This window comes from Carassius gibelio, chromosome B20, assembly GCF_023724105.1.
Source record: "Carassius gibelio isolate Cgi1373 ecotype wild population from Czech Republic chromosome B20, carGib1.2-hapl.c, whole genome shotgun sequence".
Classification (NCBI taxonomy): Eukaryota; Metazoa; Chordata; class Actinopteri; order Cypriniformes; family Cyprinidae; genus Carassius; species Carassius gibelio.
This window is the reverse complement of record NC_068415.1, coordinates 21,097,177-21,167,078: the sequence shown is the minus strand read 5'-3', so window position 1 is coordinate 21,167,078 and position 69,902 is coordinate 21,097,177. Positions and strand designations below refer to the sequence as shown.

The 69,902-nt window shown below is 38.9% G+C and overlaps 4 protein-coding genes across 6 annotated transcripts; 3 read left to right on the top strand and 1 right to left on the bottom strand.

The window, feature by feature from the left end:
* Positions 1-9,520: 9,520 nt before the first annotated feature.
* On the top strand, positions 9,521-16,780 carry psmc6 (proteasome 26S subunit, ATPase 6). The gene is made up of 14 exons (XM_052586426.1): positions 9,521-9,685; positions 10,079-10,158; positions 10,250-10,289; positions 10,366-10,418; positions 10,507-10,574; positions 10,734-10,848; positions 12,521-12,608; positions 12,696-12,757; positions 12,849-12,972; positions 13,066-13,127; positions 13,295-13,415; positions 13,490-13,570; positions 13,660-13,731; positions 16,287-16,780. The coding sequence occupies exons 1-14, from the start codon at positions 9,601-9,603 to the stop codon at positions 16,403-16,405; spliced, it is 1,170 nt and encodes a 389-aa protein (XP_052442386.1). The 5' UTR covers positions 9,521-9,600; the 3' UTR covers positions 16,406-16,780.
* cgrrf1 (cell growth regulator with ring finger domain 1) lies at positions 16,509-19,562 on the bottom strand. Of its 2 annotated transcripts, XM_052586431.1 has the most exons (7): positions 19,289-19,562; positions 18,943-19,079; positions 18,675-18,858; positions 17,769-17,916; positions 17,586-17,693; positions 17,313-17,406; positions 16,509-17,203 (listed from the first exon to the last, which is right to left on the bottom strand). In XM_052586431.1, the coding sequence occupies exons 1-7, from the start codon at positions 19,390-19,392 to the stop codon at positions 17,085-17,087; spliced, it is 894 nt and encodes a 297-aa protein (XP_052442391.1). In that variant the 5' UTR covers positions 19,393-19,562; the 3' UTR covers positions 16,509-17,084. The 2 variants fall into 2 exon arrangements, with proteins under 2 accessions (XP_052442391.1, XP_052442390.1); XM_052586430.1 differs by having other exon boundaries at positions 16,509-17,406; positions 19,289-19,561.
* Positions 19,563-22,155: 2,593 nt separating this feature from the next.
* Positions 22,156-39,653, top strand: ddhd1b (DDHD domain containing 1b). 2 transcript variants are annotated; one of them, XM_052586420.1, is made up of 13 exons: positions 22,156-23,238; positions 24,456-24,632; positions 24,957-25,085; positions 28,114-28,261; positions 28,347-28,456; positions 28,555-28,661; positions 29,526-29,773; positions 33,510-33,585; positions 33,677-33,826; positions 34,724-34,788; positions 34,958-35,136; positions 36,323-36,571; positions 37,161-39,653. In XM_052586420.1, exons 1-13 carry the CDS (start codon positions 22,500-22,502, stop codon positions 37,340-37,342), a joined length of 2,559 nt encoding a protein of 852 aa, XP_052442380.1. In that variant the 5' UTR covers positions 22,156-22,499; the 3' UTR covers positions 37,343-39,653. The 2 variants fall into 2 exon arrangements, with proteins under 2 accessions (XP_052442380.1, XP_052442381.1); XM_052586421.1 differs by lacking the exon at positions 37,161-39,653 and having other exon boundaries at positions 22,179-23,238; positions 34,958-35,194; positions 36,323-36,480.
* Positions 39,654-41,114: 1,461 nt separating this feature from the next.
* On the top strand, positions 41,115-49,795 carry stxbp6l (syntaxin binding protein 6 (amisyn), like). Its single transcript, XM_052586433.1, has 7 exons — positions 41,115-41,376; positions 42,660-42,828; positions 42,931-43,061; positions 43,134-43,383; positions 43,502-43,600; positions 46,991-47,166; positions 48,822-49,795. The coding sequence occupies exons 2-7, from the start codon at positions 42,672-42,674 to the stop codon at positions 48,840-48,842; spliced, it is 834 nt and encodes a 277-aa protein (XP_052442393.1). The 5' UTR covers positions 41,115-41,376; positions 42,660-42,671; the 3' UTR covers positions 48,843-49,795.
* The last annotated feature ends 20,107 nt before the right edge of the window (positions 49,796-69,902 follow it).

Here is a 69,902-nt window from a genome sequence, read left to right as displayed (position 1 = left end):
GTCTTTGAATGGTAGTGGCTTGCTCAGAGAGTGCAGCTAAGATCAGTTCCACATTGGAGGGTGGTGAAGACTCTTCCGCTGGGTTTGCTTCCATGGTTCGGTCTTGCTGTAACGAGGCTGTCTTAAGCAGGGATGGAACCCGGGTCTCTGGTGCTCTAAGAGTGTGAATTTGCTCACTGAGCTACTCACAGACTGTTAAACCCAAGAACGGAAGAGCAAAAGAGCAAAAAAGGCCAAGGGGCTTGAATCTTCAAAAAGTAACAATAACCTTTACTAGAGAAAACAAAGTACAAAATAAACATAGCAAACCTAGCTACCATCAAACAAAAAAGACAGGAGGGTCCAAAAATACAAGCACAATCAAACTTAACTTAGCAACTGGATACACAGGAAGCATAGGCTCAAGACTGAACACAATAGCAAGGCACAAAAAGACTTATAAAGGGTCAAACACAGGTGTGAGGAATCAAAGCTGATGAACAGAGCACTGAACATGGTACAGGGCGATGACGCCCTCTGGAGGAGCGGAGAGACCATAGGGCTAGAGTTCATAGGGCAAAAGCCATCTGCAGTTCTGGAGGGAAAATTACACCGTACTCATTGAGAGTGACCCCTGCAGGCCAGGATGAAAACAGCAATGCAGATACGAGCCCATTACAATACCATAGAAACGTGGAAGAATAATCTACTAATACTGAAGCAGCAAACTCTGCAAAACACAAAATGGGTCACTGCCAGAACTTTTGGCCATGTACTGTGATTTCTTCTCTGGAGTCCCTGAATATTTTCACAATAGTATGTATGGCACTTGATGAAAGACCTAAATTCTTTGCAATTTTGCATCACTAAATGTGATTTTTGATTTGTTTGACACTTTGTTTAAGGGAAACTTTGGCACAAAATAATAAGCCATAATCCAGCTTTGCTTGCAAAGACTGAGATGCTCTTTAGAACCAAACAAGATACCTTGACCTATTACCAATTCACCTGCTTACTGTGAACTGTTTCAAAACAGTTTAACCTGGATATCCTACAACCTTTTCACTTTTATTTTGCCTTGGTCCCTTTTTTAGAATTTGTTGCAGCCATCAAAATGTGTTCATATTTACAAAATACATTTACGTTGGTCAGTAAAAATCTTTTCTTTGTACTTTTGTCCATTGAATAAAAATGATAGAGAATGAACAAATCACAGATTCTTGATTTTATTGCATTGCCAAATTTCATGAGACAAGTGTCAAACAACAACAAAAAAAAACATTTTGCAGTGCAAAGAAATGAAGTCTTTCACCAAGTACTGTACCACCTTCAGTATCAATACCAGTGCTTTAAGTTCTGTCATTCTCACTGTTGGGAACATTACTTAAAAAAATTAATTAGTTATAGTTACTTACTACTTGTTCCAAAAAGTAACTGAGTTAGTAACTGAATTACTCTATAATAAAAGTAACTCGTTAATAGGGAAAGTAACTCTTTGAGTTACTGTTAAAAAAAAAGGTTGCTGTTTGTCAAAGATTTTATTTTGAGCAGTATTTACAAGTCAGTTAAAATGAGTAGAACAGACAGGTGTTACTTTCACTATTTATTGCACGTCAACAGACAGCAAGAGTTTTATCCTGCACTTACAAGTACTATCTTTGTAAGAAAAGTGTTTTGGGCCACTAGATTTGTAGATGCGTGTGTCAAACATTACATGCAAACATTACATGCACATTCTTGCCTTTGACCACAATAAATTTGAATGAGTGCTTATATCTCCACCTTGAAAATGCCAACTTTTCATCGGATTGCTCCTGACTCACCATCTCTGCTGCTGCCGGAATCTCTTGTGCGTGCATGCATATGTGTGTGTTTGACACCACTGGCGTAAAAACACTGGCTTTGGTTGGCTACCATGAAACACATGACTCTGCCTTAGCCAATCATAATCGCTTATCTCGTAATCAACCCACCCCCTTACTCGCTGTGTGAGCCAGGGGTGCATTTGGATTACATAGTTTATTAAGTAAATGCATAGTAACGCACCGCATTAAACGTCCAGTAATGTTAACGGCGTTATAACGACGGGAAAACTAATTAGTTAGATTACCCCGTTACTGAAAAAATGATGTCGTTACCTAACGCCGTTCTTTTAAACGGCATTATTCCAAACACTGGTCATTCTTTAATAAGCTGTTTTAATGCTGAAAGAACTTCAGACACAACACACAAATCATGTTCTGGTCACAGATATATACATTCAACTCAAATTTTGATACTTGTGTATTCAATAAATTAAATGCACACAGACTGAAGTAGTTTAAGCCTTTGGTTCTTTTAATTGTGATGATTTGGCTCACATTTAACAAAAACCCAACAACAATCCCAACAAATTAGAATATTTTTGAGATGGGCCTGAGAACAACTAGGGCCAACCTGTGCCGTGGCATCAGAGAGGCTAAGAGACAGCACTCCAGGAGGATAGCTCATCAATTCAGCGACAGCAGAGACACTAGGAACCTGTGGCAGGGGATACAGACCATTACGGACTACAAGCCCCCACCACGGACCTGTGACAACAACATCTCTCTGCTGAACGAGCTGAACACCTTCTTCGCTCGCTTTGAGCAACACAACAGCACTACTGCACAGAAGACTCCACCTCCTCCCGGTGACCGTGTAATGACGCTGACCCCAGACAGCGTGAGGAGATCCTTCAGTAGGATCAGTGCCCGCAAAGCTCCTGGTCCTGACAACATCCCTGGGCGTGTAATGAAAGACTGTGCAGCAGAACTCACTGATGTCTTCACAGACATTTTTAACATCTCACTGAGTCAGGCTGTTGTTCCCACATGTTTCAAAACTACCACCATCATTCCAGTTCCGAAGAAACCATCTCCATCCTGCTTCAATGACTACTGTCCTGTTGCACTTACCCCCATCCTCATGAAGTGCTTTGAAAGGCTAGTCATGCACCACATCAAGTCTGCCCTCCCCCCCTCCATGGACCCCTTCCAGTTTACATATTGGTCCAACCGGTTGACTGATGATGCCATCGCCACTGCCGTCCACTCAGCACTCACCCATCTGTACAAAAAGGACTCATATGTCAGAATGCTGTTCATAGACTTCAGTTCAGCATTCAACACAATCATCCCTCAACAGCTCATCTACAAACTGATTCAGCTGGGGCTCAACACTTCGCTGTGCAACTGGCTGTTGGGACTTTCTGACTGGAAGACCTCAGGCAGTACAGGTCGGCAGCAACACATCCATCACCATCACACTGAACACTAGGGCCCCCCAAGGATGTGTACTGAGCCCCCTCCTCTTCACTCTGCTGACCCATGACTGCACACCATCACACAACTCCAACCTCGTTTTTAAGTTTGCAGATGACACGACTGTGGTGGGTCTCATTAGCAACAAAGATGAGGCTAACTACAGGAGTGAGGTGAGCCGCCTGGCCAAGTGGCAACAATCTGTCTCTGAACGTTGAGAAGACAAAGGAGATCGTTGTAGACTTCAGGAGAGCACATACTCAGCACGTTCCACTGACCATCAACAGTGTGACTGTGGAGAGAGTGAGCAGCACCAAGTTCCTGGGTGTACATATCACAAAGGACCTCTCCTGGACTGAAAACACTGCAGCACTGGCCAAGAAATCACAACAGCATCTCTACTTCCTCTGCAAACTGAGGAGATCCAGAGCCCCACCCCCCATCATGTACACCTTCTACAGAGGCACCATCGAGAGCATTCTGTTGAGCTGCATCACTGTGTGGTATGGAGCCTGCAACGTGTCCTGCTGAAAGACTCTGCAATGCATAGTGAGAGCAGCTGAGAAGATCATTGGTGTCTCTCTCCCCTCCCTCCAGGACATTTATGGAACACGTCTCACCCGCAAAGCCCTCTGCATCACAGGTGATCCCACACACCCATCACACAGCTTTTTCAGCCTGCTACCATCAGGGAGGAGACTGCGGAGTCTCCAGGCCATGACCAGCAGACTGAAGGACAGCTTCATCCACCAGGCTGTCAGGAAGCTGAACTCCCTCCCGAACCTGCCCCCCCTCCCCTCTTCTTCCCCAGGCACATGACATGCACTAGTCACTTGTGCAGCATTGGTCTGCTCACTACCTCATTCGGCATGGAACTGACGTCATTCCATTACCTCATCAGTCAGTTAAATAAAATAACTGCTCTTGGTCACTTGTCACTTGTCACTTTAATCAGACTTAATAAGATATTTTTAATAAATTATTTTTTTGCACTAAAAAAATCTTTTAACTGCACTGTTGGTCACTTGTCACGCTGTCAATCTCTGTTTTCCTGGGTGTTCACTAGTGAGCTCACTTCTCCTTAGGCACTTCACCATAGGCACTTTAATTCCTCTAGTCTGGTTCTGGCTTCACAGTAATTGCACTCCAATTAAACCGCACAGGTGCTGACAATCCTTTGTCATTAGTCTCCCTATGTATAGCTGTCTTTCTCTGTCATCTGTATGGAGTCCTTACCGTCTGTGTCTATGTTCTCGTCTCCCGAGGCTTCCCCTTACCTTCTCGTTCCTCCGAGTTTCCTATCCGTTTCATCCGGTTCCCTCTTTTGTTTTGTTTGGTTTGTCACCCTGGACTGTTTATTTTGTATTTAACCTTTTTGTTACAATAAAGACTACCTGCAATTGGATCTACCCTCTCCTTGTGTTTTCCTAAACACCAACTGTCACGGGACTCCATCAAACTAGATCCAGCGGTATGTCTTTTCGTGTCTCCTCCCCAACCAGCATGGTGGAGCAGAGGAATAAATATTTAAAATTGGCCTCGTTCCAGCAAGAGGGCAATGACGTGGGAGTAATGGCACTGGTTTTTTGGTCCCTGGCAGAGGGCTTGGATTACAATGATGTGGCCCACATGGAATATTTTAACGCTGGACTGGATGACCCGGTTCCTCAGGAGGAACTCGAACAATTGGATGCATTCGGGTTCTGGGAGTTTGTGTGCTACCTGCAGCATCGGCTTCCATGGGATACCCCAGCCACTCCTGTCTCCTCCGATAGGAAGGCCACCAATCCAGAGCCACTGCCCAGGATGGCCGTCATCCCAGCGTCACAATAGGTCATGGCTGCTGGGCCAGCGCCTCAGCACAAGATGGCCGCCAGTCCAGCGCCACAGCACAAGATGGCCGCCAGCCCAGCGCCACAGCACAAAATGGCCGCCAGCCCAGCGCCACAGCACAAGATGGCCACCAGCTCAGAGCCACAGCACGAGATGGCGCCAGCTCAGCACCACAGCACAAGATGGCCCGTCATCCCAGCGTCACAACAGGTCATGGCTGCTGGGCCAGCGCCTCAGCACAAGATGGCCACCAGTCCAGTGCCACAGCACGAGATGGCCGCCAGCCCAGCGCCACAGCACGAGATTGCCGCCAGCTCAGAGCCACAGCAAGAGATGGCCACCAGCTCAGTGCCACAACACAAGATGGCCGTTCCAGAGGCGGTGCCCGAAGCAGAGGCGTCTCACGTCTCCACAGGCAGTCCAAAGTCAAGTCAGGTGCCCATTGACTGTTCAGAGTTGAGTCAGTTCCCGGTGGACCCTCTAGAGTCGAGTCAGGTGTTCATGGACCCTTCAGAGTCAGGGTTAGTCACCGTTGACCTTCCAGATTCAGGGTTAGTTACCGTTGACCCTCCAGAGTCAGGGCTAGTTCCTGCTGACTATCCAGAGTCGAGTCATGTTTCAGTTATTCCTCTTGAATCAAGTCAGATTCCTATTGACCTTCCCGAGTCAAGTCAGGTGCCCATTGACCTTCCTGAGTTGAGTCAGTTTCCAGTTGACCTGTCGGAGTCGAGTCAGGTGTTCATGGACCCTCCAGAGTCAGGGTTAGTCACCGCCGACCTTCCAGAGTCAGCGTTAGTCACCGCCGACCTTCCAGAGTCAGGGTTAGTTACCGTTGACCTTCCAGAGTCAGGGCTAGTTCCTGGTGACCATCCAGAGTCGAGTCATGTTTCAGTTGTTCCTCTTGAATCAAGTCAGATTCCTATTGACCTTCCCGAGTCGAGTCAGGTGCCCGTTGACTTTCCTGAGTTGAGTCAGTTTCCGGTTGACCCTTCAGAGTCGAGTCAGGTGTTCATAGACCCTCCAGAGTCAGGGTTAGTCACCATCGACCCTCCTAAATCAGGGCTAGTTCCTGTTGACCTTCCAGGGTCGAGTCAGGTTCCCGTGAACTCTCCAGAGTCGAGTCAGGTTCCCGTGAAACCTCCAGAGTCGAGTCAGGTTCCCGTGAAACCTCCAGAGTCGAGTCAGGTTCCCGTGAACTCTCCAGAGTCGAGTCAGGTTCCCGTGAACTCTCCCGAGTCGAGTCAGGTGCCCGTTGACTTTCCTGAGTTGAGTCAGTTTCCGGTTGACCCTTCAGAGTCGAGTCAGGTGTTCATAGACCCTCCAGAGTCAGGGTTAGTCACCATCGACCCTCCTTAATCAGGGCTAGTTCCTGTTGACCTTCCAGGGTCGAGTCAGGTTCCCGTGAACGCTCCAGAGTCTAGTCAGGTTCCCGTGAACTCTCCAGAGTCGAGTCAGGTTCCCGTGAACCCTCCGGAGTCAGGGCTAGTCACTGATGACCTTCCAGAGTTAGGTCTAAGTACCATGGACTTTCCAGACACAAGGCTAGTCACCGGTGATCTTCGAGGACTGAGTCAAGTCACCGGTGATCTTCGTCCTCCCATTGGGCCGACCACAAAAACGTGGTGGTCTTCCGCTCCACCCTGGGGGACTCTGGCCTCGACTGCGAGGACGTGGTGGTCTTCTGCTCCGCCCTGGGGGGGCTTCTGCCTTGACCACATGGGTGTGATGGCCCTCTGTTTTGCCCGGGTGGGCATCACTTAATGTCCTCCATGTACCCATGTTTTTGTTTACATTTGTTTTTCCATTTATCTCCTTCTTTGGACCTGGCCCTCCGTCCCTCCCCTTCATCCTCTGCCGGTCCACCACCCTCCTGGACTCCTTGTTTTGTGTTAACACTTTCCTGCCTCTGCCTTTCCATTCCATCTGGTTGTTCCGTCTCTGTTTTTTCCATTTTACCTGGTTGTCCTGCCTTTGTCTCTCCATTCCACCTGGTTGTTTGTCTCTGTCTGTCCATTCTATATGGTTCTCCTGTCTCTGTTTTCTGACCCTCCGTCCCTCCCCCTAGTCCGCCGCCGCTTCACCTCCCTCCTACCTCTTTTTCTGTTGGGTTTTCCGTGGTTTCAGGTGGAGCATCTGGGAGCTGCTCCGTAGGGGAGGGGGTAATGTCACGCTGTCAGTCTCTGTTTTCCTGGGTGTTCACTAGTGAGCTCACTTCTCCTCAGGCACTTCACCATAGGCACTTTAATTCCTCTAGTCTGGTTCTGTCTTCACAGTAATTGCACTCCAATTAAATCGCACAGGTGCTGACAATCCTTTGTCATTAGTCTCCCTATGTATAGCTGTCTTTCTCTGTCATCTGTATGGAGTCCTTACCGTCTGTGTCTATGTTCTCATCTCCCGAGGCTTACCCTTACCTTCTCGTTCCTCCGAGTTTCCTATCCGTTTCATCCGGCTCCCTCTTTTGTTTTGTTTGGTTTGTCACCCTGGACTGTTTATTTTGTATTTAACCTTTTTGTTACAATAAAGACTACCTGCAATTGGATCTACCCTCTCCTTGTGTTTTCCTAAACACCAACCGTCACATCACTTCATTGATTTGCACTATATCTGTAATTTGCCTTGCGCTGCTTTATTTAACTTTATTTTTAATTTTATTATATGTCTTTTTTTATCATTCCCTTATTGTATAGTTGTATCTACATTTGATATTTGATCTAGTTATTTTTTAGGCTTTAATGTTAATGTTATCTGTATGCACCGGGGTCTGAGAATAACGCAATTTCGATTTTCTGTATGTATGTACTGTACATGTGGAAATTGACAATAAAGCAGACTTGAACTTGAACTTGAATATGGTGACATGTCAATCAGCCAATCAACTCAAAACACCTGCAAAGGTTTCCTGAGCCTTCAAAATGGTCTCTCAGTTTGGTTCACTAGGCTACACAATCATGGGGAAGACTGCTGATCTGACAGTTGTCCACAAGACAATCATTGACACCCTTCACAAGGAGGGTAAGCCACAAACATTCATTGCCAAAGAAGCTGGCTGTTCACAGAGTGCTGTATCCAAGCATCTTAACAGAAAGTTGAGAGGAAGGAAAAAGTGTGGAAGAAAAAGATGCACAACCAACCGATAGAACCACAGCCTTATGAGGATTGTCAAGCAAACTGGATTTAAGAATTTGAGTGAACTTTACAAGGAATGGACTGAGGCTGGGGTCAAGGCATCAAGAGCCAACACACACAGAAGTTTCAAGGAATTTGTTAAACCACAGACAACATCAGAGGTATCTTACCTGGGCTAAGGAGAATAAGAACTGGACTGGTGCCCAGTTGTCCAAAGTCCTCTTTTCAAAATGTTGGTCCATAGTGTTTTTTGAAAACCAAAGTCACTACGCCGTTTACCATGATATTTTGGAGCACTTCATGCTTCCTTCTGATGACCAGCTTTCTGTAGATACTGATTTCATTTTTCAACAGAATTTGGCACCTGTCCACCCTGCCAAAAGCACCAAAAGTTGGTTAAATGACCATGGTGTTGGTGTGCTTGACTGGACAGCAAATTCACCAGACCTGAACCCCAGAGAGAATCTATGGGCTATTGTCAAGAGGAAGGCTGTGGACAGTGGTCATCACACAAAGTAAGTTTAACATGTATATGTTTTTGTTTCACTTACAGATCTCTGTATTTTTCAGTGTTTCCACCTATGATGTTTACATTTTTTAAATACTATACTCACTGTTAACAACTGAAATTATAAATACTCATCTATTTGATTGACAACTTTTTTTTTTTTTTATCAATTTTCCATGGACACTCCATTATTAGAGCTCAGAATTAAGCTAATGTGCTAACTTTGTATCCCTTGAGACTGTTTTTAAAACTTTTATTTAAATTAATAGATGTTTTTGTCATCGCTTTTGATCAATTAAAAGAATCCTTGCTATATAAAAGTATTCATTTCTATAATTTTTTTCCAAAAAAAAAAGAGAAAGAAATCATAGACTGCAAGCTTTTGAATGGAATAATGTATACTAATGTTCCATAAGCGTTTTATTATGTGCAGCGTTTTGATTTTGAAACGTGCAGTGCTCATTTTTATTCAACGAAGACAAATGCCACAAATGAATCAATGTATGGAAAACAGTGTATATCTAAATATCGGACATGTGCTTAAAAATAATCTTTTATTGAACAAATTATACCACGATACATATTGATATTGAATTATTGTCCAGACCCTAATGTGGAGCATGTTTTTATAAACATTATTAGTACAAATTCCTGTGAAGCTGTTTTTAAACGATGTGCATTGTGAAAAACAGAATTTCTTTGCAATTTCTAACCAACCGAAACACAAGTATAGGTCTCTGAAGGACCAAAAGCGCTTGGTCGTATATACCTCGCTCGTCCAGTGGGAGGCGCTAATGCGCCGCCAGATGGTTTTGTCAGCCTCTGTCATTAACAACACGAAGAAGAAGAGAGAGCGAAGCGGCCGTGAACATGGCGGACACCAGGGAGAAAGGTTTACAAGACTACAGAAAGAAATTACTGGAGCATAAAGAGATTGACGGACGCCTCAAAGAATGTAAGAGTGAAATTTCTGTTCACGTCAGACTGATATCGATCAGTTTAGTGTCTTCTCCGGCTGTTGTTTGCTTTATTTCGGCCGTCTGTGCAGTAAGTCGCTTTGTCATGCAGAGCTGAAATCAATTAGCCGCTAATGGTAACAGCAAATATTAACAGCGAACCCCTATTAAATTACTAAATCAAGACACACAACATGCTGCTTAGTGTTGTTGTTGTATATAATAACAACATATACCATTAAAAACAGCCATTCTCATTTATTCTCAACGGGGAAACGCTCACAATGAACCTTTAGCATCTCTGATACATGAAGCAGATGAAACCTTTACCACGTTTGTACTTGTGAATAAACACTTTATCGCTTCATAATGTGCTGAAACCTCTGTTGCAGTGAGAGAGCAGCTGAAGGAGCTCACGAAACAGTACGAGAAGTCTGAGAATGATCTGAAGGCTCTACAGAGTGTGGGACAGGTAAGATCTCAGCCAAATACACTCGAGTGTTCGATTAATACCGCGATAGATGAGCTAGATATCGGTATTTCTTATGATCGGATCATTTTAGATTGTCGGTGAGGTGCTGAAACAACTGACCGAGGAGAAATGTAAGTCCCAATCAGCTGTATTTCTAAGTCTAGTCTAATGCTGCTCTGTTACTGTGAAGTTCTTTTTCTGTTATAGTTATTGTCAAAGCAACTAATGGCCCACGTTATGTGGTTGGATGTCGCAGACAGGTGAGCGTGTTGATTGTACATAATAAATCATATGATTGTGTGACTGCCAAGTCAGTTTGTCTTACCTGGCCATGTGTTGTTGTTTCAGCTGGATAAAACCAAGCTTAAACCAGGCACTCGCGTGGCTCTGGATATGACGACTCTCACGATCATGAGGTAAGTGCGAAGATTTCAGTCTCAAACAAGCATGTTTAGCTCTGCTTGTGCTCTTGCCTGACAGTCTAGGTATGATTGCATCTCTGAAAGGGCCTTTAATGTTCATTTGGTATGTTTTATGAGAACCCCCTTTTTTCTTCCTTTTTTTTTTTTTTTAAGGTATTTGCCTCGTGAAGTGGATCCTCTAGTGTACAACATGTCTCATGAAGATCCTGGCAGCGTTTCTTACTCTGAGATCGGTGGACTGTCTGAGCAGATCCGTGAGCTGAGAGAGGTCAGAAAGACAATAGCATAATATAATTATCAGCTGATGAAAAAAATCTTACTCATCCCAAACCTTTATATTGCCAATCAATTGTTGATTTTTTTTTTTTTTTTGTGCTGATATTGTGTGCAAATGATCTCATGTTACTTCTGTTTCAACTGGAAGAACACGTCAAATCCCTTTTTTTTCCCCAATTATTTTCATATGATAAATATCAGATTAGTGTACTTCGGTACCGAGTCGGTACTAAATTTTTTTTAAATGTGACTGTACCAGGTTTCTTTAAGTACCGGTGGTACCGAGTACCCAGTCAACCCGGTTCTTGACGCATACAGCGCTATGATTTCCGCTAAGCAGAAAAACTCTCAAAATCCAGTCATGAAAATGAAACTTACATTTTAATATGGACAGTCACAGAATTTGTCAAAGTTAGCATAAATTAATCAAATCTCCATATGGACCAGTATCTGTAAATGTTAACTGCAAAAGTTGGTTGAAATATAAATCCTGCATGTTCTGCGAGTCTCTGTGAATGAATGAATGGCAGAGACATGTGGGGTTGTTTACCTCACAGAGTGAAGCGCGTGACGCTTGCAGTAACTTCAGCATCTGCCGTCTCATATGAGGACATAAATACATAAACAACATCACCAGAACTGTTCTGAGTCACTTCACAAGCATTTTACCGCATTAAAACACAAGCATTTTCATCGAAGTAAAACCAGTGTCAAAATAAAAGTTCATTTTTAAATAAAGGCATTGTGCTAGAAATATTACTATTATTTAGTAGAATGTATGTGATACTGCTACTACTGTTTAAAAAATTTATAAAACTTTTATTTTTTTAAAGAAATAAATCACAATATTTCTTCCATGTTTTAATTTTAATAACAAATCCCCTTTATTTACCCCAAAATTAAATGATTAAATTTGGGTGAAACTTGTTTATGGTTTTTCATAATTATATTACTTTATTTTTAGTGATAAAACGTTTTTATTTTAATTAGCTTTTTTTTTGTGTTTTGCTTTGGTACCGAAATTGGTACCAAGGATTTTCACTGGTATCGGTACCGAATACTGAAACTTTGGTACCGTGACAACACTATATCAGCTACTCAGTCACCGGATATATGCCCAACTTCTTTTGCAGTATCATGTCTTTTAATATTCACTCTAACTACATATGTATATGTGGTCTGTGATAATATCGTAATTGTTGTTTTAACAATGTGCGATTTGACATTGAGTATTTTGCAAAAAACATTCAAAACACCCCTACAGAGTGCTTTCACTGCAAGATTCAGTCTAATAGTGTAAATAATTCCAAACACAACCACAATGCTGTTTCGTTCCTGAATTAATCATCAGATTAAATGGTTTGGTTCAAATGACTCACTTATTAAAGCCTTATTTATACTTATACTTCTGCGTACTTGTCCACGTTGACATGTAGTACACATGCAAACCGAAAGTATGCAGTGTCCATGGACATGTTGCATGTTGCTTGATAGAGCTGATCATGTCAATATTTTAAACGTTTAAAGCGTGTCTGAATGTAAACCGACAGAATATGTGTTTAAAGTCTGGATCTATGCATTACACCTTGCAGTGTGAATGCAGCTTGAACTTTACTGAACTCATTGAAATATCTCGATTAGGAATGAACGATTGTCTTTTGTAGGTAATTGAGCTGCCTCTGACCAATCCTGAGCTATTCCAGAGGGTTGGCATTATTCCTCCCAAGGGCTGCCTGCTGTACGGACCGCCAGGTCAGTCACTCTGTTATACTCTGTTGGGCAATTACTGATATTTATGTGAAATGGTACATTTTCACACAAAGTGCTTCATTTTTAAAGGCACTGGAAAGACCCTTCTTGCCAGAGCTGTGGCCAGTCAGCTGGACTGCAATTTCCTGAAGGTATGTTGATATTGATGCTATAAACGGTTTGACATAGGACAGCGGTTATGCTGTAAGGTCACAGTGTTAAATTAAACATGATGTTTGTCAGGTGGTGTCCAGCTCTATTGTTGACAAGTACATTGGTGAGAGTGCCAGACTCATCCGAGAGATGTTCAACTACGCCAGAGACCATCAGCCCTGCATCATCTTCATGGATGAGATCGATGCTATTGGTATTGCTCTTCAGCTCACTGCAGTCCAAGCCATTCTTATATGTAATGAAACAGTCGTTCTTGACTGATTTAACACACACTTTCTCTTTGAAGGTGGACGTCGGTTTTCCGAAGGAACTTCAGCAGATCGAGAGATCCAGAGGACACTGATGGAGGTATGGAGGTGGTTTGTATCTTAACTTGTGAATGAAGCTTATTAAATTAAGCCTATCAAAATGAATAAAGTTTTTCTTATCAATTAATGCTTAATTATTTGAATGTAAATCTTCCTTTATATTAATGTACAAGCAAAATAATTGGAGCAAATATTTCTGTCTGTCAGCTGTTGAATCAGATGGATGGATTTGACACTCTGCATCGAGTCAAGATGATCATGGCCACCAACCGGCCGGACACTTTAGACCCCGCCCTGCTGCGTCCGGGCCGACTTGACAGAAAGATCCGTGAGTCTGACTCTTCATCATTCAGAGACTGTGGTAAGGAAACTTGAGCTAATTTGTCTTTTTCTAATGTCCAGACATTGAGCTGCCCAATGAACAGGCTCGTCTGGACATCCTGAAGATCCACTCTGGACCCATCACCAAACATGGAGAGATAGGTGTGCTCCAGGTTTTCTGGTTTGGTTTTTACAGCTGCTGCTTGAAGTACTTCTTTTTCCTCTCTCCTCACATTTCCTTTCATCTCCAGATTATGAAGCCATCGTCAAGCTCTCAGACGGTTTCAATGGAGCTGATTTGAGGAATGTGTGCACTGAAGCTGGTAAGAAAGATCCATATGCATTGCAATGTGCAAATCAAGGAGTCCTAAAAGGCATTAAAGGGATAGTTCATAGGTTGATTTAAAGGGATGCATGTTGCTCCAAACCCGTCAAAGCTTTGTTCATCTTCAGAACACAATTTAAGATAATTTGGATGAAAAACAGGAGGCTTGAGGCTGTCCAAGTAAATGTACATTTAACAGACACTTTTATCCAAAGATAAACAGACTTGCAGTGCATACATGCTATAAATGTAATATTTTTTTTTTTTTTACAAGTACAGTATTGTTCAAAATAATAGCAGTACAATGTGACTAACCAGAATAATCAAGGTTTTTCGTATATTTTTTTATTGCTACGTGGCAAACAAGTTACCAGTAGGTTCAGTAGATTCTCAGAAAACAAATGAGACCCAGCATTCATGATATGCACGCTCTTAAGGCTGTGCAATTGGGCAATTAGTTGAATTAGTTGAAAGGGGTGTGTTCAAAAAAATAGCAGTGTGGCATTCAATCACTGAGGTCATCAATTTTGTGAAGAAACAGGTGTGAATCAGGTGGCCCCTATTTAAGGATGAAGCCAACACTTGTTGAACATGCATTTGAAAGCTGAGGAAAATGGGTCGTTCAAGACATTGTTCAGAAGAACAGCGTACTTTGATTAAAAAGTTGATTAGAGAGGGGAAAACCTATTAAGAGGTGCAAAAAATGATAGGCTGTTCAGCTAAAATGATCTCCAATGCCTTAAAATGGAGAGCAAAACCAGAGAGACGTGGAAGAAAACGGAAGACAACCATCAAAATGGATAGAAGAATAACCAGAATGGCAAAGGCTCAGCCAATGATCACCTCCAGGATGATCAAAGACAGTCTGGAGTTACCTGTAAGTACTGTGACAGTTAGAAGACGTCTGTGTGAAGCTAATCTATTTTCAAGAAGTCCCTCTGTTAAAAAAAAGGCATGTGCAGAAGAGGTTACAATTTACCAAAGAACACATCAACTGGCCTAAAGAGAAATGGAGGAACATTTTGTGGACTGATGAGAGTAAAATTGTTCTTTTTGGGTCCAAGGGCCACAGGCAGTTTGTGAGACGACCCCCAAACTCTGAATTCAAGCCACAGTACACAGTGAAGACAGTGAAGCATGGAGGTGCAAGCATCATGATATGGGCATGTTTCTCCTACTATGGTGTTGGGCCTATTTATCGCATACCAGGGATCATGGATCAGTTTGCATATGTTAAAATACTTGAAGAGGTCATGTTGCCCTATGCTGAAGAGGACATGCCCTTGAAATGGTTGTTTCAACAAGACAATGACCCAAAACACACTAGTAAACGGGCAAAGTCTTGGTTCCAAACCAACAAAATTAATGTTATGGAGTGGCCAGCCCAATCTCCAGACCTTAATCCAATTGAGAACTTGTGGGGTGATATCAAAAATGCTGTTTCTGAAGCAAAACCAAGAAATGTGAATGAATTGTGGAATGTTGTTAAAGAATCATGGAGTGGAATAACAGCTGAGAGGTGCCACAAGTTGGTTGACTCCATGCCACACAGATGTCAAGCAGTTTTAAAAAACTGTGGTCATACAACTAAATATTAGTTTAGTGATTCACAGGATTGCTAAATCCCAGAAAAAAAAAAACGTTTGTACAAAATAGTTTTGAGTTTGTACAGTCAAAGGTAGACACTGCTATTTTTTTGAACACACCCCTTTCAACTAATTGCCCAATTGCACAGCCTTAAGAGCGTGCATATCATGAATGCTGGGTCTTGTTTGTTTTCTGACAATCTACTGAACCTACTGGTAACTTGTTCGCCACGTAGCAATAAAAAATATACTAAAAACCTTGATTATTCTGGTTAGTCACATTGTACTGCTATTATTTTGAACAATACTGTATGTGTGTTCCCTGGGAATCGAACCCAAAACCTTCTATTAACGCAATGCTCTACTACTGAGCCACAGGAAAACTGAACAAAGTTACTGTCAAGGTCCATGAAAGTAGGGAGTTAAAATAGAATTACTTGCTTCATGTAGCATTTTAAATGTATATTTAACATCCAGCAATTGTTACATTTGAGTTACATTTTCTATTGGGATCTGTATGTTTGGTGCTCCTTCTTAGTTTAATGGAGATTCACTCATGCGACTTTCTAACATTTACACACAAACTGTCAAATGTTAGACATGCACCCAGAGAGTGCAAGCCTTCTTAGATTCTCATTAGTCTGAAGCACTGAATATGAAGCCTATGACCAACTTGGGTCGTGCACAACTTCTGCCATGTGACTGTCATGGTTTTTCACAAACACATGTGATTCATCAAAATTCAGTAATCATGTTCATTGATTTATCTACTTTATCAGTTAGTTGTTGCAGTCCTAAATATGATGAAACATTTTTAAAACACATTTTGTCAGCATTTACAACTTTAAAAAAAATAGCTGTTAGTGGAAATGGTTTGGGTCTAATAGCATGATGCTAACAAGCCAAACCTTGAACCTTTGAGCCTCTAGAAGTCCCACTGTATGACCTTGTACTTGTTCTCCAACAGGTATGTTTGCCATTCGTGCTGACCATGAGTACGTGACTCAGGAGGATTTCATGAAAGCTGTGAGGAAGGTGGCAGACTCGAAGAAGCTGGAGTCCAAACTGGACTACAAGCCTGTATAAAACCACATTTGTTTGTGCAAAGTATAAATGTGAGGGGTTTTTCAGTCAGTAAACCGTATACTCTCAATGGACCCTTTTTTTTTGTTTTTTTGTTACTGCAATATTTTCTTTCTTTTTTTTTCAACATTTGAAAGCATTCTGATGTTCCATTTGAGTTATTACCATCAAGTGACTTCAGCTGTTCAGTTAATGCATTGTTTACCCCAATTTGATCAAAGTAATATTTACCTATTGGCCAAGTATAGACTTGTATGATGATACAGCTCTTTATAAATCTGTGTGATCACTTATATAAACTGTGTGCCTGGCCTGCTTTTCCACATTATTGAAGCCAGTGATTAATGAAATAAAATAAACTCCCTTGTTGTTTTCACAGTATCTCTCAATATTCTTTGGTGGAGAGAAAAAAAAAAACTTGACGATTCCTTCAAAAGTGTGTATTTGTTAGTTTAACCACTATATTGAAAATAAAAATAAATATTCTATTTAACTTAATCTCTATATTAAACATCTACAAGCACATTGAACTTCAAAAGCCTAAAACTGACATCATTCTGTAAGAGTTCATTCTTGGGGTTAAAGGTCAGCTGCTTGCATCTCTTCACATTTCCTTTACGAACTTTGCCTTTCCAGCAAAGCATTGCTTTTAATCCTGGGTTTATACAGGTTTAGTCTTCTGTTAAGTCCTCCTCATCACGAGCTGGTTGGTTAGCCAGAGCAAAAGACTGAAGGACGAACGCCCGGCAGATCGGACAGTGCTGGAAGTGGCACACGCAGCCGTCACACACGCATGCATGTCTGCACGGCAACAGCACTCTGTTAATCGGTGCATTCTGACACACCACACAGTCCCTGCCTCGGGTGTCAGGCCACTCCCCTTCTGAATCTGACTCCTCCCCCTGCTCACCTGGCCTTTCTGGCTGTGGCTCCGCCCCTTGCGTGTTAATCGAAGGCTCTGTGGTTCCAGACAAGTTTCTGTTGTCTGCTGACATGAAGAGAGGCTGTGGAAAGGAAAAAGATCCCGCTCTAGATAAGGCACTTAATTAACAGAACATAATTAAAACCTGTCCCATTTTGCTTTAGGGACACTGGGTGATGAAGATTAAGTGTGATCAAAATGAACATAGAAAAACTGATCCCAGAACAGTAAAAAAAAAAATTTGTGGACGTGTTTTAATACCTTCAGATCGTACAGATTCCCTTGCGCTGTGAGGAGATACTGAAACAGGATCCTCGCAGAGAGTCTGTATTTGTCATCGGGAATGTGGAGAACTGTCACACTGGCCACCTAGAGAGACAACAGAACAATGGACTTCATCTTGTCCCATCATTGTCCCAAGATGAAGAAAAGACTGCTGCTCACAATATTGTAGTTGTCTCTGGTTTCCGGAGTGGCCAGAGTCAGCACAGCAACCAACGGGTATCGATCCCGGGGGAGCAACCCAAAATCGGTTACTCCGAGATCTGGAGGCATCTGAGTGAAGTATTCTCCTTTTTCTTCTTTATGTATACTAACGCTATGTTAAGGACAAAGCATGAAATCGTGTTCTATTATATTAATTTTAAAATGTTTTATTCATCACATAGGGGAGACATGTAAAGGCGATTTATCACTGTATATTTAGGAAGTCAGATGCAGTACAGATTTAAACGTACTAGGTTATATAAAAACTAATACAAAAATTGAAATTGCTTGTATATGTTTACAAAACAGTTATATATATATATATATATATATATATATATATATATATGTGTGGCTCAAGTGGTAGAGCATTGCATTAGCAGCACAAGGTTGTTGGTTCGATTCCCAGGTTCAACACATGTTAGGTAAAAAAATGTTAGCCTGAATGCTTTGGATAAAAGCGTCTGCTAAATGCATAAATTATTATTAAAAAAAAAAAAAAAAAAAATATATATATATATATATATATATATATATATATATATATATATATATATATATATATAAAATAAACCGTAATGCAATATTTCTATTTCTAACTGAACGTTCTATTGATCAATCTAGCTTTGCCATTACAAGAATAAATTACATATTACATATAGTAGTTATTGTTTTTCCATTTATGTACAGTATATGGTATACATTTATGTAACATTTTATTTGAGATGCAATCATCATGTCGACATGGTGAATGGTTTATTTATAGCTTTTTTTTATTTATTTTTTACTCATCATGATGACATGCTATAGTTAACTTCAAATGGAGAGCGAGTTGTCTATTTGTCAGACACATGAAGAGGATACTTGAAGCTTTGGTGGTGAAGGTAGCTGAACTCCAGAGCCTCTTGACACAGCTCAGGTGTGAGGACCCGTGGCCGGGACCCATGCTGGTGACTCTGAAGGGCCGCCTGGAGAGCCCGGACCCCACAGCCCCAGAAACAGCTGAGGACGCAGTCTTCAAGACAATACAGCTGCAAACTCACACCCTCTGACACAATGAGAAAACATACACCTACTGAGCACGTTTGACTCGTTTCATATCGATTCAACATGGTTATTGCCAGTTTCTCACCAGTGACTGTCCCAGCAGTTGAGTCCATCTCCAGAGCGAAGGGGTTGGTCACCTGCACCATCTTCCTCTCGGGGACAACTGTCAGAGATTCAGCCTCATCTGAGCGGCGCAAAATGTCTGGGACATCAAATTTAAACCTTGACAGACGAAGCCAAAGTCAGTTATACACAAATTAAGGATGTGACCACCAACTTCTGCTTTTAAAAAGAAACCAGATTACCAGAGATGCCATATTAAACCCCCAAAAAAAACAATAAACTTCACACACATTAAATAAGCCCTTACATAACCCAAACCACCAAACACTGGACTGAAATGTAGTTTATCCAGATAAATATGAACTTACCAGCCCAACACAACAGCTACAGTGATCATGAAACACAATGATATGACTATAATGTCAAAGAGAGGAGAGTACTCATACAACATCACTAAAAACTCTGCGGCCATTATTAAAATGTTACATTAATACGATGCGCATAGATGTCGGTATGTCCGATTAAAAAAAAAAATAGTTTAAAGTGCGGTAGTCTTGTATCCTGTGCAGGGCTGTGGGCTGTCACCCTGCGAGACTCGCCAACGTAAACTTCCGGTTGTGACAGCCGCTACGGTGGACCAGAGGTCCAAATCCGCACATGACTCTAATACCGTCACGCTTAGGGAGGAGCAGCAAGATAGTGGAGGGAAGTCCGATTCAGTCAGCGAATCGGCTCTTTCAAACGAATCACTTCAATGAACCGTTTAAAAAATGAATCAGTTTTGGAAACGTCATCACGTAACGCAGCGTTGTTTGATGTAAAATTGCACCGTCGTTCAAACCTTCTTCCTCTTCTACTTTTTTTTTTTTTTAACAGTCAGTGGTTCAATCGCAAATACCGAAAATTATACAATAATGCATGCAGAACTAAAGCAGAGCAATATTTTATTGCATTATTGCATATAATAGCCTAGAATACAAATGAGAATAACTGCAATCGGGCATAAAGATATCAAATACATACAAATGACAACAATAACTCACGATTAATAAAACCATAAATATATGTTTTAAATTAGTAAACTTGCTGCTATGAAAAGATTTCCATAGTTATGGTTTGTTATGATTGGACAATAATTGGTCGACATACAACTAGGCCTATTTGAATATCTGAAATCTGAGGGTACAAAAAAATCTAAATATTGAGAATAACGTGACAAAGTTGTGCAAATGAAGTCCTTAGCAATAACGTTACATATTACTAATCAAAAATGTGTTGATATATTTACGGTACAAAATATCTCCATGGAACATGATCTTTACTTAATGTCCTTATGATTTTTGGCATAAAAGAAAAATCTATAATTGCGACCCATAATGTATTGTTGGCTATTACTACAGACATACCTGTTCTACTTCTGACAGGTTTTGTGCTCCAGGTCACATACGAGTAAATTCAATTAAATTCAAGTTTATTTGTATGCCGCTTTTTACAATACAAATCATTACAAAGCAGCTTTGCAGAAAATTAAGTTTCTACAATATTTAGTAGTAGCTTATAAGTGGTGACTTTAGGTTTATGTGCATATGACAGAAGTTTTCAGAAAAATTTATACGTAGTTAAGACTTAGTCAACCAGACGATGAACATTATTAACAGCAATCATTATAAGATGCAATCACACTTGTAGCAATATTTGTTAGTTCTGTTTGTTGATTCAGGGTTAGCATCATCTGAGGTGCTCTGACGGTCAGCATCATCTCTTCTCAGATTTTCTGGATCCAGACTGGAGCTTGTGTAAATCCTAGTTACCATGTAAACCGCGTGGCAAAACAGAGAAACAGATAGAGACATCATTAGCATAGCCGCTGATCCAACAGAGTAAAATAATAAGTTTAACCAAAGCTAAAGAATAATGATGCACATTTGATCAGATGCAACTACACTCACAATTTAAGAGATACATTATTCGAATGCTTGGCGAAAGAGATGCGTTTTTAATCTAGATTTAAACAGAGAGAGAGTGTGTCTGAACCCCGAACATTATCAGGAAGGCTATTCCAGAGTTTGGGAGCCAAATGTGAGAAAGCTCTACCTCCTTTAGTGGACTTTGCTATAGGATCTACCAAAAGTCCAGCGTTTTGTAACCTTAGGGTGCGTGATGGGTTGTATCGTGGTAGAAGGCTAGTTAGGTACGCAGGAGCTAAACCATTTAGGGCCTTATAGGTAAGTAATGATAATTTGTAACTGATACAGAACTTAATAGATAGCCAGTGCAGAGACTGTAAAATTGGGGTAATGATCATATTTTCTTAACCTGGTAAGCACTCTAGCCGCTGCATTTTAGACTATCTGTAGTTTGTTTATTGAAGATGCTGGACAACCACCTAGAAGTGCGTTACAATAGTCCAGTCTAGAGGTCATGAATGCATGAACTAGCTTTTCTGCATCAGAAACAGGTAACATGTTTCTTAGCTTGGTAATGTTTCTAAGATGGAAGAATGCTGTTTTTGTAACATTGGAAATTTGATTTTCAAAAGACAAGTTGCTGTCTAATATAAGATTTTTGACTGTAGAGGAAGTATCCGTCTAGTTGCAAATTGTACTCTACTAGATTCTGTGTACTGTTTTTGGTCCAAAAATGATCTCTGTCTTATCCGAATTTAATTGGAGAAAATTATTGGTCATCCAATCTTTTAAATTTTTAACACAGTCTGTTAGCTTAGACAATTTAGAAGTTTCATCTGTTCTCGTTGAGATATAGCTGAATATAATCAGCATAACAGTGAATAAATCAATTAAATACACTTTTCATCCTCAGTAAAAGTGAACCCTGAATATTTTCATCGGGGAAAAAATTATTTATTCTGTATCTCTCAATGAGTAAAATGCTAAAATAAATGCCAAGTTTATACATATAGTTTTCACAGAAATTACAGTTTATATTTTTTAAAGTGCATTTTATATTAGGTTTTAGTTTATTAATACGGTTGTTTACTGCATTTTTCGCCAAGCTTATTAAAACAACGTTAGCTTCCAACTTATATTACTTAAGCCACATAAAGATAGACTATAAACAGCCTAAGGCACATTCCAGTCCGCTATAAGGCAGAAATAATATGTCATATTTCTAAAACAGCAACGGTTTTCGCCCAGTTTAATGAGGAGTCGAGAACCGTACAGATTCAGCGGTGAACGACTCGTTTAAACTGACTCTGTGAACCGGTTGAACCAATTCATTGAAAAGTTCCGACTCAACAGAAAGATTCGTTCACGAGTCGGACGGACGCCGCTTCAGAGAAAGAGGGGCTCCACAGAGAGACATACAGTCGGCATATTAATGAAAGTGAACATTTCGGTGTGTCCGCCATGTAAGCGGAGGACTGTGCGACTGAACTCGCCTTTCCTGAATGGAGTCTGAAGTCCAGCGTGTGTGATTGACGCGTCCGTACAGATGCTGGCGGCTCCGGTCGCGCCGGGGGAAGGAGAGGTTCTGACATCGTTAGATTTGTTGTTACTATAATCAGCTGACCGGTGCTGGAATCCTCCGTGTGCTGTTTTCTAGAAAGCGGTGACAGCGATGAGCGCTTGTCAGGACGAAACGTCTTTAAGTTGTTCGCAAAGCAGAGAAAATGTCAGCGGCGATGAATGGGGAAGGATGGAGGAATCGTACGCGTCCTGCTTCGACGAACCCACGGGCGACGCGATCCGCGCCGAGATGGACGCGGTGCAGCCGGGCATAGACGGACATGTGCCGCTGCCCCGAGGCCAGCCCCAGCTGATGCTAGGCCTGGTGGAGGAGGGGTTTGCCGGCTATCACGGCCGTCTCGGCTCCGACCCGGACTCCGATTATCTCGACATCACCGGAGACCTCAACTACAGCGAAAGTGACGGGAGCGTCGCCACGAAGAAGCGCAACCGCTCCAACAGCTCGCGGCACCGCGGGGAAGTCGTCACGGAGCTCGGACCCGAGGAGGTGCGCTGGTTCTACAAAGAGGACAAGCGGACCTGGAAACCGTTTGTCGGACACGATTCTTTGAAAATCGAGTTGGCTTATCGCAAATACTGCGAACTTAATCCTAACGAGGTCAGACGGAGGGATGCGGACGAAGAAGCAGAGGATTTATTCGAGTCTCCGTCAGGAGGCGAAGCACCGGAGGTCCGGAGACAGTCGGTCCCCGAGAGCGCGGAGGCTGGAGGCTCCCCGGAAGAGACCGAGCTGGATTCAGAGAGCATCGACGTGGACGCGGTGTGTGTCCGTGGAGGACTGTACGAGGTGGACATCCACAAGAAAGACTGTTATCCCGTTTACTGGAACCGTGAGTAGTTTACGAGCGTACGTTCAAGAAAACAACAAAAATAGATGTTTTGCAGAATGTTCATACAGCTCTTATACACACAACGATATTACTTGAGGCTGTCAAGCTCCACAAGCACCATGAAAGCATCCTAAAAGTAGTCTGAGTATATTTCAAATAATCTTATGTTAGTTAAAAATTGGAAATTTAAGTCATTATTCGCCAAACAAAAGGAAACCCGGAGCTCTGTTCCTCAAATGGATAGCACTAGTCCTTACTAATGAAGCATTATAGTGTATCATCTCCTTTTGTGTTTGTAATAACATTTGTAACAATAGCAGAACTTCTATTTTAAACTTTTCATTCTGAGGTGCAGACAGATTTCAGTGCAATCCATCAATAGGAATCTGATATTTTATATTAAGGTGAAAATGTAAAGGGCGATTAAGTTCTGTGTGAGCTGTAAAAATGTGTGTGTCATTGTGAGCTATTGACACTAATGTAAGGTGAGATTTTTCTAAAAAGAATAGTTGTGTCATTATTTACTCACTCTGAAGTTGTTCCAGACTTGTATGACCTTCTTCCTTCAGTCGGACACTAAAGACGAAAAAAAAAGTCCACTTCAAGAATGAACAAAGTGGCATCAATAAATGTTTGCGAAAACAGTGCAAACTTAGCGAATAAAGAGAAATCTATACATTGATTTTCTCTGTATGAAACATAGCCTTTATTTAAGTTACAAAAAAGGTCAATTGTGCTGTCAAATGATTAATCGCATCCAAAATAAAAGTTTTAGTTTACATGATATGTGTGTGTACTATGTCTGTTTAGTATGTATATATAAATCCACGCACATGCATGTGTATATTTAGGTTGTCCTCATTTTTAAGTTGCTTTGGATAAAAGCATCGGGTATGTGCATATTTTCTAAATATATGCTATATGTGTATAGCACACATGCACACACATGCATCATGTAAACAAAAGCTTTTATTTTGGATGCTATAAATAGTTTGACAGCACTGCATAAGAGTCATTTTGTACATTAATAACAAATATAATGTCATTAATTCAATGAAAAAGTCCATTCATTTGTCACACTAGGCATTCGAAGTCTTGCGATTTTACTCTACGATAACCGAAATCCGTTGGGATCTCAGAAAGGGCCAAAATCTTAGTCAGGTGAAGTGTTTAACAATAATAAAGTGGATAACAATTCCTACTGCTTGCATTTACAGAACAGGACCACATCCCAGTCATGAGAGGCCAGTGGTTCACGGACGGGACCTGGCTGCCCCTGGAGGAGGAGGACAGTGACCTCATTGAACTGGAGCACCTGGACCGTTTCCGAGGCCGGCAGATGAAAGACACCTTTGACATGGAAGCGGTGGCCACAACGGTGGACAGCAAAGACGGTAATAAACCACGTTAGGAATAGGACTCAGGGTTAGGGAAGCTTTGTTATAAAGGTCAAGCACACAAAAAAGGCCGACTTAACATTGGTTCAGCTGATCTAGAGACACGCTCATGAATGAACCACAAACCAACCCAGACATCCTGTTCATCTCGTATGACACACATCTGAAGTAACTCAATCACTGTTGGCATGTATACTGTCACTTGTGTTTGCAAACAGTCAAAAAGACCTTTAATTGAAATTAACTGAGCTGGTTAGGCATTAGATAACAGTCAGGTAATTTGAAACAGACGTGTTTGACTTCTGCCCTTAATTCACTCAGCCATTCACAGTCTGAAACTGAGCCGGAGCCACGTGGACTGGCACAGCGTGGATGAAGTGTACCTTTACAGCGATGCTACCACTTCAAAGATCGCACGGACTGTTACTCAGAAACTGGGATTCTCCAAAGGTCTGTAACAATCTTGATTAGTAGGTACATTCTCGATGGTGTTACTCATTCAAAAAACACTTGATGAGTGCAGTATTCTGTCTTAAAGGGATAGCTCACCCCCCAAAAAAACATTCTGTGATTAATTACTCAGCCTCATGTCATTCCAAATCTTTAAGACCCTGGCTTATCTACAGAACACAAATGAAGATATATTTGATGAAATCCGTGAGCTCTCTGAACTTCCCATAGACAGCAAGGATACTACGATGAACAAGGCTCAGAAACGTAGTAAGGACATCCGTAAAATAGTCCATGTGACATCAGTGGGTCAACCGTAATTTTACGAAGCTACGAGAATAATTTTTGTGTGCAAAGAAAACAAAAATAACAACTTTATTCAACTATCCATCTCCTCCCCATCACCCTGGTGCAATTTTGGAGAGTATCACTAGTATGCAGCGTATGTATGCGGATGCGTTGTTTCTGTTCAGATCAAAGCATACACAATGTAAACAATGTATCCACGTACGGTTCTCCCAGGGTGACGTGGAGAAGATGAATTGTTGAATAAAGTCGTTGTGGAAAACTATTACTGAGAAATATACTGTGAAAGAATATACTTAAGAGCAAACTATATTTAATGTTTTCGGACACTTGTTAATTGCATGCTAATTTAAATGAATTGAAAATATATTTTATTTTAAATGTATTAAATGCAATTAGCTGATCTGATCTCTTGACCCAAGAAGTATATCTAAGTACAGCTTTATATGTACAGTATTGTTCAAAATAATAGCAGTACAATGTGACTAACCAGAATAATCAAGGTTTTTCGTATATTTTTTTAATGCTACGTGGCAAACAAGTTACCAGTAGGTTCAGTAGATTCTCAGAAAACAAATGAGACCCAGCATTCATGATATGCACGCTCTTAAGGCTGTGCAATTGGGCAATTAGTTGAATTAGTTGAAAGGGGTGTGTTCAAAAAAATAGCAGTGTGGCATTCAATCACTGAGGTCATCAATTTTGTGAAGAAACAGGTGTGAATCAGGTGGCCCCTATTTAAGGATGAAGCCAACACTTGTTGAACATGCATTTGAGAGCTGAGGAAAATGGGTCGTTCAAGACATTGTTCAGAAGAACAGCGTACTTTGATTAAAAAGTTGATTAGAGAGGGGAAAACCTATAAAGAGGTGCAAAAAATGATAGGCTGTTCAGCTAAAATGATCTCCAATGCCTTAAAATGGAGAGCAAACCAGAGAGACGTGGAAGAAAACGGAAGACAACCATCAAAATGGATAGAAGAATAACCAGAATGGCAAAGGCTCAGCCAATGATCACCTCCAGGATGATCAAAGACAGTCTGGAGTTACCTGTAAGTACTGTGACAGTTAGAAGACGTCTGTGTGAAGCTAATCTATTTTCAAGAATCCCCCGCAAAGTCCCTCTGTTAAAAAAAAGGCATGTGCAGAAGAGGTTACAATTTGCCAAAGAACACATCAACTGGCCTAAAGAGAAATGGAGGAACATTTTGTGGACTGATGAGAGTAAAATCGTTCTTTTTGGGTCCAAGGGCCACAGGCAGTTTGTGAGACGACCCCCAAACTCTGAATTCAAGCCACAGTACACAGTGAAGACAGTGAAGCATGGAGGTGCAAGCATCATGATATGGGCATGTTTCTCCTACTATGGTGTTGGGCCTATTTATCGCATACCAGGGATCATGGATCAGTTTGCATATGTTAAAATACTTGAAGAGGTCATGTTGCCCTATGCTGAAGAGGACATGCCCTTGAAATGGTTGTTTCAACAAGACAATGACCCAAAACACACTAGTAAACGGGCAAAGTCTTGGTTCCAAACCAACAAAATTAATGTTATGGAGTGGCCAGCCCAATCTCCAGACCTTAATCCAATTGAGAACTTGTGGGGTGATATCAAAAATGCTGTTTATGAAGCAAAACCAAGAAATGTGAATGAATTGTGGAATGTTGTTAAAGAATCATGGAGTGGAATAACAGCTGAGAGGTGCCACAAGTTGGTTGACTCCATGCCACACAGATGTCAAGCAGTTTTAAAAAACTGTGGTCATACAACTAAATATTAGTTTAGTGATTCACAGGATTGCTAAATCCCAGAAAAAAAAATGTTTGTACAAAATAGTTTTGAGTTTGTACAGTCAAAGGTAGACACTGCTATTTTTTTGAACACACCCCTTTCAACTAATTGCCCAATTGCACAGCCTTAAGAGCGTGCATATCATGAATGCTGGGTCTCGTTTGTTTTCTGACAATCTACTGAACCTACTGGTAACTTGTTTGCCACGTAGCAATAAAAAATATACTAAAAACCTTGATTATTCTGGTTAGTCACATTGTACTGCTATTATTTTGAACAATACTGTAATTTCATCATTACTTCATTTTTTTTTTTTTTGGTTAAAGTGCACTGACAGATATGCTGACAAGCATTGATGTTAAACTAAATTATGCTTTAATTTCATTTCTATTGAATATATGTCATATATTTAATTATACTTGCAGTTACACATTTATAATATACAAACGTGTGAGTCCACATTCACAATATATTTAAATGTAACATTAAGTGAAACACAGTTAAAATTATGAATTATACAAGTAATTTATATACGCTTTAGTATAGTTAGCTTAGTTTACCTCTTCAAAGCATAACAGAATTTTATTAAAACATAATGAACTTTAAAGTAAAAACCTTTATTTCACATCACAAAGTGCACTTTTAAATATTTTAAATATTTAAATTTAAATATTTTATGTTCAATAGAAGAAAGAAGCTTATATAGGGTGAACTATACATTTAAGAAGTCTTATATGGCTTTTATTTCATTCATATTATTTTATCTACAAGTACAGTTTAACCATTCTTCTAAAATTTCAAGTACAAGTGTACATTTAATACCTTTTCAGCTTTTTCCACAAGCAGAGCCATTATTAAAACTAAAGATAAAATGAAGTGATTATCAATGTTACAAAGTAGCAGAGGTTCTCCCTTCATGTCTGGTTAGCGTCCAGCAGCGGGACCCGTCTCCATCGAGGCTATGTAGAGGAGGCGGCTCTAGAGGACACACCCCCTGAAACGACACACATAGTGTTTGTGGTACATGGGATTGGCCAGAAGATGGACCAGGGCCGTATCATTAGAAACACAAGCATGTGAGTCCTCTGATCACACAGCCGAATCTGCACAAAACCAGTCATCTAAACCTGAAACTAACTGATGCACTTCACTGATGAGCAGGATGCGTGATGCTGCCCGCAAGATGGAGGAGAAGCACTTTTCTGACCGGATAAATGAACACGTTGAGTTCCTTCCTGTGGAATGGCGATCTAAACTCACCCTTGATGGAGGTATTGACTAGGGACAATAATAAAAAAACAAAGTGCATATGTTTGAAAACTATTGTCAATGATAGATAGTTTATTTAAAATGAAGTATACTTTTTCAGACACTGTGGACTCCATTACTCCAGACAAAGTGCGAGGTCTAAGAGACATGCTGAACAGCAGTGCCATGGACATTATGTACTACACAAGCCCTTTGTACAGGGATGAGGTGACATACAGCCACAATCCTCCATTCTTTCATTCATTTTTTTCATTATTTTTATGAACTTTTCACATTTTCATGAAGTTGCAATTTAGTATATGTTAAGTATTTACATTTTCAGTGTAATACCGAATAACAGAGTAAAACTATAATCACATACTTTACATGATACATATTAGTTGACACATCAAAATAATTGTACTGATTTAAAGCACAACAAAAGAGTAAAATGTACTTTAAAGTAAAACTGTTCATTTTACATTATTACGAATGGTGTGCTTAAGTGTGTTATGAAATATAATCTTGAAAGTTTTCTGTTTGAGTATGCTAAATTGGCCTTTTATTTAATTAATATTCTCTAAGTGTCTCTAAGTGTAATTTGTAGACCAGAAATGTTGAGTATAAAATTCAGAAAGTATGAATAAATCATTATTGTCATTAATAATCATTATTAATCATTATTATATAAAGGTCAATATTATTTAAAATATGTGGTTTAACCAATATGTGTGTGTACTATGTATTTTAGCTTATTAGAGTATATTAGCTTATCAACATTCAATTGAAATCAGTTACAGAATTTCCCATGCACTTCACATGTTATTTTTTATTCAGGACCTATGTTCAGTGTTACAAGGCTTTCACTTATTAGGTTAAATTTCGAATGCATGCTAATTTGGAAGGCAGTCTATGTAGGCAGCATATAGCGTGGCAGCTGACTAGGTTTTGGAACATAGCTATTCTCAGTCTCTTTCATGTAAAGTTTGACTAAATGTCCCACACTGAAGCACATTCTGTCCTACTATTTCCTAGTACACTAATAAAGTGTCACAATTGTTCATTTCATGCTCACTGCACTTGCATCCTTAGATCACCCGGGGTCTGACCAAAGAGTTGAACCGACTCTACACGCTCTTTTGTGAGCGCAACCCAGAATTTGCAGAGAAAGGAAAGGTGTCCATCGTCTCCCACTCACTCGGCTGCGTCATCACCTTTGACATCATGACAGGGTGGGACCCTGTGCGCTTTGTTCATGAAGAGGTGCCAGATGCCATGGAGGCTGATGTTAGCAGACAAGAACGTCAGCTACAGGAGGATCTTCGTAACACATGCTTAAGGTTTACAACTAATCATAACAACACCCCCATTATATTAGTAAATCTAATAATAATAAGCAGCACAATGACAATGAACATTACAATAAACATTCTAGAACTTTTTTTTGTTTTTGAGTTTTAACAGAACTTAAAACCTAAAAAGGTGTTTTATGGTGGCCATTTCTGTGAATCCAATAAGTAAGACACTCCAAGGCATGATTCCAGAATAAAAACTGAAAAATATTTTTTATAAGTGACAAAAAACACATTTGAATTAAATCGCTTTCCATGGATTTTTTTTTTTTACCCTTTATAAGCCTTATACACTTAATTTTTTCTCTTTATATATTTACTAGCGCTTGACAAATGATTAATCACGATTAATCACATACAAAATAAAGTTTTTTGTTTACATAATATATGTACTGTGTGTACTGTGTATATTTATTATGTATATATAAATACACATGCATGTATATATTTCAGAAAAATGTTTCAGGGAATGCAAAATTTCTAAATCACTGATAGCCCTTCGGGCAGACATTCTTCATATTTTGATAGACCAAAATGAATTTAAGAAGCACAAATAAAATAAATAAATAACAAAACATATATGGTGCTTTATTATTTAAATAACAGAATACTTCTTTGATACAACAGCAAAAACGTAGCATATAGGGATGAAACAATTCACTCAACTCACAGTGCGATGTGATGCGATACAATTCACAATTTCACAACACAATTTTCTTACATTTATTTATTAATATTATTATTTATTTTTACAAAATAAAATTTAAGAGAAATTGTAAATGAAAAAGTCGTCCAACAAAATGCTGCAAAAAATTTTCTGCAAAATTAAAATCTTACAATTTTTAAACAAATCCCAAATCAAATAATTAAATAATACTGTACAAATAATATAAATCTCTTCATATAAACAAACTAAGATTTTGAATGTTTTTTTTTTTTTTTCATTTAAAATCAGGGGCAACCACTGCATTTATTCATGATCCAAGCAAAGATGCTAAATACATGTTATTAAGATTTCAATTAGATTGTATAATTTTCGAAATCTGAAGCAGAACAGAATGGGCTGATTTTAGCTTGGTGAATGAGACACAAATGTAACTCTCTGACAGCAGGTGGCGCTTATGGAACAGCAAGTTCCATTTATAGGCTGCTGCCCCTTTAAGACCAAATGCACGGATCCAATATAATGATGAACTTGAGATTTCTTTCGACACTGTTTACATTCACTTAAGACATAACCGACTGTGTTTACAAAAATACTTACATAGAAAGTTATTTTGAGATGATTTTGTGTAAATGTGTTCGTTCAGATGCAAGGATATGTGAAAGAGAAATAAATTTTTTGTTTGTGCATTGTCTGAAATGCAGCTCTCTGAATGAGTGCACATGAATGGTTTAAAACTGAATGTCTTAGAAATGGCAGGTCTTAGAAACTGATCTGTTTTGATCATAGCATAAATGTGTTTATGCTAGTGAACGACGCAAATCATATCACTGTTCAAGATAGCCTGTCGGGAATCACGGTGATACATTTTGGTAGCCCGAATGGAAAACATAATAGCCCCGGGACGTCATCTAGAAATTTTGCAAGCCCTGTTTATATATTAAATATATTTATTATCAACAAAACAGTCAATAGTGACAATAGTGACAAAATGTCTAAAATGTATATCACTTAATGTTAACATGTTTATTTATTATATACCATTATATAAAGTATAAAATAGTGATCTTAGAAGGAGGACAAATGAGTGTCTGCTGTAGATGGACATGGCATTTCAAAACCAGACTGTCCAACCTGAAACCAGATGGATATCCACCTTAACTGTAGTCTTGCATATCCAGACCTTCAGAGGTCTGGAATTTATGGCAGCTTTAATTGGCCAAGGCCCATGAGGCAGTTTGACTGACATCTCAAACAATCAATCACAGTTTGTTTCGTTCATCGTCACCTTCCGAGGGGTGGAAATGTCGCCACAATAACAGACCAGTGTGTAAAACTCTCGGACGTTTTTTAAAGATTTTATGCTGCGAACTTAAAAAATTTCACATACTTTTGAAAATCCAGTGTTTAGCAGATCCCAATAAGCGCTCGTCATCACAGTTGTAAACACAGCGGCTTTCTTCTTTCATGAAGGGGTTTTAGCGCAATGGTATCTTTGTTTCCAGGCAGAATGTTAAAGAATGTGACACATAAGTCTCGCGGAAAACCTGTAGAATTAAACCAATCAGATGACAATTTCAACACTCCTGAAGTGTTTCCACTTTTGAGTCCCATATGCATCAGACGTTTAGCCAACGGTCTGTGGGCGTGACATCTGAGGCTGAGACTACCTTAATTGTAGCAACTGTATAGCAACATGCTAACAACCACTCAGATTAATCTAGTTATTACATAGCAGTATGCTAACATCCACCAAGAACACACTAGTAAGACACTATCATCCTCTCAAAACAGTTGAGCAATCGCATAGCAACATGCTAACAATAACTACTCTAGCAACATGCTAACACATATTTATATTTAACATAACATATTTAAAACATGCTAACAACATTTTAACAACCACCTAGAACACAAAACTCAGACACTAAATACCTTTCAAAAAACTGTAGCATAGCAACATGCTAACAATTACATAGAATGCTCTATTAATACACAAATAACCTCTCAAAGCACTCTCAACCACCTAAAACACAATAGAAAGACACAAACAATGTAGCAGCACAGCTACAAGCTAACATCTACTCAGAACATGATAGCAGCATGCTAACATCCACCCAGAACACTCGAATAACCTCTCTGAACACTCCACAACAATCAAATACCCTAGCAATATTCAGAACACTCTAGCAACACGCTAACAACCATTCAGAAGACTAGAAACTGCATTTCAATATGCTAACAACCGTAACCACTGCAGAAACATTTAGCATGTTAGCAAGCTTAACCATTGTAACAACATGCTAACCATGCAGAACACTAGAAACATGCTGACAACTATTCAGAACACAAGACACTGTATATCAACATGCTAACAACCTTAACTACCATAACAACATGCTAACAACCTTAACTACTGTAACAACATGCTAACCACTTTAACTACCATAACAACATGCTAACAACCTTAACTACTGTAACGACATGCTAACAACTTTAACTACCGTAACAACATGCTAACAACCTTAACTACTGTAACAACATGCTAACAACTTTAACTACCGTAACAACATGCTAACAACCTTAACTACTGTAACAACATGCTAACAACTTTAACTACCATAACAACATGCTAACAACCACACAGACCACTCCTGCAACACACTAACAACCACTACTAGCAACATGCAAAAGTCCACTTGGAGCACTTTAACAACCAAACAGAAACTTTGCTAATAAACATTCACAACATCTTAGAACCACTCTTGTTTTCATAAGATTACGTAAAAATATAGTTGTTATTTTATCTGTGATTTATGTTGCACTAAGATTTAGAAAAATCTAAATTTTTTATTATTTCTACTAGTTCTTATTACATTTGTTTATTTGTCACTATAAACTGATTTTAGTGTTCTTCCATTGTTTCTGATGCATATAAGAATCATGAATCATTAAAATGTTTTAGATTGTTCTGCACTCTACTTCACAAGGACAATCCCTCTGTTAATCTTGTTTATGGGATGTTCCTCTCCAAAAATTAATTTTATATTTCATTTGCAGAATGAGGGATTTGGAGGATAAGCTCTGGCGTTTCCAAACCTCATCCTCAAGACCCTCTCCAGCCCTGAAATTCAAGGTACTTTAGTATAACCGTACCCTTCCTTTCTCCTTCTCACCTCCGGTTTGTGTTTGTCTTAATCAATACACCTTGTGTTTTGGGGTTGTAGGTGGAGAACTTCTTCTGTATGGGATCTCCTCTGGCTGTGTTCTTGGCTTTACGAGGTGTCCGTCCAGGAACCAACGGAACACAAGACCACATCTTACCCAAATCCATCTGCCAGAGGCTTTTCAACATCTTCCATCCCACTGATCCTGTAGTGAGTGTGATTAGATTGCAGAGTAAATATAGCTCAGGGTCAGATTTCTTTTTTTGCTGGTCCATATTATGAGCCAGTTGTGAAACAAAAACTAGTCTGGAAATAAAATAATGAATTATAGCATTAAAAGGATACTCAACCCCAAACTGAAAATTTGGTCATTAATCACTTACCCCCATCTCATTCCAAACCTTCGTTCGTCTTCAGAACACAATTTAAGATATTTTGGATGAATATCGGGAGGCTTGTGACTGTCCTACAGACTGCCAAGTAAGTTACAGTGTCAAGGTCCAGGAAAATATGAAAAGCATCATCAGAATAGTTCATCTGCCATCAGTGGTTCAACCATAACGTTATGAAACGACGACAATACTTTTCTCTTACATTAATAAAACAAAAATAACGACTTTGTTCAACAATTTGTCTCCTCTGTGTCTCTCCACATCGCTGTAGCGCCATTTTGGAGAATATGAGCAGAACGTAGGCAGCGTACGCTTTTCTGTGGAGACGAATTGTTGAATAAAGTTGGTATTTTTGTTTTATTTACATACAAAAAGTACGGGTTTTTCAGGTTTGGAACGAAATGGGGCTAAGTGATTATTGGCAAAATCTTGATTTTGGGGTGGAGTATCCCTTTAAAATACATGTATTCATATTAATAGTTAGCTCTAATCTGTTGAAATTGTCGCTTAATTCTAATTCATTCAAATGCATTTTTTTTAAATAGGTTTACCATTTATTTGTAATTAAATGTAAAATTTAATAGCAAATTTTGAGTAAAAATATTTTCTTTTTTTCAGTATAGTTCCTGTTATTGTAATTGAAGATATAGAATATCTGTATATCAGTCAGGAAATATAAATAACAGTCAAATAAAAACAAATGGTTTCCTTTTAGGCATACAGGTTGGAACCGCTCATCCTGAAACATTATAGTAATATAGCACCGGTCCAAATTCACTGGTGAGTAAAATAATGACTTTGCTAAATAAATGTAAAAATTAAATTCAAGTGTTAAACTGGAAAAAAATAAATATTGCAATCAAATAAAGTGCTGTTTCTATAATGTACAATGCACTCTGTGACTGCATATATTTTTGTACATTCATGTCACCATTGATTTTCTTTTTAGGTACAACACCAGCAGCCCCACACCGTATGACCAGATCCGTCCCACTCTACTGAATCCGTCAAAGGAAAGTGCTTCTGTGTCTGATACGGAGAGCCTCCCGAGCCCCTGCACCTCCCCTCCACAGCCCCGCAGACACTACGGCGAGTCTATCACCAGCCTGGGCAAGGCCAGCATCATGGGTGAGATGGAAAGAGAGAGGTCATTAAAGGCGTCTGGAATAGTAAAACACTTGCAGGGGTGAGCAGAATGTATAGTGTGCAGTGTAGGAGTAGGATTATGCTTCCCAAATACTGAGATAATGGCAGTCTGCCTTCAATTACTGCATATCTGCAGTTTATAGCGCTTGATTTTAGTGTGCAAAGCGATAAACAGAAACAGCTCTGCAAAGCATTAGATCAATAGGAAGCAATTAGGAAGTGTCGATGTGGATATATTAGAGCTGTCAGTCGATTACATTTTTTTAAAAATCTAATTAACTGCATGATTTGTTTAAATTAAATCATAAATTAAATAATTGCAAATTAGATTTGGCTGTGAAAATACCCCCAAAAGATTATTTAAAGCTCTTTTTGTGTATAATGAGAAAGCATTAAGTAGACTTTGCAAATAGTAGCTTTAGAAATAAATATTTGATTTGATTCAACATAGCATTTATTACACATAAGTGTGAGTGCTATACATAAAGTATGCAACCTTAAAGAAGATTTTTGTTTTTTTATCATGCAAAGGGAGTCATTGGTAACCATTCAAAATACCTTATTTTATGTTTTATGTAACTATAACTGCCAGTGGCATAAATGTCTTTGAGTCATCTATTCATTTGATTATTTCAAACGGCTGATTCATTCAAGAATTTAGACAGCTCTCTTTATGAATGGGCCTTTGAGTCATTGATGCACCCAATTCGTGTTGCTCGGAGATGCACAACTGTCCTGCTGTGGCTTTATAGGTAATATTTTTGTAGCCAAAACTGAGCAAAATTTTAGGGCATACCTGCATTTATGGAGTTGTTGCCCTGCATCATATTTGTCATGTAAGATGACTTACAGGTCCGAGGGTGTGGCCAGTGCGTTAACTGCATTAAAATACTTAAATCTCATTTTTTCATAAGTAATGAATTAAGTCATTAAACTGACAGCCTTAATATATATATATATATATATATATATATATATATATATATATATATATATATATATATATATATATATATAAATATATATATATATATATATATATATATATATAAATCCTTTTTTATACAAATATTGCATGTGCCAAAGCAATCCTGATTTCTGAAATAAAAAGGTTTTGCGACTGTTAAAATGTAACGTTATCTGTGCATACTTGATTTTTTTTCTGCAGGAGCGGCAAGTATAGGTAAAGGCATTGGTGGTATCCTGTTCTCCAGATTTTCCCGCTCTAGTGGACAGGTGGGTAGTGTGGAGGAGGAGCCATCAGACTCTGAAGGCGGGGCTTGTGAGAAAGGGGAAGATGGACGGCTTGTGGAGTTAGACGATATAGTTGAGGAAAAGACAGAGGAGAAGATCGAGGAGAAGACAGGAGACACCAGCATGTCACAATCAGCCTCTGCCATAATGGATAACTCATCCTGTAAGCACCATCTACACAAAGAAGTCATTGCGTAGTTTGATAATTATCTCATTACTCACAATTTCATGGTTTCAGTATCTTGGTTTAGAAAACCTGTTTGGTAACAAACTATATATTTGCAGTTTCGTTTGGTGCCGCTAATATTTATGAAAATGCTTGTTTTTACTGATAACTTTATCCTTTATTATAATGGAAATGTTTCCACATCTGAGTAAATTGTAAGATAAGGTTTAAAGTAAGAGCTTAAGTCACATTGTGAGATATAAAGTTGCAGTTACCAAACATAAAAGTCGAATTGCAAGATATAAAAAAATTGTCAGATGCAAAATCACAGTTGCAAGATATAAAGTCACATTTTAGACATATAGAAATGTCCTAAGTTATAAACTAACAATTTGAAAATATAAAGTCAAAAATAAAACTGTAAGAAACAAAGTCGCAATTGTGAGATATAGTCACATGGCTGGATATGAAGTCACAGTGAGAGATATGATATTTCAGTTCTGAAAAACAAAGTCAAAGTTTGAGTAGAACGCCAAACCTCCAGATCTTCAAAACGCATGACAGTGATATTCTTCTTGTTTTGCAGTTGAGCTCGAGAACCGCATCGACTTTGAGCTGAGGGAGGGCCTGGTGGAGAGCCGCTATTGGTCAGCGGTGACGTCACACACAGCCTATTGGTGCTCCCACGATGTGGCTCTGTTTCTGCTAACATTCATGTACAGGCCAAATGAAGCGAATGACATGCCAGAGGACAACCCCGAGTCATAACAAACACACATCGATCACTCCCTTAATTTAGTTTAGCAGACCTTGTTCACTGTGCATCAGAGATCCTGTCCTTGCCTTGTTTTCCCTTAATTCAGAAGCACACCCATGGAGGAGACTTGCTCTCGCCACTTCATCCCCAGACTAGGATTGTTCTTAACCTCCGTGAGATGATGGTTGCAGCTTGGAAATTCAGACTATTCACATCTTGATCATTCCCAAAGCAGCAGAACCTTCATATTGACTGATGTGTATTGACTGAAGTTGTGGTTGTTATAGTAGGACTGAGAAAAATCTGCTGAATTGAAGGTTCACAATCAGAAAGTGTTTTTATTAGAAGTGCGTAAGATGTGTTTTCTTGCCTAAAAATAATAGTTTTGAAAATTATCCAGAAATACTGTATGTTTACATTATTTAGATGATGAAACACAATCTGCATCACTCCTAAATGTGGCCAAATGTTGAGTTGATAGTTGACGGGAGCAGTGCACATAGATTAATTCAAAGAGAATAACCATTAGTTCAATTCAAAATATCAATTCTGCCATTATTTGCTCACCCTCATGTTGCTCCAAATTTGTGGAACAAAAAGAGATATTTTGCAGAATTGTACTAGTTGCATTGAATGGAGATCAGTGTTATTTTAGTATCGTTGATATTCTATTACAGATTTTATTCATATTTTGAGTTTTTATTCATTTATTCCCCCTGCTTTTTTAGTTAACGATAATAACCCTGATGCAAACTGAAGTTTTTGAGCTTAAAAAAAGTTTCAGAAAAAGGAAAATATTTCAAGTCCTCTGAATTTAATGTGTAGAACCGGTTGAAATTTACGCTCTCATTCTCTAAAAGTGGTAATATCTGCCGTAGCTCTCCTTTCCACAGTCATGAGTGGAGTAGCAGTGTCTGAATCATGAATGAATCTTTATTTGATTTAGATCTTAACTGATTTAGCTGTCTGAAGGATTCAATCAACCGAGCTCAACTCACTGAATCTTTGATCCGGTTACCAGTGAATAACCACTGACCTTTCAGTTCGTTACCGAAAATATTTTCTAGCTTCAGAAGACTTGGAATATAGTTGTATGGATCCCTTTTACATCTTGAAAGCCTCCGTTCCCATTTATTGTAACTGGAAAGACCGAGGAGGGCGACGTAAGCCAATGTTGATCGTAGCTCCATTGATGACAATGGATCAACTTGGGCTTGTGATACTTTTGGGGAAACGCAGCCCAGAACATCCTTCACAATTTCTCCTTTTGTCTTCCACGGAGGTCATACTGGTTTGGAACAACATGGTGGAGGGTCACAGAATTTGTGAACTATTCCAGACATTTCCATTCCTTATCCTTCTTCTCTTTCCAATACATTCGAGGCATTAGTTTCTCCTCTGCACTCGCATGAAAGACACTGAAATCTGGGAATCTGAATGCACTCTTTGCTATGAATTAGAGTTTATCCTTTAACGTGCATGAAAGACAAAGTCTGGATGACTTCCACTGAACCCCTTACAACTGGATCTCCTCTCAGTTCTGTCCAAGATGACACACTTGACATTTTTCATACGTGGCATTCTCTGGAGACGTCATATCGAACTTGTTACTTGTCATGTTGTTTATAGCACTAATACAGTAACAAAGACATTTCATCTTTCAATTCAAACCATTGTTTTTGTAACGTCCATGTTTCCTGTATTAATTTTGTATGATTCGTTTACAGTAATCCTGAAAAATGACACCCCCATGCCTTTACGATGACAAGCGAAAAGCACTTAACATTGGCTCCTTACCTCACCCTTGAATGTGCCAATACACTGAAGAGTGCGATCCTCATCAGGTGTCAGAGGGAAACGTCTGCATTGTGTGCATATATCTATATCTATATCAGAACTGGACTCCAGCGTGTCTGTTCCTGTTTAGCTTCAGTGAACACAGAGCTGTTCCTCTTTTATGAACCTCGTGTTTTTCATTAAAACTGATATTGACCGCCTGCTCTGTCTCATTCTGTTAATTGCTTTTAAAGTCGGACTTTATAGGTAGGTATCAGCCACAAGCGGAGTTGCTGTGGGCCTTGAACAGAATAAATGGAAAACAATGCGACTTTATTAATCCCTGAGGGGTGATTTAGCGTTACCCATCAATAATGAGTCATCAAATAGAGACACTGGAGCTGTTGTTCTCAAATGGGGGTGTGACCCAATAAACAAATCAGCAATACTATACATTTTTAAAATGGAAGGGGAAAATTGTTCCATGCATCTTGCTGTTATTGTCAAATTTGCATTTTATCAAAATAAACAGTATTTTTGTGTAAATTCACCTGTCGGTTGATAATATGTCCAGTATACTGATACAACATTCGAGGCATTCTTGTGATGTGTGTTAAGCTGTAAATTGCACTTGCTTGTTTGGGGACACTTTTTTTGTTCATTATTATAATATTTTTATAAGATGTTTATAATACTACAAAAGATTTATATTTCAAATAAATATGATTATTTTGAACTTTCTATCCAATAATTATATAACCCGGAAATATTGGTTTCCACAAACTGTTTTCAACAATGAAAATAAATGTTTCTTGAGCAACAGATCAGCACTGCGACACTGAAGCAGTCATATCTGGTATCAATTAGACAGTATTCTACTTTTTTAAATATTTAAGTTATTATTTTATTTTATTTTACTTATTTTGTGGGGGGACCGAGTACTAAGCACCAGTTCACTGGAATTGTGCCATTATTATTATATTTTGCATGTTATATTTTTCAGTTTTAGTTTCAGTTATATAATAAACCCACAATGAAGTCTGGAGTAATGGCTGGTGAACATTTCGTTTTGCCTCCACATTACATTTTAAAATATATTAAAAACCTCACACTATTTACAATATTAATGTTCTAGTGTATTTTTGATCAAAGAAATGCAGCCTTGTTGAGAATAAGCGTACATATTATATTTTATTATTTCAGTATACCAAACGGCACAAAAATACTTCTTTATCAATTTATTCAAATTAGTTAGTTTGTTTATTTATTGAATTATGTATTAATACAAAAAATAAATTTATTCTAGTGCTGTCAATCGATTAATCACATCCAAAATAAAAGTGTTTGTCTACATAATATATGTGTGTACACTGTGTATATATATAGATAGAGAGAGAGAGAGAGAATATGTTGTTTATATATTAAATACATTTATTTATAACATAAATTATATGAATATAAATATAAACATATAACTACCTGTAAATATGTTTTTTTTAATACTGTATTGTGTATTTATGTATACATAATACATTTATGCAGTAAACATATATATATATATATATATATATATATATATATATATATATATATATATAATGTAAACAAAAACAAAAAAAACTTTTGTATGCGATTAACCTCGATTCATCTTTTTACAGCTCTAATTCACAATTTATGAATTTCAGTTAAGATGATATGCTAAAGAATTATTTATAGTGATATATATATATATATATATATATATATATATATATATATATATATATATATATATATATATATATATATATATATATATATATATAATTTAGTAGTCCTTTATAAACCTCTGTGTTTTCAGCTCTTAAATGAAGACACATTTGATATCAATTTATTCAGCTGTTGATAAAATCAGTCTCAAGTCTTCAAATCAGCCCTCCAACCGCCAACCGGGCTGCATGTGATCATCACCGCTAGTTTCCAGTGTGTGTGTGTGTGTGTGTGTGTGTGTGTGTGTGTGTGTGTGGCTCTGTCTCAAGTAGCCTAGCCTACTACAAGCCGCTAAACTAGACCGCATGTTTGAGCTCAGTTGACTCAGACGCGTCTATGATCCCTAAAGTGCTCTCTCAGGAGTCAGCTCAGTCGGATATAGCACACAGCCTGCGAGTTTTCTGCGGGGCTTGTCTCTCGTGAGATGAGATGCGGGATAAAGATGGCTTGAGGCGCAGACACAGACAGTTCTCACCGCTCTTCGAGGCTCGAGGGAGAAGAAAGCTTCAGGAAGGAGAAGGTGCGTTGATTCATCTGTGTATTCAAAGATTTGTGTGGTTTTAGGAATTCACAAAGTTGTTATGTGTTCGGAAACTTAAAGAGCAACAGGTGAGCCAACGTGTCATTTAGATTTGAAATATGTTAACGTTTTAATAAATACATTTAACATTCAAACGTCGGTTGTTTTCAAACGTAATATTAATTCAATATCGATTAACTTTGTCACTTGTGAATAGTCTATCTCAATATAGATATATAACTTAAACTTGGCTAAACTATATGTATAAAATATATTTTATATAAATATATTTATACTGTTTAATTATTTTTAAATCTTAGAAAAATGTTATTTTTGTTAGTGGAAAAAAGTGTTCAATTTTAATATATTTTAAAATGTAATTTATTCCTGTGATTTTTCATCATCATTCCTCCAGTCTTCAGTGTCACATGATCTTACAGAAATCATTCTTATGCTGATTTGCTGCTCAAAAAACATTTATTATTATTATCAGTGTTGAAAACTGTGTGCTGCTTAATATTTTTGTGAAAACTGATACTTTTTTCATGATACTTAAAAATAAAATAAAAAAATAAAGTAAAATTACAGCAGTAATTTTGTTCTAATAGTATTTAATTAAAAAAATATTTTAAAGTTTATAAATATATATATATATATATATATATATATATATATATATATATATATATATATATATATGTGTGTGTGTGTGTGTAGGCCTACATATTATTGCAGTAATTTATGTAATAAATCAAAAAACAGTTAATGAAACCGCAGAAATGTAAATATTAAACCGTTGTTTTGACCAATAAATCTTAATCAGTTAAAATAATGTAAAATTTAATTTTTTGTAAAAATTTTTTTAATTTAATTTAATTTAATTTAAAATAAATTATTATGTTTTATAATGGCAATCAACCCATATTCTGCATGCTAACATTTGTTATTATTATCAGTGCTGAAAGTGTTATGCTGCTTAATATTTTGTGGAAATGGTGAAATTTTCATTAATCTTTTTGCTTTCTCAAAGTTCAAAATTTCAGCTATATATATAAATATATATATATATATATATATATATATATATATATATATATATATATATATATATATATATATATATATGAAACAGCAGAAACGTAAATAGTAAACTGTTGAATTGACAGAGAAATATTAATCTGTTTAATTAATTTATGTTTTGTAATGGTATTTGGTTCAAGCTATGTGTTTGTCATTGAGCACAAAATATGTTTTGTTCATGTTTTTGGAAACATTTCTAAAAGGCATTGTGAGAGATGAGCTTTCAGTCAGCCATCAGCCGTGAGATCTTTGTTCCAAGAGATGAAAAGGTACTGGTAGCCATCGAGGTGAGGAGGAGGATAAAGAGGAAAGCACTGTCCTTCCTCAATGCAGGTCGCAAGCGGGACTACCTAACCTACCTCTGCCTGTCAGGTAACGTCTTCAGAAACTCAAAGTATCTAGTTACTAGTTTAATCACTGTCGAGCAGTCAGATGTTCTTGACATTTGACAGAGACGTCCTTGTTTCCATGTAGTTACCAACAGCAGACCAGCTCAAGTCCTCATTACTAAAGTTAAGAAGTTTCGAGGCACAAGACAGCTTGCTGAAAGGTCTCAGTGGTCCGTGGAGCAGCTGCGGCAGGTCAATGGCATCAACCCCGATAAGGTGACCATACTTCTTAATGCAGCTTTCATTTTTCAGTATGGTCTGTTATTCTGACTCAGTGCGTATTTTCAGGACACTCCTGAGTTCGACTTAGTGTTCGACCGCACCACTGATCAATGGATGGCCAGCTCAGCTGCAGAGAAATGCATGTTTGTGCAGGTTCTGTACCACGCTTGTCAAAACTACTGGGAGGCCAAGCTTGCCCGAGCCAGCGCAGCATCCCCTGCAGACCAGAAGACCCCGGGAGAAACGGAGAACAACAAGAGCCCTGGAGCTCCGAGCCAAACTAGCTTTGTCAACTGTCAGCAGAAGCTAATGGGAGGTGAGCGGCTGGGGAAGACAGATCACTGTATTGACCTCTGAACCTGAACCTGAGAACTAGAACAAAACAAAGCCCTGTCTTTCTTTCTTTCCTCCTTTCTTTCTTTTCCATATTTCAGATGCTTGTTCTGTTTATATGGTTATCTACCGCTGCAAGATTTTTTTGAACAGAATGAAGAACAGTGTGACAGCAAACCAGGGTCATCCTCAGCGTGAAGGTAAGTAGGATTGTGTGTGTGTGTGTGTGTGTGTGTTTGTTTTCCAAATTCGTTGTGATCAAATTGGTGTCATAATGTGACCCTGGACCACAAAACCAGTCTTAAGTGTTAATTTTATTAGAAATTGAATAAATAAGCTTTCCAGTTATGTATGGTTTATTGGTATAGGACAATATTTGGAAATGTACAAAATATTTTCATGGAAACATGATATTTACTTAATATTCTAATGATTTTTGGCATAAAAGAAAAATCTTTAAAGGGCCAGTAAGATGAAAATTCTAAGCTTCCTATCACTGTTTATAAGTCCTGTACATTAGGTTTAAATCCATCCAAGGTTAAAAAACATTGTCATTTTGTCAAAATATCATTTTAAAATTACCTCAATTCTCAGAGATCCCCAAACGGTTCGCGCAAAGCTGTTCAAAAGATTCAGTTTCCTTAAACCCCACGTTTCGGTAGCATACTGTGTTCTGATTGGTCAACTAACATAACCAGTTTGGATTGGTTGTTCTGCACACACCTCCACGGTAAACTATGCGTTAGCATCTGTTCGGAGTGAATTATGTCTTATTCCTCTCATCGCGAAGCAAACAGTAAAATAAAAAAACTTGAACAGCCTCGCTGCTTTTTCTTCTGTGTGGGTGTATTCAAGTCGCGCGCTTCAGTTTGAATCTGAATAGCGCGTTCAGCGCGGGAGCGTGGTCACATTAGATATAATGAAGGGAGACGTGAAAAACAGACATCGCGTTGTTTTCATATGGATTATCACAGAATATCTGTTAGCAGCACTTGTTTAGTTTTAAAACAAACACATAACTTCATAATCATACTTCGTGTTGTGATTCGGAGATGCTCGTTGTTCTAAATAAAGTTGGTAATGAACCATCTTTTATGGCCAAATGCTTTGAAAATTAGAAAGAGATTGAGATTAGAAAAGCAGTTATCAGTGAAATGTTGTGAACACAACAAAAGGGATTTGTTGTACTGCTCTGGTATTGTGGTAAAAATGAATTTTAGCCATTGGTTCTTCTGATCTTCATTCTTTGGCAGTGAAAATAAAACAAACTTGCCTTTACAATTAAAAACACACTGTCTCCTCGACATGATGCTCTCACACCAACCAGAGCGTCTGTGTGGGGGGGTGGGGCAGGTCAGAGTTCCGTTTCTCCCAACACGGTAGGCGGAGATTATTATGCAAAGTGTTCTAGTGACATACATAGAGATGGGCAAAAGATTTGAAATCTATAACGACTCGTTTCAGCGATTCAGAGTCGACTTCTTACTTTAGAAGCCAATAACTTTATAAATTGTGTACTTTTTGGTATAATTACTTTGCACATTGTTTACACAGATGGACAGCTACATCATACACTGTAATACAGGTAATTTTTGATTTCCCATCTGTGTGGCTCTTTAATTCTGACCCATACAATGTATTTTTGGGTATTGCTACAAATCTACTTTTTTTTGGTCCAGGGTCACATATGGTTTTGAAAAACATTTATACCATTTTTAAACAAATGTTTAAATTTAATGATGGTGTAACCATTATGAAAACAGATTTTTATATATATATATATATATATATATATATATATATATATATATATATACACCTTGAAAACATGTAATAAATAAATAAATAAAAATAAAAAGTATGCCTTTTAATCAATAATTCAGTTTTTATAAAATAAAGTAATAAAAATAATAATTTTATACCGTTTATAACATTTAACTAGTGATGTCAAATTATTAATTGCATCCAAAATAAAAAGTTTTTGTTTACATAATATATGTGTGTGTATTGTATATGTATTAAGTATATACAAATACACACACAATTTTGTGCATGTTGGTGCAACTTGGTAGATAAAACGTTATTATTTATATTAATAATATTAATTAAGGATTTGTTTTCAGGAATAATAGCATTTTTATATCAATGTATTTTAATAATAATAATAATAATATCACCTCTATTATTGATATTTTTTAATATTTATTTTAAATGCTTACTTTTAATTATCATCTTTTGTTTTCAAAAATGTTTTTATATTGTTTTCCTAATAATAATAATAATAATACTAATAATAACAACAATAATTCTTATTGGTAATTAATCTAATTATAAATATATTTCTTTATATTCGCATAAGTTATGTGTATTCTGTGTACATTTTAATGTATAGATAAATACACATAAATACAGTATATATTTTGAAAAAAAAAATAATGTGTTTACATGTCTGTATTTATATTCATATAATTTAAATTATGAATAAATATACTTAATATATAAACAAAATATTTTTCTGAAATATATACATGCATGTGTCTGTCTTTATATAAACATAATAAATATACACAGTACACACACATATATTATGCAAATGAAAACTTTTATTTTGTATGCGATTAATCATTTGACAGCACTAATATATATTAAACAAATTAAGAATAAACAACAACAACACGCTCCTCATTGAAGAGGGGTATCCAAAATATGAATAGAAATTATTATAAAAAGAAAGAACCATAATGCCATTGACCCCTGGCCAGTCTATTAGAAATGCATATTTTCGGTTCATTTCCATCCTGCTCTGTCTGTGTGGTTGTGTGGGTCAGTTCAGTCAGGTCCAGGCAGGAAGAGAGGGCTCTTTGTCGGCGGGAGGTGGTTTATAGTGCTCCTCTGACAGATCTCTCAGCAGCGCCAGAGAATGGGTCCATTGCAAAGAGCGCCCGGTTAGTTCAGAGGCCACTTTGTTCTGATGAAGGCATGCGCGGGGACACAAAGACAGGCGTTGAGGAGGGGGAGAGGAGCGGAGATGAGTGAAGTGGCACCAGCCTTCCCAGCGGATCATGGATGAATGGTGTGTAATGAATGGGAGAGATGCCAAGCTGCCCTGGAGCCACCAGTCCACACACCTCAGCCCTACTCACAGACTGCCATGTCTGTTTCACACAGTTGATGAGATGAGTTAATGACACAGCAGAATTTTCAAGCGTATGATAGCTGCTGCTGTCATTTTCTGTTGTCCCCTTTCATGTTCATTAGCACATAAAACCAGCCTATTTCACACAAGATCAAGAGATCAGAAACAGAGACACAAAAACACATGCTAAAGCCATGCTTTCAGTCGCTGATCTGGGTTATTTGTTTTCCATCGCACTAATAGGAAAGCATTCAACTGAAATGGGAGCATCAGCTTTATTCCAGAGCAGCAGCAGACAGCAGTGGAAGTTTCTCTTCCGCTATACACCGTACTGCATTAAACACGAGTCTATTTAAAACTAATCTATTTAGGGACCTACACTGTAAATGTGTTAAATGAATGAATGTTTGGAACTGGACATGATGCTTGTAGGTGTTTCTGAATATTTCCACAGGAGCAGCTGTTGAAGCCTCCAGGAGCAGGAGCAGGAGCAGGAGCAGCGTGTCTCCTCCGACCGTGAGGAAGATGGGGAACGTGATGAGGAGGGCCAGTCAGGTTCTGATGAGGGCCGACGATAAAACCAGCCTCTCGCTGCACGGGGCCAGAGAGTTTGCAGAAGCTGTGCAGAAGGTGAGCTACTCTGATTTACTCCAAATTGAACTGCCATGAACAACCAGGCAGTCGTGGTCATGGTCGAAGTCGTAGTTGTGGCCTAATGGTTAGAGAGTCGGACTCCCAATTGAAAGGTTGTGAGTTCGAGTCCCGGGCCGGCAGGAATTGTGGGTGGGGGGGAATGCGTGTACAGTTGTAAGTACCACGACTTAGGTGTTCTTGAGCAAGGCATCGAACCCCCAACTGCTCCCCGGGCGCCGCAGCATAAAATGGCTGCCCACTGCTCCGGGTGTGTGTTCACAGTGTGTGTGTGTTCACTGCTCTGTGTGTGTGCACTTCGGATGGGTTAAATGCAGAGCACGAATTCTGAGTATGGGTTACCATCCCTGGCTGAATGTCACGTCACTTTCACGTCACTTTTTTTCACTTTCAAATGAGACAGATGTAAAGATACATGTTTCTATACTGTATATGTGAGTGTGTGTGTGTGTGTGTGTGTAAAATATCAGTTTCCATTTCCAGACCGACATTTTGCCATTAATTGTAATAATCCATTGAGGTGTTTGTCTGACAGCAGCAGTGCTCCACACAGAGATCTGATCTGATCATCATCAGTCTGTCTGGAAAGACATGACGAAACAGAGCAAACTGAGACAGACTCAATCCAGAAGAACTGTTCCAACGTCTTTCAGAAACCAACCTGCAGAACTAACGAAAAAATATTTGCACACAAAAGATGCCCACACCAATGTTGATCTAATTTAGTTAATAGAAGTTAAAGGATAAAGAAAATCTATTTATGATATTATTTTTGAAAGTATCCTCATTTTACATCATTTTTACACAAGTGCCTAAAACTTTTAACAGCAGTGTAGCTTCACCGGTTTCTTGAAGCGTCTCGGAGACGTTGGAACAGTTCTTCTGGACTGAGTCTGTCTCAGTTTGCTCTGTTTCTTCATGTTATTCCTGACAGACTAATGATGGTGAGATCAGATCTCTGTGTGGAGACATGGAAACTGATAACACAATACAACAAAAGATAGAAATAACTGACCATTTTTTAGTTGGTGAATATACTAGTGTTCTAATAATTTTGTCCACCTGTGTGTGTGTGTGTGTGTGTGTGTGTGTTTGTCTATATATATATATATGTATGTGCTAGTGCTGTCAAACGATTAATTGCGATTAATCACATCCAAAATATATGTTTTTGTTTACATAATATATGTGATTTCTGTGTATATTTGTTATGTATATATAAATATATACACATGCATGAAAAGCTTGAATATTCAGAAGCCATTACTCCAGTCTAATCATTTGAATATGCTTAACTACTGCTCAGGAAACATTTCTTCATATTATCAATGTTGAAAACAGCTGTGCTGCTTAATATTTTTGTGGAAAACATGATACAGTTATTATTTATTTTATTTTTTTACGTTTAAAAGAGTAGAATTCATTTGAAATAAAACTTCTTTTTTCTAACAATGCAAAAGTCTTACTGCCACTGTCAATCAGTGTAATAAATAATATACTATTTAAAACATGTAGTCAGGAGAAGTTATGGCTATTTTCTGGAGGCGAAACAACACTATTGTGTATAACTAGTGACCATTTCACTTAATTAAATTTAATGAAATTAAAGCATCACATTATCTTTATTCCCACAGCTGGCTCTGAAGCAGATTTAGAGGTGTTCCTGAAGGCCTGGAAATACACAGTTTAATTACAGAGAAGCTCCTAATCGTCTGGTCGCTGGAAAATCTTCAAATCTAACTTCTCTAAATGCTGTTGTTGAGTGCAAGGCACTTTGTTCAGCTTCCTCTTCACCTGCAGACTGGACTCATGTTTGTGTATTTTGCTTTTCTTAATGCATCTGCAAACCATTGAGCATTTTAAAGCAGTTGTGTTGTGACTGACTTGCAGATCTGTTTATTCTGCCCTTTCTACAGTAGGCACAGTTTAATATAGCAGCAGGTGGCTGCTCCTTTCTGTAGGTTTAGCACTTCAGCTTATTGGAAGCACCATTTCTTTTCCATTAACAATATAGTAATTATTTATTTTGAACTCTTCTTTCATATGATCATATAGATTATAATTGCCCCCACATGATAATGGTTAATTAAACAGTGGTAAATTACTCCAATTGATATAACACACAGAGATACTCGTCTGTATGGTCCTCTGATCTTTAGTTCTGGTCACAGGAGGAAACTGCTTTTATCTGCTCTTTAGATTAAGTTCCTTGAAGATGCTACAAGCTGTTTTATTTCATTGTGAACACCGTGTTTATTTGAATGTGATCTGTGTGTGAATAACACTGTCAGTGCAGTCTTCGTCTGCTGCTTCTGTGTAATGTGATAACAGTCAGCTCTGTTTGTGTGATTGTGAGCAGCAGTATTAAGAGACCAGAGGGTGTATGGAGACGGACTCCCTGTTTGGTGTTGGCATCCTGTTTTCTGCTCATGTCTTTCTGCTGTCATCATGTTGTCTCCTTGGCCTGCGTTTTATAGCCTATTTCTTTTATGTCCAGTTTAGATTTCATTATATATATGTGTAACAGAGAATTGTATCTGTCTTTGTCTGTGCTCCTGTACACATTGTAAACACCCATCATTTGATCAAATAAATGACAGGGGACCTACTTGTAGTGAAATGTGTATTGTTATCTGTGGTGGCTGTCTTTGAACTTTCTGTCCACTAGATGGAGCTCGAATACAAACAGTTCAACATCCTGCAGAAAATCCTCTATCAATAACCAAATAAATAAATAATTTAAGGTTTTCAGTGCAGCAAAGTAAAAGGGGGGCATAACAAATGTAAAAAAAATAATAATTCTGAAGTGTGTATATTTGCAAGTCGGATGCATCCTGATTTGTTGCTTTAGTCATATTTCTAGAAAACCCATATGTGCTCATACACATATTTCTTATTAACTGGTGTAGCATTTACACTTGTTGTGAAGGTGTTGAGGCAGTGTAGAGCACTAGAGGGTCAGCATGTTGCGTGCAGCCTCCTGTACTGAGTCAAGACTCACTGACTGCATGACACTGCGCGGATTCATTCTCTCTAATTTCATAATCTGATGTGCTATAGATGATACCATAATCTGCCCCTCTGGAAAGCATTACAGTCATCAGTCGATATGATTTAGCATCTTCGATCTGCCTCGCGGGTGTGACACTGACCCGGGAGTCATGTTTCCAGGAGCGCGAGGAGCTGTAAAAACTAGAGTGTCTTTCTCACATTGCGTATTGACACGAAAATGATCTTTCCTTGAGTTTTAACGTTGTACCGGATCTTCAAATGACCACCGAATGACCTTTAAGGGAGTTTGAATGACAACTGACCTTAGAAAGACCTTGGAAAAGTGCACAGTGCTCTGTAATTGTGTAGGCCTACAGCAGAGAGCTCGTAATACACAAACTATTCGCTGATTTTCCTTAAAGTGACAGCTGACCCCATAGATACGATGGGACTGGACTGGTAAATCCTGCCATTATTTACTTGACCTCAAGTTGCTTCAAAACTGTATTTGTGACTTAATTGCTATCTCACAATTCTGACTTTTATATCTTGCAATTCTAAGAATTAATGTCAGAATTGTGAGATATAAACTCATAATTGCAATAAAGAAGTATAAATTGTGAGGTAAAAACTAATAATTGCAATAATGAATTGTGAGATTGGGAGAATAAAAAGTCAGAATTGTGATAAAAAAAAGTAAGAATTGCAATAAAGTTAAATTGTGAGATAAAAAAGCCAGAATAGTGAAATAAAAAGTAAGAATTTAAATAAAAATTTTGAATTGCGAGATAAAAAGTCAGAATTGAGATATAAACTCAGAATTGTATTAAAAAGTATGAATTGTGATATATAAAGTCAGAATTGCAATAAAAATTTGAATTGACATACAAACTCAGAATTGTAATAAAAATGTTTAATTGTGAGATACAAAGTCAGAATTGCTATTTAAAGTCTGAATTTAGATATAAACACAGAATTGTAATAATAATAAAAAAATCTATCCCTTTAAATGGTCTTCAAGAATAAGGAATTTTAATGTGAATTCAGGATTTAAATAATGCACTTGAGTATTATGAAAGTGAAGGGTCTTAGATGGAGAACAAAATAGCACTGTTCATTGTCATCATAAACACCCTTCAAAACAATTATTTAAGTACGCTTTAAACACAATAAACAGCCCATGTACCCATAATTCCACCTGCTGATGAAATCTATAGCCTATTCGTCACTGGTGAAAATGAAGACCTAGAAAAAGCGATTAGTGAATAGAGAGATCATACACCCGGCACACAAACATCATCATTCTTACCCAGCGTTCTCTCTGTTCCAGACAAATGCTGTGTACGGGGGGGATGATCAAATTCAATTTGTTCCTCATAAGAAAACAGAGAGTAGAAAAGCAGGAGACAGAGATATTGAGAGATTTAGGCCAGATGCTAGTTATCGGAAGAAGTGGGACAGGAGAGTGTTTGTTTGTTTCTCTCTCTCTCTTTATCTGTGTCAGAAGCCCATCAGGTCCTGGCAACACTAGATGAGTTCTCAAGCTCTCTGAGGGGATGTCCGACCCACCAGCAATCTCATTCAGGACAGACGTACAGCAGGGAGATTGTGCAGTAGAGTCGGACATGCACATATGCATCTTGATCCTTATAATCTCCAGTTTGTATCTACATAGAATCAGACCTAACAGATCTAACAGGTTGGAAACTTGCAGCAAATAATCTGCAACGGATGTACTAGAAAGAAATATTACATTAGTATTAAGAAATACTTGTTTAAGTTCTATAATTGATTTAGAGTGATTTAAAGTCTTAATGAACTGATGGCGCCAGCAAAGCAGTCATTAGACGTGAGCTGATTCACTTCAGTTAACTGATGTAGCCATGATCTTAGACAGACAGGATGGGTTAAAAATGCTAGTATAGAAGTTACATTGTTTGACATATAAGAATGATTAAAAGATAATTATTAAAAAAAAAAATATTTTAAAACATGCAGATGAAAGTGCATATTAGAAGTCTCTTTGTATTCCTATTGTTTTAATTCACTGTCGTTTTCAAGAAAATGTCAAATGAATCACACTAAACAGACATTAATTTCAAAATAAAAAGTTTTAAATATAAACATTTATAAACGCTGCTGCAGCAGAGCAAGTACCGACTTGATACTGCCAATACATCCACAACATGCTGCTACTGCACATATAACAAATATGAAATAACCCTCATACATGAGTAACCCTGTAGCAGATCTATACAGGTGGAGCTGGGGAAGGTGGAGGGTTTCTGAAGTTTTCACTGCCACAGCGAGCACTAGCCAACTATTTGAATGTTGAACGGAAGTTCATTGGTTGCTGATACAAAAAAAAAAATTAAGTTCAGCTGTGCTATGTGAATAATGACGTCATTATGTGAGATTGACTTTGACCTATTGGACTGCGCCATCTAGAGTTTCATTACAAAACTTCATCAATGAAAGCATCAATGAAACTAATGTCATTGATCCAAATGAGAAGTGCCACTTAGGACCCTTTAAAGTCACGGAAAGAGTGCTATACAGCTGACAGAGCAGATTGTGAGATGCTCTCTCCGTTGATTTCTCACAGGCCTTTCGCCAGTGCGATATCTCTCACAGTAAGGCCATATGGTTCTCTCTTCTTCCGTCCCAGCCAAACCTCTGCTAACCTTCAGAATTCAAGTGCTGCCAACCCTTCTGGGTCACGTCTCTCTCTCTTCGGGACTGAGGAATACCCTGGTGTACCTGTCCTGTACCTGTTCTGATGTTAACGTCTGTGTATTTCCTGCGTGGGGTGAGCGCATGGCTGTACGGGACTGGAGCCATGCAGAGGACAGTTTAGGTAAATAACAGGCAGTTCTAAGCTCCTTTGAAGATCACATCCTTAATCCCTCGCCTACTGATTTATGAAAGGAGAGGTAAGTGTGTGCGCGCACATGGGTTCATGGTCGGGACGCTGTGCAGATACTGAGAGGTAGACACTTCCCCGCGAGGTCAGTGGGGCTGTTTTCATCAAGAGCAATGCTGAACCTCGAGGATTCTTTCAGCTGAATGTGACAGGGTGGTTGATTTATTTTCAAGTTAAATATGCTTCACATCTGTATATCAAACAAACTGCAAGAGGCATATTTTAGGATTTTTAGCTCTGAGGATAGGCTACTAGTAAATATAGTAGCTACATTCATCATTTCAGCAGATATTTTATGCAAAAAATTAGACAATTAATGTAGCAGCAGTAGAAATGAATGGGACTTGGAGCAAAAATGTAAATAAATGTCCACATAATTCAAAATAAGAGGGTAAAAATTTATTGTATTCGTGTTTAAAATGTACTTGTGTGTGTGAGATATTTTTGTAGTTAACTGTTTAGATAATAAGCATATACCACACAAGCAAGAATGCTGTAATGTTACAAATGCGATACTGATTTTATATAACAGGTCAGTAATCAAGAAATTACAATAAAGGGACTTAAGTTTTAAATGTTAAATACGTTTTTTATATTGTTTTTGATCTGTTTTTGGATGATTGTAGTTCAAAACTGCACAAAATAGTTGCACAATTTGTGTAAATCTGCATTTTTTTTATCAAATTGGTTGAGTCATTGATTTATTGATGCATTCATGAAGTCAGTAATTTGTTTGTTCCTAACTGAATCAGCTGTTTTGAATTTAGGATCAATTACTTTAATTAAATTATTATTTACCTTAAGAGTAGTCACCTACTGATGGCTTTAATTTAATATTTTTTGAAAAACCATTTCCCTTCCTTATTACTCTCATTATTTCCTCCATTTCTCATTGTCTATTCCACATCTGTGGAAAGTTTAAACAGATCTAAATGTGATTTCAGATGAAGTTTCTGTGCTGCGTCTATGCCTGTGCAGAGCTGGATTGTGTTGATACTGATTGATTTGACTGGTAACAGCCCTGTGGTGTCTTATAGTTCTAGTTCAATTAATTGATTAGATTTATGAACTTGATATAAAAGGTGACACATCCATTTAATACATTTAGAAAGATGTTGCTTTAACAGGGCAAATACTACACCTTTGTTTGTATGTGATTATTATAGTTTCCTCAGTGTTACTGTTGTGAAATCGTGTTTGCTGCTTACCAATACAGTTATGAATGACTACATGAACTAGCATTTCAACAAAATAAAAATGATACAAGAACTTGTTTAGCAATCTAAACTGTCAAAATTTGGACAAATGTGTTCAAGTTGCCCGTATGACACATGTACATGGATATAATAAATATAAAAAATAAAAAAATAACATTTTTCTGATAGTTGTTCATGAGTCTTGTGTATTCTGATGAGATACATAGCTCCATAAATTATTTGGTTTTCCAGCATATTTAGCATATTTGAACCCTATCCAACAGTGACTATGATTTTCAGATCCATCTTTCATAACAAGGGCAACCGAGGGACTCAGTATTTATTTATTGTAATTAAACTATAGCATTATTTTATTTATGTACTTTATAACTATGATAATTAAATAAATTATACACCAAACTCTGTTTAACGTCCATCAGTCTAATAATTATAAGATATTTGAAATATGACAAAAGTGAGGTGAATACATTGAAGTTATGACTCAGGACGTATTTATCAGTGTCCTATTGTCATGCTTGTGTTGTGTTTTGTTCCCCATGTGCTCCTTGTGTCCCACTGTTTAGCACTTTTTGCGGTTAATTTCCTGTTCTGATTATTACATTGAGTTCATTAGTTTAAAAATAAAATAAAAAGTATGTGTTATTGTTAATTCCTCTTCGTCTCCTTGCTCCTCCTCTGAGTGAGTGTGACAGTTTTAAAGGAAAGTACTGCACCCTAAAGCACAATACACTAAAACCATCTCTATATTCATCCCCTTTAAAGCACTGCCGTTACAAACATTAAAATAATGCGTTATTTGCCAAAAATCCTGGTGTTTTGTGCCATAGTATAAAAATGTAGACATGCGACAGACTGTATCAGAATAGACATCATTCTGTCATTTCGAAAAAGAGTGCACTGCAGAGCGTTTGTCATTTATTAATCATGAGAGCATAGTTGTGCCCACAGCCATCCACTGAACTAAAACACTAAGATAGGATCCGCTGTAAAATCAGTGCTGAGAGCTGATGGCACCACAGACGCACTGGGGCTCCTGGTGTCCTGTGTTTGTCTGGGCATGGATCCATCGCTCTGGGCAGATGGTTGGCATCAGCATTCAGCCACTGTTTCAGCATAACTTTCCCCTGCGTGCCCACACACCAGATCAGGCTATGATGCCCTCAGAGAGGACAGACGAAGAGGGAGAGAGAAGAACAGGAAAATGCAAAGATCATAAAAGCTGGTCGCCTCACTCACCTCATATTTGATCTTATTAGTATTTTGCACTTGATGTCATTTAATAGTGTAGTTCTAAGGAAGCATTTACATGACACTATTTATAACTAAGCACTTTTTATGCAATTTAGCAGTTCAGTTTTTTTTTTTTTTTTTTTTTTTTTTTTTGCACATAACCAATTTGTGGAAAAATATCACATACTGTATATCTACAGGAGACATAGGAGTATTTAGTCACTACAATACATTTAAGTTTCTATCTGATATTTTTGTCAAAATTGAGTTATTCACATATTCCTGTTCTGTGACAACGTATTTACAGTGCATTATGTGATGTCTATTTTGTAATATGTGTACATTTTGGGCATTTTTTTTTTTGGCAAACAAAAAGGGTTCTAGAAATCTATGGAACGCAATAACTTTAAAGCTCAATACCTCAAAACTGCTCACAATGCAGATAGAACCTTATGATCCAAGGTGGTGATTTGTAAAATATATAGCTCATAATATCATCACTGAAATGGACTGAAATTGAAAAAAAAAGCATAAGGGTCTGAAAACTCTCTGCTGTTAATTTTATTCAACATATCTTTAGATTATCGATATATTTCCCCTTTATTATCTAAGTCATCTACTGAAGGCTTCAGCCAGAGCAGAGCAGAAGATAGTTTATGAAGACTATGGCGTATTGGATGACGGAGCTCAGCTGCATTAACATCAACACCCATCCACTGACCTCAGAACAGTGCTGACATCTACACAAGGTGCACTGACGTCAGATCAGTTACACTCTGCTGCTCAAGCTTATAGTTGTGACTTCCAGTCTGAGGTGAGAAGGTGTGCAGTGTTTGATTGCTCAGCATTGAGGTTATCAGGTTCAGTGTAGTTTGTTCAAATGTTCTGTTCAGATGATTGTGGATGAAATAATTCTTGTACATTTTGCAGTTTTTGTCCCATATTCTACTCCTCTGAACTGTTCCATGTGTTTTTAACAAAGTTATATTATTCCATGGTTTCAATTAATGAAACAATTACTAAACTCAAAATCAAAAATGTGTTAAAACAAACAAACAGACAGACAAAAAGATTGTGCTCAAGTAGGCAGCGCAAGTTTGAATCTGGCTTGCAGCACTTTCAAATTTTCTCTGAAATGTTTCCTGTGTTTGTGGTAAGGTTGTATCTTGGGTTTCAACTTATAAAACGAAAAACTTGAAGACAAAAATCTGAAGGCACAACGGAAAACAAAACAAAAACATGGTACCCATGTGGTCAGTGCAAGTTTGAATCTGGCTTGCAACATTTTGTCAACTTGGAATTGTGAGGTTCTATATGATGTCTTTTTTTTTTTCAAAACGGAGTTAGTCACATATTCTTTTTTACATTATGTGATGTCTATTTTGTACATTTTGGGCCTTTTTAAAAAAACATAAAGGGTTCTATATACAGAAGTCTATGCAAAAAACTTGGGAGCTCAATATCTCAAAACTGCTCAGAATGTAGATGTCAGAGTCATCACAGACAATAGAACCTTATCATTCCTTATCAAGGTGGTTATTTTCAATTTTCTCTTCATTGTTTCCAGTGTTGCATTAAAGTTTCTCATGTGCCAAAAGAAAGCAATCAGTTCATTGCGGACAAAAAAAAATGCTAATATGGTTAGTGCAAGTTCAAATCTGACTTGCAACATCTTGCCACTTTCTCTGCATTTTTCCCCCTGTATTTGTTGCACAGTTGCATTCAGTTTTCTCAGGTTTCAAATGCTAAAACAATAAATACATTAAAGACTAAATATGCAAAAAAAAAAAAAAAAAAAAAAAAAAAACAAAGAAAAAAAAAACATGTTGGCAATGCAAGTTCGAATCAGGCATGCAACATTTTCCCATCTTTTCTGCATTGTTTTCTGTCAATTATGTACGACCCAACCAGACCATCAAATCCACGTATTTAATTTTAAATTTAAAATCAAATATAAACATCCAGCCCTGTGACTATATCCTCCATTCATACATGGAGCTTTGTTACTAAATTTAGAGTTAATACATGGTACTGTTGCTGTCAATCAGGATTACTCCTCCTATGGAAAGTATGTTCTCTGTTTCTCTATACACTCCTCTGTGTATTTAACCAGCCAGTATTTATTAATGGGGAGCGAGGCTAATGCTTGGATTACAGCATGTGTAACCAAATGTAATGGTTCGGTTATAAAGGGAATGTCAATCTTGCAGTCATTACTGTCATTAAAGCAACTCTTGGATATCTGCCTTGTGCAGAAAGCAAACATCTGGCTGACAAAGAACCAGTGCAGTGCATGAAACACGCACGTACACACTCACACTGAACTCCATCATATGTCAGCGTGTATTGTACTTCCTCCGAGTCTATTTTTAGAAGCCAGTAATCCAGTACACATTGGTCTAAATCTCATGCTACGCTCTGTGCTGCACAAGGACGCACCACAGTCTGATTTGTGTTGTCATTGACCCTTTGTATCAGATTTTTAATCATTAAATCTGCTTTAACTGTGGCCGGGGCTGTACATCTGTTCAATCCCGAATGCAGGTGAAATTCCAGTAAAGGATGTGGATGTGGATACCACCCTAATCTGTTAAAATGGTCTATAGTGGCTTAAATATTCATTCCTGGAGTGCATTAGTGCACGGACGTTTGCATATATGGCTATTGTGCCATTTCATGCTCTCATCAGTTTACGAGATATACATATATCAAGGGAGAACTCTGTTGCTTTTCTCAGCTAACAGATGTCATTTCTAGCATTTACCCTTTTTAGCATTGTGATTGCATTATACGATCGAAATGACAGTTTTTTGTTTTTGTTTTTATTTTATATCCCAAATAAATACAGTACATTGAACACTTTTTAACAACAACAACAGCAACAATACTAGTAATAATAATAAATACATTTTCTGACACATCTGATGGTCATTATAATAATTATTATTATAAAGAGTATTATTTTTGTTGTTAAAGAATATCATACAATTTCTATTATTGTTTCCACAAAAATGTGTATATAATAATAATAATAATAAGTTGTTCTAGAGCAACAAATCAACTAAGGAGTTAACTTAGCTTTACTAGCACAGTGATACATTATATGTTAAATATACTGTATATTTACAAAACAAAATGTTATTTTAAATTTTAAAAGCATGACAATATTACTGCTTTTACATTATTTTGATTAAATGAACACAGCCCTGATGAGTATAAGAGCCTATTCCTACCAACTCAAAACGTTTGAACAGTAGTGTATGAGTCACTTTCTATATTTGATAAAAGTTAAGTTCTGAAAAGTTAGTAATTTTGTTAAAAATCGAACAATGTCTGTGACACCCATATAGATGCATGCTTGTAGATGCATAGATCTGACAGTGAGGAAGAGACAACTTTGCATTGTTGATCACTTGACAAAAGCGGACGGAGGTATCGGCTAGCAGCAAGTCAGCAAGAAGGAGGATGTGTGTGTGTGTGTGTGTGTGTGTGAGAGAGAGAGAGTTTAGGTCAGGAGTAGGAGTTGTATTCATCAGATGCCTCTGTAATCCTGTCTGTGTGACTTTTATTTCACCTTCAGAACTGTTATTATCATTCAGCTTTTAATTTTGAGCCATTCTCAATAATTATTGTAACTGTACCTGACAGATTTGTTATTTTTTATTTAATGTGGTTAAGCCATAATGTAAAGAATCATAATGAAAGTCCTTAAGACGTCCAAAAGGTACAGAGCAGAAACAGCCGGATTTGGTAAACACTGGCAGCACTTTTAACACATTATCATGAATGTGGAGCAAAGCGGAGCTGCTTTTCAAACTCATCTCTATTCAGCAGAGATGTCCATGGCATCCAGCTGCAATCTGCAGCATTGATCTACATGATGAGAAAGAAACACACACACACACACACACACACACACACACACACACACTGTACATTTCTGGGCATCACCTTGTCATAGTCATCACTGATAACCTACTCCTAAATATAATGTAGAAACATTAATTTTCAGAATACTGGACAGTATACGTTGTACAGTATAATGCACAGTATGCAGTCAGTAGTAAGCTTAACATAGCCACAGACTTTTCCCTTATGATTTTCTGGCAGTGCATTCTGGGTAGTTGAGTTCATGCAAGGCTAGTACACGGTGGTTGTTGGCCTACTTCACCTGACAACACCGCGGAGAGGGAAGAGGCCACAAATCTCATAATCCACCATGATTCTGAACCTGGGATGATTAAAAAACCAAGCCTGAATAATGCACTCTGCTTTAAATATACAATCATAACCCAAATACTCCTAATGGGCTCACCAGGGAGACCAGAAAAAAAAGAAGAAATTAAATTGGAGCAAACATTTTGGCAAAGCTAAATCTGTTGAGGGTGGATAGAGAAGGACAGAACCAAGCAGCTTTGTCTCTTCAGTTATTCTCATATGCTGTGACATATGAAAAGTATAATGGTTGGCAATTTAACATGATTATAACAGTAACAGTTTTGTGTATGTGGAATCCAGTATGCATAGATATATATATATATATATACACACACACACACAACGCACAAATACTTGCACATGCATATAGGTCAATGTCAATTAAGGACATCCAAAATTGGGGAAAAAAGGGGAAAATATTTTTAAATTCAGTTTTATGTCACTCGGTTTCAGTTTTAATTTAATGACTATAAATGTCATGAAAGTAGACTTTCTGTCATAAAGCAGAAAGTATGCATCATCATATATAAGATCAAATGATTATATATATATATATATATATATTTTACCTTCACTACTATTCAAAAATTAATTAATTCACTTATTTGTTTGTTTGTTTAAAGAATGATAATAATTAATAATAAAGCATTCAGCAAACGGATCAAAATGATAGTAAAGACATGTAAGATTTCTATTGAAACTAAATGTTGTTCTTTTGAATTATTCTTCAAGAATCCTGAACAACAACAAAAAAATTCAGTAGCTGTTTTCAACATTGGTAATAATAAAGACTTTTATTATTTGTTATTTTATTATTATTATAAAAAAAACTTGAGCAGCAAATCAGCATATTAGAATTTCTGAAGGGTCATATGACACTGAAGACGGAAACAATGATGCTGAAAATTCAGATTTACATCACAGTAATAAAATACATTTTAAAATATATTGAAATAGAAAATAGTGATTTCACATTGTAATAATATTTCACAGTCCTACTGCGTTTTAATTGTGTTTTTAATCAAATAAACAGCTTTGGTAAGCATAAAATACTTATTTCAAAAACTTAATAAAACCTATGACACCAAAATGTAAACCCTTTGACATCTGTCTACTAGAACGAACCTTTCAATGTCATAAAGAGCTAAAATCTAATAGATTAAATAAGTAATCTCTCTCTCTCTTTCTCTCTCCCTCTCTCTGTGTTTTAATTGAATAATTTACACATTTCAGTGACTTTTTATCTTTATTATAATCAGGATGGTTACTCTACATTTTTAACTTTAAGTCTCCCCCAAAATAAGCTATGATAGCATTGACTATTTTGGGAGCTTTGTCTATAGTCTCTGCAGCCGGAGTGCCTGTGACGCCTTATCTATCGTGTCAGGTGATATTTTTGAATTAGTGGCTCTGCACTCCTCTTACGGCTTAAAGACATATGTGGTGATAAGTCTTACTGCCCTTGAGAGTTATGCTTGCAAAGAATGCCTGGCATGTGCCGCTCTGTGGACCCGAAATCAGCTTAACGCTGAATAACAGACCTTTGCATTAATACATGTTTCTCTGATCCTAGAGAGAGCGACAGACAGACAGACAGACAGACAGACAGACAGACATATTAGGATCCCCTGGCAAAATATTGTCTAGTAACCCAATCCATATTAGACATTAATCCAAATTCCAGCGCTTTATTTGAGTCTCGCACATTATCTGTGTGGCCTTTTAAGAGAAGCAAAAATCAGGGCAAAACTGCAAAGCCCAAACCCCACAACAGAATAAACACATGCAAGCCTCTGAGCAAGCAACCGAGGGACTGAACAGATTCTCCCCCAGCAACTAGTGACAGGGTTATCTCCCTCCCAGTGCATGCTGGGTAACGGTTTTGGGCACATTCAGGTGTCAGCAGATCTCTGGACGTCAGGGCCGATATTTCAAGGCGTGACAGCACGTCCCTTCACGCAGCAACCTCCAAAGGCCGACGTCAGCTGGACATGACGAGATGTGTCACACCGCATGACCAGTGATGGGGACAAAGCCTGCATCATAATGTTTGAGGGCACACAGAGACGAGAAACCCTGTGGTCAGGCTGCGAGTCTACAGTGTGATGGTTGGGTTGATGTGTCAGTCAAAGCCGAGCGTGATAAGACAGTGCTTCAGCTGGGCTGCGAGCTTCAGTCTGTGTTAGGCATGTTGACTACAGAGTTACTAAGAGAAGGCTGTCATCAGCGCAGCCTTGAGCAGGCCACTTAAAGTGAGGTTGCTCCAGGAGAGCCGTTCTTGTAGAGTTTACTGTAAATGGCTTCAGATGAAAAGCCTCTGCTAAATGACAAGTAACGTCTTCTTAAGAGACATAGCGAAACCATCTCTCTGTCTGTGTCTGTCTGTCTGTCCTTCACACACACACACACACACACACACACAATATCTTATTTTTGGGTGTCATGCCACATGACATTAAATTTTGACTTTATATTTTAGTAAATTGTGATATTCCAAATTACTTATTGAAATATATCATGAGGACCTTCAGATGTCTTCTGTATATCATTTTCAATTTTATGTTGTTTTTCAGTTTTTGTGCATATTTCTGAATATGATTTTGGTGGTTGGAATTATTAAGCATTAACGGCAGGTTTCACTATCACATGATCCTTTAGAAATTATTTTACAGTTTTGTTTTACAACTGCTTATACATTTTCAGAACTTTTTTTTTTCTTCAAAACTTTACACTCTAATCCAAGAATTTCACACACAAAATACAAAATGCCTAACAAAATGAAGGACTGCTTTCAAGATATCACAAACACATCTCAAAAGCATCTAAAAAATATAAATTTTTGTGTGTTATAGAGAACTACACTGCACTGTAAAAAATGCAAGCTGTGGTTGCCAGAATTCTACTGTAAAAAATGCGGTAACAGCATTTTATGTTTTACAGTTTTAACTTAAATTTACAGTCAAAAACCATAATTTCATTAACAGACATAATGTTAATTAACCAACATACTGAAGTACTGAAATCTGTTTTGTACATTTGTAATACACTTATAATCACCAAATGCAGGTGGTGAAGAGAAAGTCACATGATGAATCAAAGTCTATCGCAAGAAGCTTTTAAATAATAAAATATATATAAGGTGCACAGTGGCATACACACAAACACTAAACACCATCATGGTGAGTCTAGTTAAACTGAAATATGCAATAAACATCAATTTAACAACATTATATGTAACATACAACTTTAATAATCATAACAGATAAGAAAAACATAAGAAGAAACAGCTATTTCAAAGAAAAAACAGCAAATTCAAACAAAATTGCAACTCAATTACTGTTAACCATTTAACAGGTTTGTACTGTAGCATTTTCAGAGTTTTCTACCTTTAAAATCATGGCCATTTTTTACGTTGTGTTTTGCAAAAAGTGTTTTATTGAATTGAAAACTGAGTCAAAGGCCAATAATAAGCTAATTTATGGCTTTGTAGATTTGTGTGTGGTTCTGGTGTTTGAGTGTCAGGTTTCAGAAACTGTGTGACAAGTAAAGATTTTGTGTGTAAGCAGTTGAAAAAAAAACCTGTAATATGCTAATTTGGTCTTTATAATTATCAATACTGAGAACAAATGTTCTGCTTAATATTTTTGTGTAAACTTTCTTTAGAAATTGCTGATGAACAGACAGTTCAAGCGAACAGCATTTGTATGAAATAAAAATATTTTGTGACAGTTTAGATATCTCTACTGTCACTTTTGATCAATATGATATTTTTTTCAAAAAATAAATATATAATTGTCAGATGATGCTAACCGTGAAACAAATATTACTACAAATGTGATTGCATCATAAGCTACTACTAAATATTGTAGAGACGTAATTTTCTGTAAAGTTAATTTGCAATTATTTGTATCGTAAAAATCGCTATACAAATAAACTTGAATTGACCTGAATACATAATTATGTACTGTATTTATATATATTTAGTTAAATTCATAATTATATATTCCTATTTTATACATACTTAAGTACACGCAGTACATTCTTAATTCATACCTATATCCATAAATAAGCTAAAAGGGTTAAATCCATATTGCACAGAGGAAGGATAATCATGTGTCAGTTATGCTTCAGGAGGTCTTTAGTAAAGTGTCTCTGGCTGTTTAGGTTTAGGAACATGTAACAGCATTACCGGCGGGTCTCTGTTGGCTATCAATCAGACGGACGGGGGAGGCGAGGGTGTGTGTGTGTGTTTAATGTAAGTGGCTCCTGATGGATCACCCTTGTGTCACTGCGTTAGTCTTCAAGCGTTGCCTCTTCCAGCGGTTCTTCATGATAAACCAGCGCTGGCCTTCTCCTCTCACAGAATGAGCTGATCGACATGGCCACAGATGGACACACACACACACACACACACACACACACACACACACACATATGTGATGTGCATCTCTAACATTGATTGGCATAAGTGTAGCCTTTGGGTGTTTGAGCACCATCAAAACCATGCTGCAGATTCATGGTCTTTATTAATTCACTAACGTAATATTGCAGACAACAGATGAAAGCATCAACAGTCTAAATCTATAGATTATCTCTGCATTTATGATCATTAATATATTTTGGTAAAATAATGTTAAATTCGTCATTATGTGTAAATGCAGTAGGTATAATTAGGAGTGATTAATCTTATTTAATGTATATTTATGAATGTATTATTGTTTATTCTAAGTTTGTGTTCAGAATCAGCTGATGTTAACTTATAGATTATTGCAGTCTCTTTACTTTATTTTTATACTTCATGTTTAATTCAATATGTTCCTTGCTGATTTTTGTGTGTGTGAGGAGGTCCATTACAACATCTTATACTGGTTTTCATTTTATGGGACAAAAAAACAAACCAACAAACAAACAAAAACACAAAACACAAAGTTGAGTAAATAATAATGTTTTTTTTAATTTTTTTTTATAAATAATAATTTTTTGTGTCACTTTAAACTTTAAAATACTATTTCAGTCTTTCTGCTTTAAAATGTCATGTTTCATTCATTCTTTGCTGGTTCTTTGTAATTGTTTTGTGTCCTTGCAATTTCTGAGTGAAAAAATTCATATACCAATTCTTTGTGAGGTCCAATACAACATCTTACACTGGCTGTCATTTCATGGGTTAAAACAAAACAAAAAACAAAAGACAAAACAAAAATAAAACATGATAAAAGAAAAGAAAACAAACAAATGAAACATGACAAAAGAAAACACTAAACACAAAGTCTTAGTAAATAATGTTCCCTTTCAGTCGGTCACGTTCGACGTTACGAATGGGATCTCGCCTGAGAGTCCAATCACCATCGAGTGGTACAAACCGAGCCAGTGGTACACATAGTACCTTGGTCTGCGGAATTTGCATCGCGAGCTTTGCCCCGCAGAGTGGGTATATAAGGAGCATTGTGAGCAACTCGCTGTTGTGTGATGGCTAGATTCAGCGGTTCGTCTGGGTTTCCTGCGACAGCTCCCGCGTTCCCCTGGGCGCTTCAACACCTCTGAAAGTGCAATTTCTTTCACAAAAGAGATACGGGCCGATTTGTGTCTTTTTAAAGATGTCATTTCGCCCGTGTGTTTCTGGGTGCGGTCGATACCTCGCTTCTCGTGACAGTCACGATCGCTGTGTCACGTTTCTGGGCTTCCAGCACGTTGAGACTGCGTTCATGGATGGCTCATGTTCTCATTGCATGGGACATGACCATCTCATCGTTGAGATCGAGACTCGATTACCTTGAAAAGGTATAGAGTCCCCTCTGCCACATCCCGTTCTAGCTCTTCTTCTCGTAAGAGGGCCACTTCGGCTGGTGGCCAGGGTGATCTGAGGGTTACTGTGTGGGCTTCCCCGACGAGCAAACCTCCTCGGGCCACACCCCCCTCACATACGCCGTAGCCAGTTGAGTTTCCAGATGAGTTTGCTGGACCCTCTCAGGCTCCTGATATCTCATTCGGGGCTCACGAAGAGGCCCGTATGTCGATCGCCGCATCACAAGGCGGGCTTGAGTCCTCGGGAGATGAGGGTTCGGCTGCGTTGCCTCCCTCGGGAGTGCCAGCTTTGTCCTAGTCCGATCCAGAGCTGACGGCCGTGCTTTCCCGGGCATCGGAGAGCATCGGGCTTGAGTGGAATCCTCCGCCCTGTCCCGAGCGCTCGAGGCTGGATGATTGGTTCCTGGGGGCTGCTCATGCGGATCGCCAGCATCCCCCTCTAGTTCCTTTCTTCCCGGAAGTGCACCAGGAAGTAACCAGCTCATGGAAGGCACCTTTAACTGCCTGAAACCATTCTGGTACTTCCTCCACCTTCACTGCTCTCGATGGCGGGGCAGCCAAGGGGTATGCTGGGATTCCCCCGGTGGAGCGTTCTGTTGCGATGCAACTGTGTCCACAGAGCGCCTTCGCTTGGCATGGTGGTCCCAAGCTGCCCTCCAAGACCTGTAAGTTCTCATCCACGCTTGTGGCCAAGGCTTACAGAGCTGCGGGCCAGGCCGCTTCTGCCCTGCCATGGCCTCACTTCAGGTCTATCAGGCCAAGCTGCTCCAGCAGCTGCACAAGGGCAGTGCTGACCCAGGGGTTTTGCAGGTGGCGCGCACTGCTACCGACCTCGCTCTCCAGGCGACGAAGGTCAGGTGATGTCCACTTTGGTGGTCCAGGAGCTCCACCTATGGCTGAACCTAACAGACATGAGGGAGTCTGCTTCCACTCCACCACCGGCTCAGCCGCCTCAGCCTGCTCGTCACCGAGGGCACCCCCCTGCTGCCTCCTCCACTCTCGCTCGGCAACAGTAGCAGCCTTCACCCCGGCCGCAGCGAGAAGATGGCCACAGAAGGGTGGCGCAACCCATCTCTGCCCCAAAGCCTGCCAAACGCCAGGCCAAGCAGCGTTCCTGAGACGGGCGACCCAGAGTTGGAGACGTCAGCTCATCAGAAGATGGTAGCAGGACCACTCCTTCCCCCAAAGGAGGGCCGGGGGAGAATCCTTTGTTCTCATTTTCTTTTTGTTCCACCACTGGCCCTGCGGCTGGTGGTACTCAAACCTTCACTAAAAGAGCTGTTTCCTCCACCTCCGGGTCCCAAGAGGCCATGAACGACAGTTGGCGACATGCTTCCTCGCCGCTCTCGTTCTCCTCTCCCCTTGCCAGTTTCCATGCAAAGCCGGCTCAAGAACCCACTGTGGGTATGCCTGTAGTCCCCTTGACCCCGCTGGTTCGGCTCCTTGGAGCCTGGATAGAGCTCCCCAGGCCTTCCCGCTGGCTCATCCAGACGGGCTCAGGCTCGGCTACGCGATTCAGTTCACCCGGCGTCCCCCCAGGTTTCAGGGTGTCCACGTGACGAAGGTGGGCAAAGATGCCTCTGTCATGCGCGTGGAGGTCGCGACCCTGCTGGCAAAGGGCACGATGGTGCCAGTCCCTCCAGCCGACATGAAGTCCGGCTTTTACAGCCCTTACTTCATAGTACCAAAGAAGACAGGTGGGTTACGGCCAATCCTGGACTTGCATGCATTGAACCGAGCTCTGCACAGACTCCCTTTCAAGATGCTAATGCCCAAGCGCATTTTCGAATGCATTCGTCCGATGGATTGGTTTGCAGCGATTGACCTGAAGGACGTGTACTTTCATGTCTCCATCCTTCCTCGACACAGACCGTTTCTTCGGTTTGCTTTCGAGGGGCAGGCATATCAGTACAAGGTTCTCCCATTTGGGTTGGCCCTGTCTCCCCGCGTCTTTATGAAGGTCGCAGAGGGAGACCCGGCTCCTCTCAGGGAACAAGGTGTCCGTATCCTCAACTACCTCGATGACTGGCTGATCCTAGCTCACTCTCGAGAGCAGTTGTGCGAGCACAGGGATCTGGTGCTCAGACACCTCGCCCAAATGGGTCTTCAGGTCAACTGGGAAAAGAGCAAGCTCTCCCCTATGCAGAGGATCTCTTTTCTCGGTATGGAAATAGACTCGGTCGCCATGTTCGCGCAGCTTACGAACGAGCGCGCACAGTCACTGCTGAATTGCCTGAGACAATTTGAGGGCAAGAGAGTGGTTCCACTGAAACTGTTTCAGAGGCTCCTGGGGCATATGGCGTCCGCGGCGGTTGTCATACTGCTTGGGCTACTCCATATGAGACCGCTTCAGCACTGGCTTCACGACAGAGTCCCGAGATGGGCATAGTAACAGGGCACGCTCCGAGTGACCATCACTCCGGCCTGCCGCCTATACTTCACCCTGTGGTTGGACCCCTTATTTCTATGGGCCGGCATGCCCCTAGAACCGGTGTCCAGACATGTTGTTGTGTCAACAGATGCCTCTGCAACGGGCTGGGGTGCCATGTGCAACTGGCATGCTGTGTTGGGCTCCTGGACAGGACCCCGACTTCTGTGGCATGTCACAGACGTTGTGCAAGATCAGGGAGGACGAGGAGCAGGTCCTCATGGTTGTGCCTTTTTGGCCCGTCCGGACCTGGTTCCTCGAACTTGTACTCCTCGCCCCTCCCTGGCCAATTCCTCTGAGGAAGGACCTTCTTTCTCAGAGACGGGGCACCCTCTGGCACCCACGTCCCAATCTGTGGAACCTACATGTGTGGGTTCTGGACGAGTCACAGAAGGTTTAGGTACCTTGCCACCACAGGTGGTAGCTACCATCACTTCAGCTAGAGCCATGTCCACCAGACATGCCTATGCTTTGAAGTGGAACCTCTTCATCACTTGGTGTTCTTCATGGCGTGAGGACCCCTGGAAATGTCCGATTGGGTCAGTGCTTTCCTTTCTTCAGGAGGGGTTGGAACGAAGGCTGTCTCCTTCCTCCCTCAAGGTCTATGTGGCTGCCATTTCGGCTCACCATGACCCTGTTGAAGGTAAGTCTCTTGGGAGGCACGATCTGATCATAAGGTTCCTGAGAGGAGCAAGGAGGCTCAATCCGCCTCGCCCTCAGCAAGTCCCCTCTTGGGACCTTGCAGTGGTTCTATCAGCACTGCAGAGAGAACTCTTGCTCTCAGTAGAGCTAAAGTTTTTAACCTTTGAAAACTGCGCTCTTGTCGGCTTTGGCTTCGGTGAAGAGGGTCGGGGACCTGCAGGCATTTTCAGTTGACGAAGCGTGCCTGGAATTCGGGCCGCTAACTCTCACGTTATATTACGTTATCAAAGTTCCCACCAATCCTTTTAGGGATCAGGTGGTGAACTTGCAAGCGCTGCCCCTGGGAAGGTAGACCCAGCCCTGGCGCTGCTCTGTCCAGTACGTGTGTTTCAAACCTACGTGGACAGAACTCTGTGCCTTAGGACCTCAGACCAGCTTTTTGTCTGTTACGGAGGCCAGCAGAAGGGAAAGGCTGTCTCCAAGCAGAGATTATCCCACTGGATAGTGGATGCTATTTTCCTGGCTTATCAGGCTAAAGACCTGCCATGCCCCCTGGGGGTGGGAGCTCACACAACTAGGAGCGAAGCTTCCTCCTGGGCGCTGGCGCATGGCGCCTTGCTAGCAGACATCTGTAGATCTGCAGGCTGGGCGACACCTAACACATTCACGAGATTTTATAATCTCCGTGTAGAGCCCGTGTCCTCCTGGGTACTCGCCACTTCAGGCCAGTAAGGACCTGCTCGGTGTCAATCTGCTTGCTGCGACATTCCCCTTGCGGACTGGATGCGTGCACTATTCCCCTCAGGTGAGTTCCTCAGTCAGAACCCTGGGTTCCTCCAGCACTGTTGATGTCCAACACTTGCGTACATGCCCTTTGGTCAGCCCTGTGTGGCACTAGGTGCCTCCATGTGTCATGATTCCCTTTTCTGGGTAATCCCACGTGTGTATGTCCACAGTAAGTCTCTCCGCAGCATATGTCTTTCCCTTGGCAAGCCCCTTGCCAGCTCTGTCGTTGAAACTTCCACCCTGTGGGCTGGGTACCTCAGAGTTCTTATGTATCACCACCTTGGTAGATACCTGCCTTCTGTAAGTCCTCTCCTGGGCAGGCAGCCTGCTAGCATATGAACAGCTGGAATATGCTACCCACTGTATTCTGTGTGAGCTATAGGCCCTCACTCGTGCTGGCCTCACGACAGGGTGCTATCACTCACACGGGTCGCTGGAAGACAGCCATGTGTCGTTTTGTAAGGGACCCCATTCGTAA

Coding starts and splice junctions, on each gene's coding strand:
- psmc6 (XM_052586426.1), top strand. CDS start 9,601: ATGGCGGACACCAGGGAGAAAGGTTTACAAGACTACAGAAAGAAATTA. Junction 9,686..10,078: donor TGACGGACGCCTCAAAGAAT/GTAAGAGTGAAA, acceptor CCTCTGTTGCAG/TGAGAGAGCAGCTGAAGGAG. Junction 13,416..13,489: donor CCGACTTGACAGAAAGATCC/GTGAGTCTGACT, acceptor TCTAATGTCCAG/ACATTGAGCTGCCCAATGAA.
- cgrrf1 (XM_052586430.1), bottom strand. CDS start 19,392: ATGGCCGCAGAGTTTTTAGTGATGTTGTATGAGTACTCTCCTCTCTTT. Junction 19,080..19,288: donor GTAGCTGTTGTGTTGGGCTG/GTAAGTTCATAT, acceptor TCGTCTGTCAAG/GTTTAAATTTGATGTCCCAG. Junction 17,917..18,674: donor CTTCACCACCAAAGCTTCAA/GTATCCTCTTCA, acceptor ACATAGCGTTAG/TATACATAAAGAAGAAAAAG.
- ddhd1b (XM_052586420.1), top strand. CDS start 22,500: ATGAGCGCTTGTCAGGACGAAACGTCTTTAAGTTGTTCGCAAAGCAGA. Junction 24,633..24,956: donor AACGGTGGACAGCAAAGACG/GTAATAAACCAC, acceptor TAATTCACTCAG/CCATTCACAGTCTGAAACTG. Junction 34,789..34,957: donor GCACCGGTCCAAATTCACTG/GTGAGTAAAATA, acceptor TTTTCTTTTTAG/GTACAACACCAGCAGCCCCA.
- stxbp6l (XM_052586433.1), top strand. CDS start 42,672: ATGAGCTTTCAGTCAGCCATCAGCCGTGAGATCTTTGTTCCAAGAGAT. Junction 43,384..43,501: donor TCAGCAGAAGCTAATGGGAG/GTGAGCGGCTGG, acceptor TCCATATTTCAG/ATGCTTGTTCTGTTTATATG. Junction 47,167..48,821: donor TTGCAGAAGCTGTGCAGAAG/GTGAGCTACTCT, acceptor TTATTCCCACAG/CTGGCTCTGAAGCAGATTTA.